Source organism: Lagenorhynchus albirostris, chromosome X (assembly GCF_949774975.1).
Source record: "Lagenorhynchus albirostris chromosome X, mLagAlb1.1, whole genome shotgun sequence".
NCBI classification, from domain to species: Eukaryota; Metazoa; Chordata; class Mammalia; order Artiodactyla; family Delphinidae; genus Lagenorhynchus; species Lagenorhynchus albirostris.
In genome coordinates this window covers 38,956,839-39,028,927 of record NC_083116.1, presented here as the reverse complement: position 1 = coordinate 39,028,927, position 72,089 = coordinate 38,956,839, and the positions used below count along the sequence as shown (strand labels likewise).

The 72,089-nt window shown below is 41.5% G+C and overlaps 2 protein-coding genes across 3 annotated transcripts; one reads left to right on the top strand and one right to left on the bottom strand.

Annotated features, from left to right (window-relative positions):
- The first annotated feature begins 877 nt into the window (after positions 1-877).
- CLDN2 (claudin 2) lies at positions 878-1,570 on the top strand. Its single transcript, XM_060138456.1, has one exon. The coding sequence runs from the start codon at positions 878-880 to the stop codon at positions 1,568-1,570; it is 693 nt and encodes a 230-aa protein (XP_059994439.1).
- Positions 1,571-14,751: 13,181 nt separating this feature from the next.
- MORC4 (MORC family CW-type zinc finger 4) lies at positions 14,752-64,966 on the bottom strand. Of its 2 annotated transcripts, none has more exons than XM_060138295.1 (16): positions 64,899-64,966; positions 58,801-58,933; positions 53,028-53,245; positions 52,127-52,274; positions 49,703-49,835; positions 49,240-49,368; positions 46,406-46,525; positions 44,899-44,999; positions 35,957-36,055; positions 32,130-32,258; positions 30,128-30,196; positions 29,680-29,731; positions 28,121-28,296; positions 16,569-17,262; positions 15,981-16,264; positions 14,752-15,655 (listed from the first exon to the last, which is right to left on the bottom strand). In XM_060138295.1, the coding sequence occupies exons 2-16, from the start codon at positions 58,830-58,832 to the stop codon at positions 15,502-15,504; spliced, it is 2,538 nt and encodes an 845-aa protein (XP_059994278.1). In that variant the 5' UTR covers positions 58,833-58,933; positions 64,899-64,966; the 3' UTR covers positions 14,752-15,501. The 2 variants fall into 2 exon arrangements, with proteins under 2 accessions (XP_059994278.1, XP_059994280.1); XM_060138297.1 differs by having other exon boundaries at positions 16,019-16,264.
- Between the last annotated feature and the right edge of the window lie 7,123 nt (positions 64,967-72,089).

Here is a 72,089-nt window from a genome sequence, read left to right as displayed (position 1 = left end):
CATCACCCGAGAGGCCTAGGGATGGTGGTGCAACTATTAGGAGAGCAGACAGGAAATGTCTGGGTGTGTTATACACGTGGGAGGCCTCAGGCTAGCCTGTGGAGGGGGATTTGGGCAGGGCTGGGAGGACTTGAACTCTGAGACTGTAGACAGATGCTTCGTTGCCTGCCTCAACCTGCCCTGGAGTCAACTTTCACCGTGGGCAGGATGACCCAGGGCTAGACCATTGCTCTCTAGGCTGCTGGAGATTCAAGAGGCCTCTAAGAACCTAGAGTCCAAGGCTATACCTTAGGGTCTGTTTCTCCTACTCCAGTCTCCTGGGGTTTGGCACCGGTGTGCAATTGAGGGGCCCCGTAGCACTGTTGCCAGGTAATGCGTTAAACAGCATGCCTTGGAGGCGGAGCCAGCCTACAGCCTGACCTGGAGTTAACACGGTCACCACAACCGACAATGGCATCACCACCTTCTCGGAAAGCAGCCACTTGTCTGGCCCCTGGCTTTGTCTGGCTGCCAATCTAAAGCATGTACCTACGCAGGAGCCGATGACATTTTGGCTCCACTTTCAAAGTTTTTTTTTTTTTCTTTCTCATGTGTTATTTCTAAAGAAGATAACAAAGGTCAAAAGGCATCCAGCATTTTCTGGTTTCTCATAAGCTTCTGGTCAATATTTAATCTGGTTTATGGATTTTTTTTAGGTCTTCTAGATGCCTTCTTGAGCCTGCTCGTGGCCACCCACAGACACTTGTAAGGAGGAGAGAAGTCGGCCTGGCACAGACACTCTGAAATGAGGGATTAGAGGCCGGGATCTAAGGAGGAAGAGCTACAGCCAGAAGACGAGGGAGCAGGCCCTGAAGACGCATCTACTGAGAGGTCTGCCATGGCCTCTCTTGGCCTCCAACTTGTGGGCTACATCCTGGGCCTGCTGGGGCTGTTGGGAACCCTGGTTGCCATGCTACTCCCCAGCTGGCGAACAAGCTCTTACGTCGGCGCCAGCATCGTGACCGCAGTCGGCTTCTCCAAGGGCCTCTGGATGGAGTGTGCCACACACAGCACAGGCATCACCCAGTGTGACATCTACAGCACCATGCTGGGCCTGCCTGCTGACATCCAGGCTGCCCAGGCCATGATGGTGACGTCCAGTGCAATCTCCTCCTTGGCCTGCATTGTCTCTGTGGTGGGCATGAGATGCACAGTCTTCTGCCAGGAGTCCCGAGCCAAAGACAGAGTGGCGGTGGTGGGCGGAGTCTTCTTCATCCTTGGAGGCCTCCTGGGCTTCATCCCTGTTGTCTGGAATCTTCACGGGATCTTGCGGGACTTCTACTCCCCACTGGTGCCTGACAGCATGAAATTTGAGATCGGAGAGGCTCTTTACTTGGGCATTATTTCCTCCCTGTTCTCCCTGGTAGCCGGAATCATCCTCTGCTTTTCCTGCTCGCCCCGGGGAAATCGGTCCAACTACTACGATGCCTACCAGGCCCAGCCCCTGGCCACTAGGAGCTCTCCAAGGCCTGGTCAACCACCCAAAGGCAAGAGTGAGTTTAACTCCTACAGCCTGACAGGGTATGTGTGAAGGACCAGGGGCCAGAGCTCGGGGGTGGCTGGGTCTGTGAAAACCAGTAGACAGCCTCCCCCAGGGCCACAGGTGAGGGACGTTGCCACTGGATCGTGTCAGAAGGTGCTGCTGAGGATAGACTGACTTTGGCCACTGGATCGAGCAAAGACAGGAATGGGAGCTGGTGTGACAGCGTGCAGGCTGAACTGTCAAGATGCTTGTCAAGTCAGACTTTCTGTTTCCTTCATCCTGGCTCCCCATCTCCCACCCTGAGTCCCCAACCCTCAACTCCACTCCACTCCCCCCTGAGGCCAGGCCCCAGAGTCTCCCCTTTACCTTCTGCTTTACCTAGGAATCCATCCCCAAACCCACTAATCACATGCCACTGACTGACCCTCTCTGTGATCAAAGACCCTTCCTCTTGCTGAGGTTGGCTCTTAGCTCATTGCTGGGGGATGGGGGTGGGTGGGAAGAAGTGGCGGGTTCCGTGGGCATGGCGCTAACCTCCTTCTCAAGCCTCCCTGCAGAGAAACTGATTGGCCAGTAATGGGCCCTGGAGCCTCGTCCATCCCACTCTTGTTATGACTCCACAGTGTCTAGACTGGTTTGTGTATGAACTGAAATAAAGCCATCCCACAGTATGGAGGGAACAGAGAGCAGCTGGGTGTAGAATGAGACGGGGAGGGCAGCCTCGGAGAAGAAGCCGAGGACCAAAAAAAAAAAAAAGAGCAGAATCATGGCCCAGGGCTCTAGCCCCCAGCTAGAGGAGAGCACAAGGAAAGAAACTGTGGTGGGACGCACAAGGTGGCAGCAGACTCTGACTCTACTGAGGAACTCCCTCAGAAGCTCCAGCTCCAACGTTCACTGAAGCCCCTGCCTCCCTTTGACCTGGCTAACAACGAGGTTAAAGGGCCTACACAATGGTTTCTTTAGGAACAGGAAACTGGTTTTTGTAGAGATGGCCCTTGGCTGGGGGATGACAGCATGGGAGCAGGTGGGGACTCAGGAAGGCACCACTCCTTGATGCTGCCCGAGAGAGAATAAGAACTTGGGTATCTAAGAAGCTGGGTGGACATGTGTGGGAACCTCAGTGGGTATTTCTATTGGGCCAGAGAGGCAGCCCCCAGAGAGTCTTCAGGCCTAACGGAGAATCAGCCCAAAGGCTGAGATCAGGCCCCCGGGGTCTGCCCACAGAGCACTGCAGAGTCTCTGACAGACCAGAGCCCCAGATGGGCCCCCTGTCAGCCACCTTCATATTCTCTCCACCATCCTTCACCAGATATGGTAGAGCTGCTAGAAGGCCCTCATCTGAGTGATAGCTGAGCTGCTGCCTGGGATTTCAGTTGAGATGGAAGAGTCGAGAATGATTCCCAGGCAGCCGGTTCCAGCTCCAAGGTCTAAAAATGCCCCATTTCCCCTGGAGGGGGGGGCGGGGCGGGGTGGGAGTCACGAACAAACCGAAAGCTTGACCATGACCAGCTTCTGACAAACTCCAGTACACCTCCCCAAACCTCAGTGCCAACAGGAGGGGCCCAGTGACTGTCTGTGACATGCCTTTCACAGTTCTACCTTCTTGCCTATATTTAAGCTCCTGCCCTAAGTGGGAAGGCCCTTTCCCCTTAGCCAAGTCTTCCTCATGTTGGAGAAGTTGCTCGGCACCCCTCCTTCACTGAGCCTCCACTGACCACTCCGTCCCTACCCTACCCCTCCGTCCTCTAACCCTCAGTATAAAACTCACTCTTTGATGCTTATCATTCACAATTTTTGATGGATACTTATCTTTCCATGTGCATGTAACTGATTTCACGAGTACATTGTAAACTCTTGGAGGGTAGGGGCCATATCTCAGACTTGTCTATATTTCCAAGACTATCTGTAAGAGTGCTGGGCACACAGTAGGCGATCAATAAACACTTGTTGATTGAGTAACTGTTTTATTAATACAAATTAATTCAGACAGGGCAGGTGTGACTGAGGGAATTGGGCGAAGGGGAGGGTAGAATGGAAATTGGCCTTTCTCCCCACTGGGTGGATAGAAAATTCTAGACTTTATTGGAGACGTTAAGAAAGCAGGACACAGGGCTTCCCAGGTGGCGCAGTGGATAAGAATCTGCCTGCCAACGCAGGGGACACAGGTTCGATCCCTGGTCCGGGAAGATCCCACATGCCGCGGAGCGACTAAGCCCGGGAGCCACAACTACTGAGCCTGAGCTCTAGAGCCCGCGAACCACAACTACTGAGCCTGCGAACCACAATTACTGAGCCCGCACACCTAGAGCCCATGCTTTACAACAAGAGAAGCCACTTCAATGAGAAGCCTGCGCACCGCAACGAAAGAGTAGCTCCCGCTCCCCACAACTAGAGAAAGCCCACGCGTAGCAACAAAGACCCAGCGCAGCCAAAGATAAGTAAATTTAAAAAATTAAAATTAAAATAAAAAGAAAGAAAGCAGGACACCCTCCCTCTCCCCAGGGAAACATTAACCTTTTCATAACGTCCAGGGATCCTCCCGTCTCACAACAGTTGTTTCATTTATTTGTTAAAAGGCTATGTGTTGGGCTTCCCTGGTGGCGCAGTGGTTGGGGGTCCGCCTGCCGATGCGGGGGACGCGGGTTCGTGCCCCGGTCCGGCAGGATCCTGCGTGCCACAGAGCGGCTGGGCCCGTGAGCCATGGCCGCTGGGCCTGCGCATCCAGAGCCTGTGCTCCGCGGCGGGAGAGGCCACGGCAGTGAGAGGCCCGTGTGCCGCAAAAAAGAAAAAAAAAAAAAGGCCATGTGTTTATTCCATTCAGCTCTGAGCCACCATTATGAGGAATGTGAAATAGATCAGAAAATCTCCATTTGGCGGATGGGGAAACTAAGGCCCACATCAGTAAAGAGATTTTCCCAGGGCCACACGGCTGGTGTTAGTGCCCCAGTCTCCTGACTCCCAAAACAGGACATTGCCGATCCAACAATATTCACAGCCAAAACGAAGAGTCTGCCAGAGGTCCCAAGTTGTCTGAGGAAAACGTGTGTGGCCAGCAAGGTAACATCGGGGATACATATGCTCTCCGGGTCTCCCGTGAGGGGAATCTGGGAGAACAGACCCAATTCACCGAGTGAACCACTTGGAACTGCCCCTCCTGCTGTGCTGGCCACTGGGCCAGCCTTGGCCCAGCTAGCTGTCCCATCCCAGGGATGCCAGGCTTACATTTGAATAAGACATGACACCTTAGCTCCAATTCCTCTACCTCTGGAGGTGTAGGAGTTTGGGAGGCCAGTGATTTGGCCCTGTTCTAACCTCACTGGGAATTAACCAAGCTTGATTCTTAAACATGTTACCCTAACTGTGGCTACACTGACAAGATTGGAGCCCTACAAGTCTCAGCTTCCCCAGTCCCCAGACCTAGCGGGCCTCAACGCAAAGGAGCCTGTTATAAGAGGCACTACACTTGCATTCCTGAGGTGGGCCTTTTTTGTTGCAGACGCTAGGACCGCAGCATCCAAGCCCATTTAGAGGGAATAGTGGCAGGTAGGAGTGAGGGTGGAGAGAAAGGGCTCTTTGGACAGAAGTTTAATAAGAGGTCATGCCTCTGCTCTGGTACCAGGAAACCCGGAGTCCTTGACTGGGGGCCACGGAGGCTGGAAAATGGATTTGCCTTCCTGACTCTGCTGTGCTGAGTGGGCAGCAGTCTGATACGGGCTCTGATGACCCACCACCTGGCAGCCAAAGCGCGTTCAGATCCACGATTTCACTGCATCCTCCAAATACCCCCAGTGAAGCAGGTCTTTTACAGGAGACAAAACGGAGGCCCGGGGAGGTGAGTAAATTCCCTGAAGCCACAGAGCGTCAGAGTCTGAACATAAGCTTGGAAACTCTTCGCACAGCAACACGGGTCTGGGATTTTGCCTTCAGATTGCTGCTGCCCCCCTGCCCCTGTCTGTCACCGCAGTGTAGGGGCTTTTGAGGAAAATAGGGCACAGAGCTTCCCTTCCTCTTAGGCTGAGGCTGGCTGAGAGAGGTCCTCCTTCCTTTTAATCTGGGAGGATTCTAGGGAAGGAGTTAGAAGTTCATCCTCAAGTATAAAAACTAAGGCAGACCTGATAAAGATCAACTGTTCTCTTTGGCTGGTTGAGCAAGAAAAGCCTTGCTCTAGATAGTTTCCCAGAGTCTGGGTCCAAGTTGAACAGCTTTCAGCTCACCCCATTGCCTTCCATCATAAAGTAATTTAGATTAGCCACAGACCCAGGGGATAGTGAAGGCCAGTGTGTTTATTCCCTGGCCTCATGGTTCTGACCCTTGCACAAGGAGAGATGTTTCTGCCCTCCCTCATTCCTCTGATAATGGCGTGACTCATATTTTCTCCCCCTGGGGGCCCTAGTGACCCACTGCTATGTGATCATTAATAGGGGAGGAGGAGGCCGAAACTGGCTTCTTGGTGGAAAGACAAACTCCAGCTCTCTGAGAGACCTGCATTCAGCCAGTCAAACAGCCATTCAGCTAGCACTCTAGCCGGCGAGCTACCAGCCGGCCCACACTAACTGCGCTCTCACCTGGTGGCAGGCAATGTGCTGAAGGCTTTGAGGGTGACAAGGGTGAACAAGGTAAAATCTGTGCCTCGTAGGAGGCTGCAGTTGATCTAAGGGAGACATAAGACATGCACACCTACCTGTGGTGCCAGGCGCGATATGGCCTGTCCTGTGAGAGATAAGGAAAAGGTGTCGTAAGATGGGGTGCGTCAGGGGCTAGTTAAAAACGGTTTGTGAATCCCCTCAAATCCCAGCCCAGAGGAAATGAGGGTCTGGCAACTACTTGAGCTTCTGGGGGAAGGATGATCAAAAGAAACTGCCTCCTCCAGCTGATGGACCATGGGAAATAGAGAAATAGGGGAGAGGGCAGTGCTAAGGAGGAAGCAGGGCTACAATGCACAGCGAACCTAGGAGCTCCTGGGACACCCTAAGTGGCTCTAACGGCAAGACTGACACTGGGGCTCAGCCCCTCCCCCCTCATCTCCTTCTCCCGGAAACTGCTGGGGGCAGCAGAGGCAGTGCCCATCCAGGTAACCTGAGGCCTTTTGGCTCTGGCACAGAGGACAAACACAGACGTGGGAGAAGGGAGAGAGGAGAGAGGAGGGGCCCAGTGCTAAAGGAAGCCAACTGAGGCCTCGCAGGGTCAACTGTTCTCTCCCACTCAGCCCTAGGCTCACGGACGGGGTATTCTTTCGTGCCTGTAGCTGCCCACTCCGGGACATGGAGGCCCCGGGCTGGGAAGCCCATGGGCTCCTCCTCAACTGGCTGAAGCCTGGCCTTCGCCTAGCCTGGTCTCGCTGCCCCGGGCGAGCGGCTCCCAGCTTTGATGAGAAGTTCTGTTATCTCAACGGGAAGGAGCAGGGGAGACCTCAAACAGGAAGTCCAGCAGGTTATCTCTCTCTTTGGCCCTAAGTGGTGGCTCCCCACATGCTGTGATGTGATCACTGATAAAATATTAACAGGCTGTTATCAGGCACAGCAATACAGAAGCTGTCGTCTGACTACCCCTCCACCTCACACAGCCTACCACCTTCCTGAGGATTGCAGCTCAGGGTTTCCTAGTTAAAACTTGCCTACACTTCCCTGCTCTAGGCCTCACTTCTCCACAAGAGAAGCAGGAGTCTCTTAGGGTTTGACGAAGCAGGAAGTCACCATGCAAGGGCAAATCATCAGGTGCTGCTTTTCTGTTATCCTGGAAGTCCCATTCCTCCAGAACAGCACCCTCTCACCGCTTCACAAGTCACTTCCCAGGAGGGCTTTGAAGAAGTTTCTCTTCGCAGACATGGCCTTGTGGAGAAAACACTGAGAAAACTCATGTGCTTTCAAACACATATTAGGGAGTGTAACGGGATGTGCAACTAGATGCCAAAGGAGTGTGAGTAGTGTGGCAGGCAACCCAGCGTTTCAGTGGTTAATCCCTTTTCTCCAATAGCACTTTCAGAGTCTGTGATATTTGACAAAGTTCTGTTTGCGTTGCTCAGGAGAAAGGCCAGTCACACCAAAAGTACAAAGAGAAGATGCTCTCGACTTGAATTTGTTTCTGGAATTACCCAACTGGATGCAAGAAGATGGATCAGCAGCCCCACAAAGGATATCTGATGACACGGTGAAGATCCTGCTTCCTTGGTTTTAAAGGCACTGAACGCCCTGATTAAAAAGCAAGTATATTTTCTGGGAAGAAACACACATTCAGCCACAGATTGACCATTAACGCCAGAATTTGCACTAGTTTCTCAGTTTAGTTCTTGAAGGAGCCAGAATGAGAAGATGAGTCTAGTGAGTTAAAAAAAAAAAAAGAACACTAATTCAGAGACTACGGACACTGGAATTTGGGGGACCAGGGGACTTCTCTGAGTAACACACACACCCTTCAACTAAATGGTTCAACAGCTTTAAGAATGGAGATGAGGTAGGACTCAAGAGAAAGGCAGACAAGATGAGAAAGGTGGTGCCACCTTCCCCTCGGCAATTCCAGAGGCACCTCGTGTGGTTAATTTTACTCCTCCATGTGTAATAATAAACCAATATGTTCTCAAGTGTCACTTTCTCACTCCCAAGGAGATTTGCCCAACTCAGCACTGTCTGGAAGGGGTGGTGCAAAGGAGCCAGTGAGAACACTCAAAGGCAGAGGCCAACAAGTCCAAGACCTCCTGGAGTGTAAGAATAGGATCTTGGTGGCTGTTTTGATATCAGGAAAGCTGCCAAGCGACAGCCCTGAGTGAAAAACCCAGTCAAGAGGAAATGAATTTCCACGTTGTTTAGAGGGATATTCGTTACAGAGTGAACGATTTCCTGATCATGAGGGCAGTTAAACATTGTGTGGGACTGTGGAACTTTCTTCCTTGGAAATTCCTATTAGTGTGGGCTGGCTGTAGCATTTTCTTATCAAGAGGTAGAAGATGAGACTGATCGTTTTCAAGATAGTATGGTATAGTGGGAAAAGAGCCTGGAGGCTCGTTAGCCGCACTCTCTAGCTGTGTAGTCTTCGGAGAGTCACTTCAATTCTTCACGCTTTAGTTTCCTCATCTGTAAAATGGGGATTATACCTGCCTCTCAGTGTGGTCATGGCATATAGTAGGTCCTCAACAAATGGTTAACTGTATTCTAAGCATAGGTGACCTAAAAAGTTGTGCCAAAGTCACACTAAAATGTATGTGTCTTTGGGGAAAGGAGGCAGACAAAGTATATTTTCTACCACAGATCAGAATCTGCATTAGCAAGGGGATATTCCTTCCCAGGACAAAACTTCTTAAGATTCTTCCCCGAAGTCTGAATGAATACCTTGAAGATTTTGAAATGGGCTTCTACTCATCAGATTCCATTAACAGAAGCCAGGGGCAAAACAGACTTGAGAAGTTGGAGAGGAAAGGGGTGGTGATGGCTCTTTGACCTTCATCCAGATTTGTAAAAATCTGAGGTGGAACAGAATCATAACCCATCACGTCCCACTGCTAGAGAAAAGCTTAGTCCAGGGGAACTGCAAACTAGGCTTAATTTCCCAAACTCAACAAGTGGGGAGATTCCATTAGCCACTTTCCTAATTCATATCCTACGGAGGCTCCGTTGTTAAACAGATTTAGGGCAGCCCCTGCTCTTGCTGGCATTCCAAGCCCTTGGTCCATTCTGTTCCTTATGCTCCAAATCGAATAATTCACTATTCCTCAAACCTTCTTGGGCGTTCCCTTATTCACCCCACACCCAGTCTTGTGACTTTGCTTATACTATTCCCTACACCTGGAAAACCCTCCCCACACACCTCCACCTTTCCAATCCTTACAGGTTTCCATAGCCCATCTGGAAGATCAGGCCTTTGTGAACACTTTCCTGAGCCTCTGCCTAAAGTCATCTTGCCTGTCCCTGAGGACTCAACGGGCAAATGTATGGAATGTGGTACCGAAACATTTGAACTACTATCTAAAAGTGTGTTGGGGATTTCTGGAGAGTCACATCAAAACTTTGGGTTTAGGTATAGAGGCAATTAACAAAACACATTACTCTTGCAGATTTTATTTTCCATTAGAAAATGAATGCTCTTTATGTCTCACTTAATGACTAAAGCTTTAACATACCCAAGAGTATCTAAGTCAATTCTTTCCAGTTGTGTAGTTTATTATCCAACCATGTGCCCTGACTTTGGAATCAGAAAGTATGGTTCCTGAATTTCCTCTCTGCCTAAGATAATTTGTGAGTTAGGGATGTCCTTGTCACCAAGCACAAGTTATTCTTTTGGGGAAATTACACTTGACTTAGCTTGAGCTCACCCCTAGCTTTCCTGGGCATACCCCAGTGCTTTACTCCTAACACAGTACTACAGAAAGAGGTTTTAATGCATAGTACAGAACTCTGAAACATGTTCTATCTGGAGATTACTCTTGGGAACTGAGAGCCTGCCAATTAAGCCCCTCTCTCTAAATTGTTACCCCAGATTATTTGCAGTCACTGGACTTGGGCAAGCAAATCTTCCTGTCCCCTGGGGCCTCAAAGTCTCTGATCTAGTCCTCTGGTAGGTGCCCATGTGTTCATCCAACAAGCATGTACATACAGTTGTCCCTTTGTATCTGTGGTGGATGGGTTCCAGGATCCCCATCGGACACCAAAATCCAAGGATGCTCAAGTCCCTTAGATAAAATGGTGTTCAATTTGCATAAAATCTATACACATCCTCCCGTATACTTTAAAACATCTCCAGTTTATAATACCTAATTCAATGTAAATGCCATGTAAATAGTTATAAATACAATGTAAATGCTATGTAAACAGTTGCCTGAATGAGGCAAATTGAAGTTTTGCTTGTTGGAAATTTCTGGATTTTTAAAAAAATCTATTTTTTTTTTTTTTTTTTGTGGTACGCGGGCCTCTCACTGTTGTGGCCTCTCCCGTTGCGGAGCACAGGCTCCGGACGCGCAGGCTCAGCGGCCATGGCTCACGGGCCCAGCCGCTCCGCGGCATGTGGGATCTTCCCGGACCGGGGCACGAACCCACGTGCCCTGCATCGGCAGGCGGACTCTCAACCACTGCGCCACCAGGGAAGCCCAAAAAATCTATTTTTAATCTATGGTTTGTTGAATTCGTGGATGCAGAACTCACAGATTTGGTGGGTTGACTGTACTTGTACTGATTTGCTAACTTGTGTGGGGAACTTACAGGTATACCTCATAGATATTTCAGGTTCAATTCCAGATCACTGCAATAAAGTAAATATCTCAATAAAGAGAGTCACAGGAATTTTTTGGTTTCCCAGGGCATATAAACTTATGTTTCCACTATACTGTAGTCTATTAAGTGTGAAATAGCATTAGGTCTAACAAAACAATGTACATACCTTAATTAAAAATACTTAATTAAAAACTTTATTAATAAGAAATGCTAACCATCATCTTAGCCTTCAGTGAGGAACAGCAAAGATTGTTGATCACAGATCACCGTAACAAATAAAATAACAGTGAAAAAGTTTGAAATGTCATGAGAACTACCAAAATGTGACACAGAGACATGATGTGAGCAAATGCTGTTGGAAAAATGACACTGATAGACTTGCTCCACACAGGGTTGCCACAAACCTTCAATTTGTAAGAAAAAAAAAAATCGCAACATCTGCAAAGCGCAATAAAACGAGGTAACGAGGTATGACTGTATTTCCTTGAGGTGTGTTCTGTTTGTCCTTTGAAAGAGGATAGCTCCTCTTTCTTCCCTTGAAATAAACTATCACTGCTCTTGGGAAAATGAGCAGAAGATTCCTCAGAATTTTTTTCCCTTTGAGTTCTCATTCTCAAGATCTGGTCTCTATAAACTTTTTCTGATTACATTCTGTAATTTTCAGTATTTTAAAATTGAAATCTAGGGAGCCTCCTTGTGACAATATTCAAATATTTGTCACCCATATTCCCTTTCTCCTTGATAGCCTTTCTAATTATCCAAATCAAAGATCAGCTAAAGAGAAACATTAGGCCTCCCATAACCTGTAGCACTTATTGTCTCAGGCTTTCATTTTCAGAATTTAATGCCCAGGATTGTTATCTACCTCACTCATACTGTATTTATCCAACCCCTTCTACAAACGAGGCACTGTTTCAGGCTCTTGAGGGAGATGCAGATATGAACAAAACACAGTTTCCATCATTAACTTGTTCAGTAACAACCATTGATCATCTACTATATACCAGGTACCATGATAAGCTCTGGGGTACAGTGATTGGAAAAAACAGGCGTGGCCCTTCCCCTCATGGAAGTGAGGGAAGACAGAAACCGCGTGTTGTGTTCTCCACTGTATATCACACAGCACACAGTAGGTACCCAATAAATATCTGTTGAATACATGAAATTAAACGGCCAAATATGTGACTGCAAATTGTGAGAAGTGCTATGGATTCAACAAAACAGGAAAAAGTGATAGAATTGGGTAGATAGAGAAAAATGGCTGCTGGGGAAGGTCTGTCTGAGAAAAGTTGGTAACACTAAGGCCTGAAGGATGAGGAAGAGTCCACCATGCCAAGACTGGACACACAGCATTCCAAGAGAGGAAACAGTATGGGGAAAGTCTCTATTTAAGTAAGAGCCTGAACTATTTCTGTGGGAAAAGCACAGTGAGCAAGGGGAAAAGCGAGATATGAAGAAGAGTTGCAGGAGACTAAGTAGAAGAAACAGGCAGGGCTCTTGTAGGACATAGTAAGGAGTGTGGATCTTATTCTAAGTGCAATGAGAAGTAGTGGAAGGGCGTTAAGTGGGGAGTCACATGTTCTGATGTGTACTTCTTAAAAAAAAATCACTCTGGCTGTAGTGATAAGACAATCGTGGGAACAAGAGCGGAAACAAGGAACCAGTTAGGAGTTGCAATTATCTATGGGAGATGATGGTAGTTTGGACTAAGGTAGATGTGATAAAAATGAGTGGAGTCAAGATACACTTTGAAGACAGAATTGACCGACTTTCTGACAGACTGGATGTGTGGGACTAGAAGAGGAAAATTAAGGATGACTTCCAGGTTTCTAGCTTAAGCAACTGGGTGGGTGGAGGTGCCATTTTCTAAAATGAGTAAAATTGGGGGAAGGAACAGTTCCAGGGTGTGTGTGTCACTGTTTTTTAACATGTTTTATTTGAAATGCCTGTGAGACATAGAAGTGTAAATGTCAAGTAGGCAGTTGAATTTATTTGAATGTGGAGCTTTCCAATGGGGAGCACAGGATAAGGACACTTGTGATAAGAGCCTAAGTGACACAAAACTTGCATGTTCAAAGAAAATGTCGTACCTGGCTAGGTTAATCGGAGGAATTTTCAGGAAAAAAGGTGATTTTAGAGCCAAAGGAAGGATAATGAAGGAAAATATTCCAGGCAAAGGGGATGGAACACGGCAAAGATGGAAAAGGAGAAAATCTCAAGGCAGGTTCAGAAACTGAAAACTAGTTCAGTTTGGATGGAACACGGTTGGCATTTGGAATGTTGGAAGAGTCTAGAGAGCAGGGTTGAAGCCAGATGGGAATTCGTACTGTACTCGGCGGACAACTGAAAGCGCTGGCAAGTGGTTGAGCAGAGGCCTAACTTGATGAGGTCATTAAAAGCAATTTAGTGACAGAGAGTAGAGTAGACTAAATGAACGAGAATTGGAGACAAGGGAGGCCAGCTAGGAATCTTTCAATTAGGAAGGCATGAGGTAGTAAGGACCTAAGTGTTGACTGTGGAAATGAAAAACTGAAGGAGAATTATGATTATGTTAACCTAACAGGATAGCCAGAACGAGGCACCCAACTTTTTTTTTCTTTTGCCTCCACGCTACGTCATAACCTCTGCTAAGGCTGGGTGACACTTTTCAATTGCTCCACTGCTGCATTTAACTTTGCTTAAAGGGACCTCACGCTGGTAAGGTTTCACTGTAAACAGGTAACAGAGAGGTAGCTCTGGTACTGCAGGGAATGAACTCGCACAGCTAACTCTCGCTGGAAGGAGCACTTTGGGGTTGAGGCCACAGACTAGGAAATGGGCTGAGAGTAAGCACAAGTAGAGTTGAGTTAAACTGTTTCCCCTTTGCTCATTTTGAAGCCCAACTGCCTGACCTCCTTCCTACTCTGCTCCACAGCTGACCCAGCACCCGCCCCGCCCACATCATCTCTCTCAGGCTGAATCTCCAATGCTCTGAATTTCCCCCGGAACCACCCTCCCCTCCACGTTGTCCCTATCTGTGCAAAGTCCCACCGTTTCATAGCTCTCATCTGGAGAACAAGTATCCCAGAGAGAATGGCTGAATGTGCTACCCGCCTTCTCTCAGTAAACTTACATTTAGACAACCAGGGCCTTCCATATCATGGTCTGTCTGACGTGAGAGTTCATCACATGGCAGGCAAGAGCCAGCAGAGAGGTGAGGGAAGGGGGCGGGGCTATCTCTCAGCACTCATTCTACTGGTGAAGCGTGGCTCTAGCCTCCCCATTACTCCCTTGCAGTCCCACTGGAATATCTACGATGGGCCTCCTTTTTAAAAAGTTCAAGTAAGTTTGGGAGAGTCTTCTGAAGTAACTCTGCAGAGGAGAAATAAAACGACCACCCAAAACATCCCTCCGGACTAGCTAATCCTTTTGCGACTGCTTGATCCCACCTCCTCCCTTTTCTCCATTACTTCCTATTTTTCACTGCTGGTATATTTTTATGTGTTCACTGGTCAAAGCCTTTTGAAGAGTACCTTGAACTCTCCGGAGAGTATGCACTATATAAATACTATAAAGAAATGAATAAATAAAATGTCTACTTTTAAAAGAGTGTAAGTTTTACTATTTCTGATAATGTAAGATCTACCCCTCATCAGCACTAGCCTGAAGAGTAGGTAGGAGGTGCATTCTGAGGGATATCAAATAGATCTCGCTGCTCTAAAATACCTCCCCCACCACTACCTTAAATCCCATAGTTGTGCTGATACACATTTAAAAATGTTGAGCCTTGAAGATTTCTTTTTCAAGAATTCCTCATTAAAATGCAAATACCACAGAGGCAGGTGGGTAGGTGGGTCATGATTTAACCTTAGTTCCCTTTACATTAACCCATCACTCCTACCAGACACATTTTTTACATTCCAGCTTTTTCCATGCTTTCTTTCATGTTATTCTTCCAGAGGTAATGCTAAATACAACATAAATTATAAATATAAAAATTACCTTATATTTTCACACAGTCTTTCATTTGATATCTAAATCCAAGCCTACTCATTTTTTTAAAAAAACGATTTATTTTTCCAATGTAAGAAGAATAACAGGTTTATTATAGAAAATTTGGAAAGGCAGGAAGATAGGAAGAAGAAAAAAAATATCAACCATAGTCCTACCATGTAAAGAACAACCGTTGTTAACTGTGCTGTTATGCCCATTCTTTAAACAAACCTTAGTTTAGCTCCCATTTCTGATGTGATGCCTTCCTTGACCTTCCTCCCCCAGAACTTCTCTATCATGTTTGTACCACTCACTGTACAAGTCAGTTAACCTGGTGTATGTCTTGTGTTTCCAGCTAGATTGTTAGATCCCTGAAGGCTGAAACCATGTTATACTTCTTCACTTGAACCCAAACACCTGGTACATTGGACCCAATATCTGCTGACTGATTTAACCTAAATGAATACAAATCATTTCAGAAAGGATATGAAATTGGCCAAGTATCTGAGTCATGAAAGTTAAAGCTTTCCGGTCACCTGGTTTGGTGACTACTGCTTTTCCATTCCTGGAACTCTTGAAAGCCTATTTAACTAGCCTCTTTCTCCACACCAAGACTGAATAAGAAGCAGACTGATTAAGAGCCAGGATTTACTCAAAGATTCTCCACGTAAGGCATAAGGGTGAGAGAGAGAGAGAGTGAGAGAGAGAGAGAGAGAGAGAGAGAGAGAGAGAGAGAGAGAGAGAGAGAGAGGTGTTGAGAGGGAGGGAGGAAAGAATAGGGTAGAAAAGGGGATATAGAGTATCTGGTGCTCAATCCAGTATGTGATTTGCCTCCAGCACCGTATACAGGATCCCATCCACTTGTTCTGAGTCAAACCCGATCTCACGAAGCTCCAAGTGAGGGAGGACAGAGGTAAGGAGATAGCTGACGTGGATACGCAGCCGCGTAAGCTTTGCCAAAGCCCTGTATGATGGAGTGAGGGACAGGAGAAGAGATGACATGAAGTCGTTAGCCAACAGAACAAAATGAAGCTCCTTCAAAACAGGCCTACATTTCTCAACAATTACGTTTCCATTAGCTAGAAAGAAAGAAGAAAGCACAATGCCACCAAGCACTGGGAGGTTGGCTGCAGCTCTCTAAGAAGCGATTGCTCAATCCTTGGTGGCCTAGGAATTAATTAAGGCTTCTTCCCTTATCTATGACCAGTAATGGGGCGGGGGGGGGAGGGGTCCTAAGGGAGGCTTCCCATTAGCACTCACAAGCTGATTACTAAACCCTAGTAATTAACCTTTCTAGGTCATCTCCCTCTGGGGTCCGGTAGGAGACCTGAGCCTTCTGCAGAACTTCCAGGTGTGTCTCTGTCTCTTTCAGTTTCTCTTTTAGTTCCTGCTTTTCCTCTTTGGTTCTTTCCAGCTCAGCTTTCAGAATCTGGAACTCAGCTTGGCGATAGCCCATGTGTTTCTTGCTCCAGTACAAGCCTTCTGTCTCCTGGGTACTATAGGTCACCAATTCATGTTGGACTTTCTTGAATTCAGAATGCCAGTGATTCCTCTCCTGTTCCAGCTCCTCCACCTGCAGTCCAAGAAACAGAAATTCAATGACCCCACATACTAGTGAAAGCTAAAGAGAGTGCCCCAAATTTTCCTGAATATATTCACCCTGTGATTTCTCTAAACATATTCTACTATGGACCTTTTCAAACCCCAAATATAGGAGGGAAGCCCATTAGGGTTCACTCAATCTGAGATATACCACAGGATCATTCAATGGCTTATTCTGTTTAAAGGCCACAGAACATGAGATCATTGGAGTTCCATCTCTCTGGTTCCTTGGTTACAATGGCCTCTCATTCCTAGTGGTAAGGTGTTACTCTAACCTTTTGCTGGAACATATTCCTTTCTGCCAAAACACGTTCCAACTTTTCTGTGGTTCTCTTCAGTTCCTCTAGCTCTCTTTGGTTCTTCATCTTTGGTGTATGACGACCTCCGCTCTCCTCAGAGCCTCTTCCTTTCTCCACAACAGCTGCAGCAGGAGTTGCAGCAGAGGCCACAGAAGAGTAAGGCACCGGGTTCCAGGATTCAACTGCTTTCCTCCTCTCAGCAAGCTCCTCTCTGTTAAAAGGGATCAGCTGAATGGGAGCTCCTGAATCTCTGACACCTTTTGCAACACCGACAACAGCTACAAAAGGTCCCTTGCTTACTTCCTCCTTGTTTAGGTGTGTGCTGCCTCTGTTAGATTCTTCTGCCACCAGTCTTGGCATCTGATCTTCTAATTCTTCAGGGAGCAGGGAGCCCTGGTGCTGGTCTTGGGCCCCTGCATACAGAACTGAGACCTCCCTACTCTGACTGGTATTCTTCATTGCTTCGGGGTATTCTGGGGAAAGGTATGGTGGTGTGCTTCTCTCAGAACTCGATTTATCATGGCTGTTCTCCCCTTCTGGGTAGGCAACTGCTGCCTCTACCCTCCTGTAAGGGCCAGGCATGGAATAATCTAGAGGAGGTGTTGTCATCTCATTCTGGAGCCTTCTTCGTTTCTCCACAGGTTCCTCACCTAGGATCCATTTGTACTTACTGCAAGAAGAGAAAATTAAATTTTAAGCTGTCACAATACAAGCTAAGTATATTCTTATCCTATGGAGCCCCTCTTCAAATTTCCCATATTAAAACTGACTCTAGCTGTTATTCACAGATCATTTCAGATTAGGAATATGTCTTTACCTCCAAACCCCAAACCCTTCACTTATGCAATTTGCTGAGACAGCAATGTGTCTTAAGAGACAGAGTAAATTGAAAGGTACGAAGAGTCAGCATCTGGATATAACAGGACCAGGCTGACCTTGGTAAGATTTCTGAAAATAGGATTGAAGCTAGCCTGACTTAGAAGCTTCCGAACGGCAAGTAAAGGAAGAAAAACAAACAAAAAAAATACACATTCAAAATCCCCTAACACGAGAATGGGAAAAAAGGTCATAAAAAGCCTAGTGGAGTAAGCAGAGGAGACCGAGCCAGATCGTTAGTGTCACAAAGACCTTCCAGTATCAATGACTTATGCACATTTTTTATACTGCTATGGAACAATACACAATGCCTTTGCCAGCCAACTGGATTGTGGCTATTGCCCATTATCCACTTGTAAAAGTTAATTAAAACACAGGGCCCTAGTCAGAAACAAAGAAACTGAATCGGCCAATTCAAGTCATTCCCCACTTAGGGCAAAAGAATTCCCCTTTGTCAGGGCAAACAGGCACTCCCTCAGTTCTTCAGGAAAGCCCAGGACAGTGACCTCAAATCACCTTCTATTTGTAGCTGCTATATTATACTAACGGTTGAAGGAACTAACAAGAAAACTGATGCCAACGAAATCCATATGCAAGTTTATATCATGCAGCACCATGGGACCCCCATTTTTATCCTTATAACTCTTGTGCTCTCTCTCCAGAAAACCAAGAAATTTCAAGGTGAAAATTAACTTTCAAATTCTCAGTGAGAGGGCTTCCCAGGTGGCGCAGTGGTTGAGAATCCGCCCGCCAATGCAGGGGACACGGGTTCAAGCCCTGGTCCGGGAAGATCCCACGTGCCGCGGAGCAACTAAGCCCGTGCGCCACAGCTACTGAGCCTGCACTCTACAGCCCACGAGCCACAACTACTGAGCCCACGAGCAACAACTACTGAAGCCCGCTCGCCTAGAGCCCGTGCTCCACAACAAGAGAAGCCACCACAATGAGAAGCCCACGCACCACAGTAAGAGTAGCCCCTGCTCGCCACGACTAGAGAAAGCCCGCACGCAGCAACAAAGACCCAACACAGCCAAAAATAAATAAATTAATTAATTAAAAAATTTTTTTTCCAATGAGAAAAGAGCCAGGCACATTACTGGCCACCATATCTCAAGGCTGCTTGTATTTCTCTGTAATTTCTGAGAATATCTGTTAAGACATCTCAAACCTTAGCTTCTTAGAATGCCCTGAATGTTCTTCAAAACTGGTGTTCACCCAGAAATAAAACTGGTCTGTCATCTTAATAGATCTTGTTGTGTCGGCCTTAGGGGGAAAGCAAAAGGACTTAGGGGCTATGTAAGAACGAATGTATCCATCTTTAAACATGCGTAGGGCCACTCTAGGCGGTCCATTTAGCGGTGGTAATGAGGATGATAGTAAAACAAGCAGTTTGCAGGTATAAAGGAAGGGTACATGATACTAGATAGCAACAACAAAGTTTTATGAAAGGCAATTAAAGTCAAATTATCTGCCTTCTCTTCATTTTCCCATCTCTAAGGATTCTGTCTTTAATTATCCTCTCTTCTATCCCTGCATTTTTCTTTTTATTTATTTAATTATTTAACCATTTAATTATTTAATCATTCATTCATTTGGCTGTGCTGGGTCTTCGTTGTGGCATGCGAACTCTTAGTTGTGGCATGCATGTGGGATCTAGTTCCCTGACCAGGGATTGAACCCGGGCCCCCTGCATTGGGAGCGCGGAGTCTTAACCGCTGGACCACCAGGGACGTCCCCCTACATTTCTTTTCTTTGGTAATCTCATACAATCTTTTGGCTCTAACTTCTGGAAGATAACTTCCAAGTCATTTTCCCAGCCTTGATCTCCAGTACTGAATTTCAAACTGCCTGTTACACATTTCTTTCTGGAGGTCTCACTGATATCTCACTCAGTATGTATAAAACTGACCTTTCACCTTCACCTTCAAACCTGCTCCCTCTCCCATGTTTCCTATTTGTGTTATGACACCAACAAACTCTCAGTAATTTTATATAGTTCTACCACTATCAATACCCAAGTTCAAGTTCTCATTACCTCTCTTGGACTCTTGCAATGGCCTCCTCCAGTCTCCCCTTGTCACACCTCCAGATCACCCACTGCCAAGTTAATCTTCCTAAGGCATTGCTCTGATTATGTCACCTCCCTATTTGCAATCTTTAGTTATTGTTCCCCACAACAGAAAAGCTCAGATGTCTTAGCTTGGTATTCAAGCTTTTCCCTTCCAAAACACAGGAACCATTTACTGAGCACTTACTCTGTGCCAGACAGCTCTTAATGTGTATGGTCTCACCCAATTCTCCCAATAACCCTGAGGGAGGAGGTATTTTTATCTTCATTTTAAAAAGAGGATGCTCAGGCCTAGAGAGATTAAATAACTTTCCGAAGGTCATGTAGCTAGTGAGTGGCAGAGCTGGGATATAATTGGCCCTAGCTTTATTTCTCACTACTTCCCTTCAAAAATACCAGCCAAACAGAATGCCCCACAAATTCTCGGGCTGCTTCTTTTGAAAGGAATACACTTCTCCTCCTCAACACTGCAGGTCTTAAGTCCAGTTCAAATGCCACTTCTGAATTCCTATAGCACTTTAGCACTCTCTGTATAATATATATTACTTTCTACTGTGTGTGTGTGTGTGTGTGTGTGTGTGTGTGTGTGTGTGTATTGCAGGTTTCCCACTAAAGTATAAACTCCTTAACAGAAGGTAGTTTAACTAACTTGCTACATGGAGATGAGGGAACAAAATTTTGCAAATAAAAGGCAATCAAAAAAGGAACTATTATGTTAATGAGAGACAGTGAGTGGATTTTACTTACTGGTTCTGTAAATACTCCTGGTTCTTCCCTCTAGGAATCAAATCTTATTCCAGACCTGTATTCACTGATTCAGTAGAGATTAATTTAGAGTTTACATAGCAGGAATTATTTTCCAACTACATAGTTTCTTCTTATTTTCCTTTTTCTTTCAGTCATATTCCTCCATTGGCTGTCTGCAGAGAAGTCAGCTGATATTTTGATAGGGATTGCATTGAGTACTCAATTTCGGGAGTACTGCCATCTTAACAACATTAAATCTGCTGATACACAAACATGAAATGTCTTTCCATTGGTTTAGGTCTTCTTTAATCTCGTTTAACAGTATTTTGTAGTTTTCAGTGTACAAGTCTAGCTTTAATTTCTGTTAAATTTGTTCCCAAAGATTCTATTTTTGAATCTACTATAAATAGAATTATTTTATTAATTGTTTTAATGTTTGTTGTTCCTTTCAAAGAGCCAACTTTTGGTTTCACTGATTTTCCCTATTGTTTTTCTATTCTCTATTTCATTTCCATTCTGATCTTTATTTCCTTCTTTCTCCTTGATTTGGGTTTAGCTTGCTCTCATTTTTGTAGTTTCTTAAGGCGGAAGTTTGTTACCAATTTGAGATATTTCTTCAATTTTAATATAAGCATTTACAAATATAATTTTCCCTCTGAATACCTTATTAGCTTCAATCCATAATTTTTTTGTATATTTTATTTTCATTTTCATCTTAAGATGTTTTCTAATTTCCCTTGTGACTTCTTCTTTTACTCATTTGTTATTTTGGAGTGTTATTTAATTTCTACATATTTGTGAATTTCCCAAATTTCCTTCTGTTGTTGATTTTTAATTTAATTCCACTGTGGTTGGAGAACATCCTTTGTATGATGTCAATCCTTTTAAATTTGTTGAGGCTTGTTTTATGGTCTAACATATGGTCTATCCTGGAGAATATTCCATATGCACTTGAGAAGAATATGTATTATGCTGTTTGGGGGTGAAGTGTTCTGCACATATCTGTCAGGTCCAGTTGGTTTATAGCATTCTTCAACTGTTTTACTTCCTTGTTGATCTTCTACCCATTACTGAAAGTGAGATATATCTTTTTACATCTTTATTGGAGTATAATTGCTTTACAATGGTGTGTTAGTTTCTACTGTATAACAAACTGAATCAGCTATACGTATACATATATCCCTGTATCTCCTCCCTCTTGTGTCTCCCTCCCACCCTCTCTATCCCACCCCTCTAAGGTGGTCACAAAGCACCGAGCTGATCTCCCTGTGCTATGCGGCTGCCTCCCACTAGCTATCTATTTTACATTTGGTAGTGTATATATGTCAATGCTACTCTCACTTCGTCCCAGCTTCCCCTTCCCCTTTCCCCATGTCTTCAAGTCCATTCTCTACATCTGCATCTTTATTCCTGTCCTACCCCTCAGTTCATCAGAACCTTTTTTTTTTAGATTCCATACATATGTGTTAGCATATGATATTTGTCTTTCTCTTTCTGACTTACTTCACTCTGTATGACAGACTCTAGGTCCATCCACCTCACTACAAATAGCTCAATTTCATTTCTTTTTATGGCTGAGTAATATTCCATTGTATATATGTGCCGCATCTTCTTTACCCATTCATCTGTTGATGGACACTTAGGTTGCTTCCATGTCCTGGCTATTGTAAACAGTGCTGCAATGAACATTGTGGTACATGTCTCTTTTCGAATTATGGTGAAAGTGGGATATTAAAGTTTCCAACTATTATTGCTAAATTATCTGTTTCTCCCTTCAATTCTGTCTGCTTTTGCTTCATGCATTTTGGGGGTTCTGTTGTTAGGTCCATATATGGGTATAATTTTTATATCTTCCTAATGGACTTTATCAATATGAAATGTCCCTCTTTATATCTAGTAACATTTTCTGTTTAAAGTCTATTATTCTTCCTGATACTAGTATAGCCACTCTAGCTCTCTTATGGTTGCTATTTATATGGTACGTCTTTTTTCATCTTTTTATTTTCAACCTATTTGTATCTCTGAATTAAAGTGTATAGATACTAAATTTGTGTATGTTAAAAAAATCCAATTGGATAATCTCCATCTTTTGGTTGGATTGTTTAATCTGGTCACATTTAACGTTTTTACTGTTATGTCAGAATTGACGTCCGCTATTTAGCTTTCTGTTTTCTGTATGTGTCATGCCTTCTTTGTTTCTTTCTTCCTCTACTTTTCCTCTTTTCACGTTTTGTGGATATTTTCTAGTTTAACATTTATGAATCTAACAATACATTACTACAATTATTACTTTATGTAATGTTATGCCTTTTGAGGAAGCTAAGAGAAGAAAGTGGAGCAAGGACATATTTATAATATTTATAGAGTTTGTTAAATCAACCTTCTTTTTCCATTTTTAATTTTCTTCACTTCTTACTGTGGATCTGAGTTACCATCTGGTGTTAATTCCTTACTCTAATACAGCTTTGCTCCCACCCACTTCTTTTATGCTGTTATTGGCAAATATTTTACATCTATAGACAAGCCCAACAATAAAATTATATTCATATATAAAATTATATACAAATATATACACATTGTTTATGCAATTATTCTTTAAATCAGTTAAGAACAGAAAGAGGAAGAAATATGCCACTGTATTGTCTTTTACAATTAATTACAGTTACCACTGCCAGTACTCTGTTTTTTCATGCAAATTTGAATTACTATTTGGTGTCACTTGCTTTCAAGGTGAAGAACTCTTTTTAGTATTTCTCGTATGCAGCTTTGCTACAAACACATTCCATCAGCTTTTGTTTACATAAGAATATACTTATTTCACCTTCATTTTCTAAAAATAGTTTTACTGGATTTATGATTCCCGGTTAAGTCTTTCTTTAAGTACTATGAATATGTCATCCCACTGCCTCCTGGTTTCCATTGTTTCTGATGAGAAGCCAGATGTTAATCTTACTGGGGTTCTCTTTTACATGATGAATATTTTTCTCTTCCTGCTTTCAAGATATTCTCTTTGTCTTTGGCTTTCAATATTTTCACTGCATAGCTGTAAATACCTTTGCACTTATCCTATTTTGAGTTACTTGAGCTTCTTGGATGTGTAAATTAATGTTTTTCATCAAATTTGGAAAGTTTTCAGCCATTATTTCTTTGAATATTTTTTATACCTCTTTTCCTCCCTCTCCTCTTCTTCTTGTACTCCTAATTTGCATATGTTGGTGCACTTAATGGTGTCCTACATTTTTCTGAGGCTCTTTTCATTTTTCTTCATTCTTTTTTCTCTCTATTCTTCAGACAGCATAATCTATAATTGCTGTATCTTCAAGTTTGCTGATTCTCCTGCCAACCCTAATGTGCTGCTGAGTCCCTTTAGTGAAATGTTCACATTAGTTATTACACGTTTCACCTCAAGAATTTCCATTTGGTTCTTTCAAAAAATAAATTCTGTCCCTTTATTAATATTCTGCACTTGATGAAACATGGTCTCCTTTAGTTCTCTGAACATATTTATAATGGCTGCTTTGAAGTCTTTGTTTGCTAAATCCAACATCTGGGTCTCTTTAGGAGAAGTTTCTATTACCTGCTTTCCCCCTACCCCTATGTACAGGTCACACTTTCCTGTTTCTTTGCATGTCTCATAATCTTTTGTTGACAATTGATATTTTAGATAATAACAGTATAGCAACTCCCACTTCCCTGAGTGGTTGTCGCCACTGTTTGCTGGGTTGTTTTCTCAGTGACTTGGCTGAAGTGACTCTATGAAATTTGTTTCCCCAGTAGTATGCTGAGTATTCTGCTCAGATTTATTCTTGATTTTTATCTTTTACCTGGCAATCTAGGAGTTACCCTGAGTCAGCATAGGCCAAAGGTTATAATTAAGCCCTCTTAGCCAGTTAGATTTTTACCCTTTACCACTGGATATATGTGTGGCTTGGAGGCTGCTATCACAGTTCAAGGAATTCATGTTTCTACCCCACATTCAGCCAGGTAGTAGTAGCTTGGATTTTCCCTCTCCAATCACCTCTGACCCCTGGGTCAGAGTAGCTTACTGTTCATCCAGTGGTTGATTAGAGGTTGTGCTTAAGTCCCTACTACCAGTGAGGCTCCTGCTGTCTGTTGTTTGATCTGTGTGAGGCTTGGGGACTGCATTCAAGTCCACCTTGTGTCCTGAATGAGTGCGGTCTTGTGCTTATGCACAGCCTTCCTAACCGCCAGGGTTGACTATGATCCCAGGAGTGCTCTTCTTGGCTATCTTTTTGCTTGGTTCTCTCTGTTACCAAACTTATGATTATGCAGCCATTTTGCTTGTTGTAACTTGCATCAAGGAGCTACGAGTGCCCTTTTAATTGTTCGCCACTAAGATTTCCATTGTTTGTGACAATGCCCTTAGGAATGGAATTCTTCATGATCTGTTCCACACAAAGTCAGTTCTCCCTAAGCAGAACCTCTGTGCCACTGTGCAAGAGCTGATGGCAGGGACAGTGAGTGGTCCACTCTCTAAGAGGGAAACCTTTTCTTTACAAATGGGTGCTGGGATGGTTTTTGGCTTGCTCCTTCTGGCATGAAACTCTGCCCTATAAGTAAGCTAGGGCTGGAGCAATAGGAGTCCAGGATTGTCAGCATGCTGTCCCTAGGTGAGTGCTTCCACGCTTTGTATGGGGGCTGGGTGGGGGAAGAGAGACCCAGTCCTCTTGATTCTGCTTGGAATAGAGCTCCCGCAAGACAGACCTGGGGGATATGAGAAATGTCAGAGGCCTAACCCCCCAGGTGAAACCATAGCTCTAGACTAGGAGCTAGGAAGAGAGGGAGCCCCCAACTTCTTGACCACACCTACCTGGATTAGAGCTTCTTGAGTAGTTACATAGCTTGGAGGGGGATGAGAGCAGGCGAATGCCAAAGACTCTTGCTGTTCTTTCTGAGATTTAATAGATTTTCTTGAATGAATGTTTCTGTACTTGCTGTATGCCCCTAGGACAATTTCTAGGAACTAGGAATGATTGCTTTGTTTTGTTTAATATTTTTTTCCAGTTAAATGGGTACTTGTTGGTGAAAGAGTTCATCACACTACTCATTTTGCCATTCTGGAAGTCTTTCTCAAAGATCATATTTTAAAATGTTAATACTGGCTCTTGAATCAATCTTATTCATTTGCAAAACTGTTTTTCTATTTCTACCTCATGTTTGTTGTTTCAAATATTCCTTTAACTATATTACAATGTCTCCCTCCTCTCCTTCCACCATTACGATGTAATTTGGATTTTTTTGGGTTATCTTTTTAAAACATGAAATAATTAGCCTTTGACATATAGCTTACTCAAAGGTTCTCTAAATATCTAAATAAATTACAGCCACTAATTCTCACCTTTGTCTGTATGCTTATGGCTACTTTAGACCTTAGTTTATACCACTCATATGAAACCTAGCATGTACCAGGGATGCTTACATATATAACTCTGAGTACCATAAGCTCCTTCATCTTTGATTCCATCACTGCCTTAGAGCACTGCTTTCATATAGTAAGCACTCAAATGTATGTAGAATGAATGAACAGAAAGGGGACTATTTCCTTTAACAGATATAAGCTGTCTTCCCCTCAAAGGTTATGCTTGCTTACATACTAGCTAAACTTACTCTTTATTGCAGGTCTTCCCCTCCCCTTGCTAGATTCGTGAGACTCACAGAGCTGTTTCCAATGACACCTCTGGAACACCTTCTAGGTCTTATAACCTACTCCACTAGAAATTTTTAAAACATGCTTGGATGGTGTAGGCTTTATTTTATCTAGAGTTAAAGAGCTGTACTACGTGACCCAAGGACCCTTATCAGCTTCAGGTTTTGATAACGAAGGAGACTTTTGCAACCCTGGACTAAACTTATTATTCCCTTAACATGGTTTTAACAGAAAACCTTGTATATTTTATTAAACTCTTGGGCACCTTAATTTTCCTCTATAAAATTTGAATCCCCCTATATGTGTAGCTTGAAACGACATATCATTTACTGACCTTACATAAAATATATGACATTAGCAGCATCGATTATCACATATCTCTTGAAAGAACACTATTCTCGAATTAAAATTACACGTAAATAGTCACAGTACTTTGCCTGTCCTCCAGAGCTAAAACCCAACTCTGGATACAGCAGTTCTATAAAGACTCATATAGAAATCCTAATTAAGACTGATGAAGTATGCCACCCAATGGATGTACTGCCATACTGCACTCATAAAATACACACATACATAGGTTAGCATTTGTTTTCTCCTCCAGGTTACCAAAATTCACTAGACAGTACCAAAAGAAACACTGAAGAGAAAGGAAAAGTGGTCACAGTAGGAAAAGGACAGCCTTCAAGAGCAATGACACCCTGATACTCCAGTGGCAATTCTGATACATGACCATCTCAAGGAGATCGAGGTAGAGAGGTAACAATGTGCTTTGAAAAAACACAGCACTTTACTGTACACCCCTCCCAACCAAAAAGGGGAGTTGGAAAACTGTGGATGGAAACAGTAGAATTAGACTCAAATCCCTGAGACCGACTAGGCTATATTTCTTACTCCCTTGTTGCATAGTTCTATCTCAGAAATAGCTCCTTCAATATGACTCGATTCAACCATTAGTTACTGAGTACCTACTCTCTTCCAAGGCACTATTCTTGATGCTTTCATACAGATTCTCACTTAATTCCTTTAGAGTTCTACTAGTTTTTCTCCTAACAGTTTACTTCTTCTTGAGACTTTTTGTTCATGCTCGGGGTGACATGGGGTTCCTTCAGTATCTACACTGCTTAACTGTGGAAGAATCACTGAAGAGGGGACTTGCACACATAAAGAGATGTTTGTCTAGGTATAAGAAGCTGAAAAGACCCACCTAAGAAGAAAGAAGGAAAGGAATCAGTAACTTTGGCAGGGGCGGGGGCAGGAATCATTTTTACCCTATTATATATTCCACTGTTTTTTTCCTACAGTATGTTAGGAAAATATCCAAACGGAAAAGGGTTAATGAAAACTTCACAACCTACTATTTAACAGTCATATTATTGAGGACTATAGAAGTTTCTACTGTTAGAGAACAACTCTGTACCTTCCCTATGGCTTGGCCCTGCCTGAAGTGAGAAGCACAGTGGCGAGGAGAAAGCAAGTCATAAATAGCAGTCCTGAGTTCCAGTCTCATGGCAGCATAGGGGCAGTCATACCTTTTAGTGCTTCAAATATTCCTGATGTTTAAGAAAATTTCTGTTGTAAAGACTAACAAAATAATATTGATAAGGTGCTAGAAGATGAACAAGTAAATCCTAAGACTAAACTTATACTAAAAATTTACCCTAGGAAACAATGAACTAGAAGGCTTACCTAATGGCACAAACTTCTGATACTTATTTTTATATGTGGCCAACATGTGCTAGGCCTACGGGGCTGCACAGGATTTCAATATTCCTAAACTTAAGGAAAGAAATAATGCTTATCTATGTAATGTTACCTTACATTTGTATAGTACATTATGCTTTTCAAAGGGTTTTCATGTCCATTATTTCACTTACACAATTCCCAACATAATGTGAATACATAATCCATAAAAGAGCATTTGTCAGATGATGATCACCTCCAAAAAGTAAAAAAAAAAAAAAAGATCGACAAACTTGACATGACAGTTATAATGCTGAAAAATGGGGGATACATGCAACATGCAATTCTATCAACCCAAAATGGTGTTTCTCCTTCTGAATTCCATGCCAGGCCTTAGGAAAAACATAAACATTATAACCATACCAATTTATTTTATAGGAAAAAAACCCCTGAGGCTTATTACTGAAGAGAGTCTGTTTTTTTACCCACCTGGAAAACTGAAAAACACTGGAATCCAGAGGCTTAAGTTGAAGAGAAGGTGTTCTGCTTTCTTCTCCAACAGATGAAAGCCGGCTAGGGCTATCAATTCCCTCATATTCAATCGTCTTATTATTCAAGTCGTCCATATCTTGAATAGAAGGGATCTTGAGTGGATTAGTGAATACCTAGCAAAGAAAGAAAGAACTCATAAAAAATCCCAATTTCAAACTAAATACCAAAGGATGAGTCAATCCTTCTGATGCTAGGAAAGAACACTTGGCCAAATAAAAACAAACTGTTTCCTACACAAAACAAACAGCGCGCAGTAATGTACACTAGAACACTGACCCCAGGCACGTTCAGTTATAACCTTATCAACTGGACACCAACAGACCTCCCCAACTCACTTATTGGCTCCTAGAGTCATCCCATCCGCAACACAAACCCAGGCCCCCTAGTCACTGTCTAATTCTCTCTTGTGACCCAGTTTAAGGCTGGGTTTTCACTCCTCTGAGCTCTCTGATGAGGGAAGGGATGAAGGGAATAAGCACTGCAGCAAGGGTCTGTGCTGGTCTTGGAGAAATGCATGCGAGAGACTAATATATATTCGTATTGCACACACACAGAGACATGCATCTGGGATCTTGTGGGAGAGCCAGCTTATGAAGATAGTATGAATGATGAAGGTGAAGGAGTATAAAGGGGAGGTAAACTGAATGAGGACAGGGCGGTCCCAGGAAATCTCCCAATCTCTAGATCAGACTATTAAGCCAAGACATGAGGGTATGCAACCTGTTTATTAATACACCTGGGTCTTGGAAGGCTATCAGAGGAAGAATTAGTATTTAATTGCCTCTATCCTCACCAGTCTGACCTACCCTGACTGAGTGGGTGGAAGGTGAATCTAACATGCTACTAGCAGGTATCTCTGGGAAAGAGGGTCAAGAGGAAAATCATGCAGAAAGGCAAGGTTGGGTGGGGAAGATATATGGGTGCTATGGTGGCTGTCAGGAAAGGAGTGTCCCTGAAAGGACGGCCAACCTTATTGCACCCTTCAGCGTCCGGAGCTGGGCAACCATGTCCGAGAGACAGTGCTCCTGAAAATTCAAAACAGCAGAGTCTTTATAAAGCCAGCCAGCCTGAAAGCAGGGATGGGGAGGGGCACAAAGAACCACCCCTTCTTCCCAAGAGGAAGGAGAAAGGAATCACCCCTGAATCCTGGAAGAAAGGAGACTGAGGAAAACCAGACACTCAACAGGAGCAGCCTGTATGAGGATGGAACATAACCCTGAATATTCTGTGACACCGAATGTGATATTCACACTGTCCAGAATCAGTACTGAATCCAAATCTGGACAATAAATGATTTGGCTTTTCTATTTTTGGTGATCTGAACATCAGTAACAGCAGATCAAAGCAAAATCAAAAGATCCAGTGAAAAAAAAGACCACCAGAACAACTGGTTTGTTATTGCTATGCAGCTTTCAAGAGTGCTGCTTCCTTCAACCTATGTCCTCTGTTGGGGAAAATTTTGTGTAAGAAAAGCAAGAGGGTGGACTGTCTCTCACCTGGTGGCTCTCACTTTCCACTGGTACCTTCTTCTTCTCAACAGTTTGATCTCTAGGAGAAGATAAAAGGGATATTTAGTTCACTCATGAAATTTCTCAGTCTGAAATGGATTACCAATTATAGACTTAGGTTATAATGTTCCTTCTAAACTAGAAATAGTGTGAGCCTTGTTGAGTAACTAAGTGTTCCTTCCTGAACTCTGCTACTGAAGAGGGATTTCAAATGCCCTATCAAAAGGTGGGGGGAAGAGGGAGAGAGGGTAAAGTCAATCACTAGTTGAGACATTCAGGAGATGACTAGAAAGAATAAAGAACTGGAAGACCAGAGAGGTGAATAGGGAAATCATTTAAAAAAAATCATCTCTCTTCTCAAAATTCCCCTGTCCTATTAGGAAGGGTCAGGCTCCTCTACCGTACGATATAGAGTACCACCTCGGGTATACTCAACTGTTTCTTAGCTTTGCTCAAGTACAGGTCTTCATCAATGAGTTCTTGTTCCTCTGGAACAGAGCACCTCCTGCAGTACAGAGAAGAAATCATCTTTCAGAAACAAAATGTGCCCTTCACTGTTACCCTTAACTTTCCTCACGACTATGACAAGGCAGGTTAACCCCCCTCTAACATTACAGAGTTCAGATTCCACCCACATTACAAAACCTGTGTGCAGGATAACATGTAGCAATTCTCTTTTCAAGGCATATCATATTATTATTTTTGGTGTATATATCACCATTCTCCCAAGACACTCAAAGTACTAAAGCATAATCTCTAGTTCTACACAGTGAAGTTCAAGCACAAGAGAGACTTGCTTGAGGTTCCATACAAAGAGAATATTGCTGAGACTAGAACCGAGGTCTTTTGCCTCGTGTACTAAGAAAGTAATTCCCAAGGTGCCATCTAGAAGCAGGAGCATCCCTAGACTATGTGATGATACCTGAAGAGGAAAATCAGAGGCTATGATAGAGAGCAGCAAGAAGAGACTAGGAGCTGACATTGTAAAAGGGACAGAACAGAGACCAGCAAAGAGACGAAAAAGAGAATTCTATAAATGAAAAGACTAGATGTAAAGCACGAGGAAGAGAATTTTAGGAGTAAAAGCTGAAAGGAGTACTAGAAAATGTACTCAATGGACAAAAGCAATCCTAGAAATAAACAAAAATTAATAATAATTGGAAACCCTATGTTATACCCATTTTATTAGGGCACAAAGTGTCCTGGAAGGCTATGTCTCCTGGACTAAGTATAGACTGATAGCATATACAGGATTCAAAAATGAGACTTCTAAGCACTCAGGCCTACTTTCTTTTTTTTTTTTTTTTTTTTTTTGCGGTACGCGGGCCTCTCACTGTTGTGGCCTCTCCCGTTGCGGAGCACAGGCTCCGGACGCGCAGGCCCAGCGGCCATGGCTCACGGGCCCAGCCGCTCCGCGGCATGTGGGATCTTCCCGGACCGGGGCACGAACCTGTGTCCCCTGCATCGGCAGGTGGACTCTCAACCACTGCGCCACCAGGGAAGCCCTCAGTCCTACATTTTAATCACACAACCCTAAGAGGTACTTAGGCACATCTGGAGACTACGGGGAAATGCTTGCTCATTACAGACCTGGACTTTGTTTATTTAATTTCCTCCATTTAAAAAATTTTTTTCTAAAAAGCATACTCTGGTTTAGTACCTTTTTTCTATCAGCATTTATTCTGCAGAAAAAAGTTAAGAAAGTCACAGCTGAACTGAAGCAAACTGAGTTATTATCAACCTATGTGACTAAGTCATATAAAAAATATTTGTTAAATTGAAATGAATACCCATGGATATGACAGGCACTATCTAGATGTTAGCTGCTTCAAGAAACACATGGTATATTAGAAAGACAAACATGTAAACAACCTGCATTGAATGTACAATAGGTACTACAACAGATGCAAGTATAGGAAGCATATGAAGAAAACTGTCAACTCAACCTGAAATGTAAATCCCTTGTTCTCAAATAATTTATAATCTCTTGAAGGGCCCAAGTATATATATATGAAAAACATCCCAAAAATTCAAACAGTACGTGAACAAATGTGAAGAATTAAATACCACAGGAAGCCAGAGTAAAATAACTGTAAACTACTGTCAACTGGAGAAGTATCACACAAAATACTTAAGCTTACCAGACGGATATGATTTAGATAGGCAGATGGAATACAGAAAGTCACTGTAAGCAAGTGGAATGACAGTATCAAGTCATGGAGATGGGAATACGTATGGCATGTGTGGGGAAGAGTGAAGCCAGAGGCCTGCTAAAGCAGAAGGTTTGTGTTAAGATACAATGAATAGGTAGAGTGGGACCAGTTAGCATAGGGGCTTGAATGCCAGGGTGAAGAGTGTGGACTTGAGATGAAAAGTGTTTTAGGATACAGAGACAAATCAGGAGTTCTCTCTGACATAATACTGAGTCTTAACCTTACCTGTACTTTGGATGGGAATTATAGTAACAAAACCATCTTGCAGGTAATGTAGATGGATCAACCTTGCCAGGAAGCTTCCTCCATTTAAGACACTCATCACACTGTACCCATGTCTGGTCAGGAATCTTCCTGAATGAAGGAAAACAGAAGTATGACTGTGTATATCCTAGCTCTGTACTCTGTCTTACATTAGAAAAGCATAACCTAAAAATGAAAGAGCATGATTTTATATATGAAATGTGTTAGAAATGTTATCGTCCAGGTGTCTAAAATGTATATATCTTAAACTTCACAGATAAAATAATGATAGGACTAGACCAGATATGGATATGAAAAATAGTAGCAAGTTTTAACATGGTGAGCTACCATATTACAGAGGTCCATAGTACTTACCTTGGAATCTTATCCTTAAGCAAACAAAAGGATAACTTTAAAATTTATTAATCAGCAAAAAGTTTTATATATATTACAATATTACTAAAAAATAAGACCGATAGAATCATTTTATTTGCTTCTATCCAATCCCGTGATAGATTTGAAATGCATTTGTGAGAGTCATTGAAGCACTGTCATTAAAATGACTCCCCCTTTTTCCTGCAGGCTCCCTAGTCCTCCCTTTTTTATTTTCCTTTCAAGAAGTCTTTGTTCATACTTAAATCAAAATCAATATTAGGTTGATATTCCCAAAGTTAACCTTAAAAAGTAACATAAATTTGGGTTTCCCTGGTGGCGCAGTGGTTGAGAGTCCGCCTGCCGATGCAGGGGACACGGGTTCGTGCCCCGGTCCGGGAGGATCCCACATGCCGCGGAGCGGCTGGGCCCGTGAGCCATGGCCGCTGAGCCTGCGCGTCCGGAGCCTGTGCTCCGCAACGGAAGAGGCCACAACAGTGAGAGGCCCATGTACGGCAAAAAAAAAAAAAAAAAAAGTAACATAAATTTGATTAAATTTCGTAACTAGAAATGGTGGCTCCAGTTCAACAACTGGGTTAAGTTATGAAGAGAAAATTCTTCCAGAGTTCTACTCTTAAAACACATGCCCATTCCCATCTCCTCTAGGAAGTGTAACCCAGTCACCTACACCTTAGAGTAAATTTGTTTCTCTGTAAGAGGAGATGATCATTATATAATAGAAGTAGTCAGCATCTAATATGTGAAAGGCAGACCAGGGTGGGAAAGGGGAAGGCTGGAGAAAAGACAGAAAGAGGGTAGAGGGACACCTAGGGCCAATTTGAAAAACATGTAATTTAGACTAAAAGATTTTGTGTATGTTACATTTACACTGCTCTTTAGTATACTAGACATTTCAATAGAGTGGTATGATTCTTTTATGCCTTAGTTCAATATTTTTCTTATCTATTTTAAATGGTGCTTTTTTTCTAGTTATAAAAGCAATATAAGCTCATATAGAAAATACAGAAAGATATAAAAAAGAAGTAAAAGGTGCCCATAAGTCTACTACTCAAATACAATGCCCTCTTCTTGTTCAAAACTGTTTTTAACAAAGAGAATTCATACATATTCTTGGATATATAGCTTCCTATCTCCTAGCTACAGGCTGCTCCAGCCTTGCAACCTCTAAACTCTAAGCTCAGGCCTGACCTCTGGTGTCTAAATATTTCTGTACAGTCACCGTTTTATTTAGAGCCAGAGAAAGGAGTTTCAGCCGTAGTGGAAGGGGAGAGGAAAGGTCACAGTAGCTTTGGTTTTACGTGCACACACACAGAAGAGTCTCGTGCAGAAGCGTGCCAATATTACTCCCTTGGGGACAAGCATTAGAGACGGTAAATCCCTCCCTCAGGTTACATGCAGACCATGGTAGATCCTCCCATCCAGGCAGATAGGAGAGACTTTTAGCTTGTGCTTGCAATAAGTAGGTAGTTGAAGGGGCTATGCCATATTCTCATTGCATCCTCCCAGAAGAGTGTCGTGGTTGAGAACCTGGGTTTGGGGGCCTGATTGCCTATATTTGAACATAAGTGGATCTACCACTTTTTACTTATCCAATCTTGAACAAGTTACTTAAGCTCTCAGTGTATCAGTGTCTACATTTGTAAAGAAGTAATAATATCATCTGTCTATCTCATAGGGTTGTTGTGATGATTAAATAAATACATGTAAAGAACTTAGACCAGTGTCCAGCATGTAAGTACTCAATAGATAATCATCATTCTGCCTACAGAAAAGGTTGTATAACATACATAAACACACTCCAGCAATATATGAACATCTGTTTCACTGCATTAATCACTGCTTATTTAAAAGGCAAAAAAAGGCATCTCAATTTGCATTTCTTTGAAAACCATGGATGTTGGACAGGAGTAGAGATCTTTAGAATAAGATATAGTGATATTCATACAGCAATCATGTTGCATTTAAAACAAAATTTTATATCAAACATTTGTCTGATTATTTCCTTTTTTTTTTTTTTGGTGGTATGCGGGCCTCTCACTGCTGTGGCCTCTCCCGTTGCGGAGCACAGGCTCCAGACGCGCAGGCTCAGCAGCCATGGCTCACGGGCCCAGCCGCTCCACGGCATGTGGGATCTTCCCGGACCGGGGCACGAACCCGTGTCCCCTGCATCGGCAGGCGGACTATCAACCACTGCGCCACCAGGGAAGCCCTGATTACTTCCATTTTTAAAAAAACATGGGTGCCTACCCCAAAATGAACCTCTAATCTTTGTCTTGATGGTATAATTGACTGTATACATGTTGTTACATATCCTATCCTCTATATTATGCTCCTTTCTTGGCCTACTAAGGCATTTCATCCTGATCCACCATTCTGTGTGTAATCTCCTCTCTTAGATTCAATAAATTCTACATCTTTTTCTGACATGCTGGGTTCTCTACTTCTAGTCTCAAATTTCTTGGTACAGTTCCAACAATGTTCGCTAGTAATAAAGAGAAGGGAAATTGGCTAGTATTTCTGAACGCCAGAATGCCTACTATATGCCAGGTACTGTGCAAAAAAGGTTATGTCATCTAACTTAATATATTCAGAGAGGTGAAGTGACTTACTTAACCTAAGCTCAACCAACTATTAAGAAGCAGATCTAATAGACTTGTGGTTGCCAAGGGGGAGTGAGTAGGGTAGGGAAAGAATGGGAGTTTGGGATTACCAGAGGCAAACTACTATATATAGGATGGATAAACAACAAGGTCCTACTGTATAGTACAGGGAACTATATTCAACGTCTTGTGACAAACCATAATGGAAAAGAATATGAAAAAGAATATACATATGTATAACTCAGTCACTTTGCTGTACAGAAGAGATTAACACAACATTTAAAATCAACTATACTTCAATAAAATCTAAAAACAAAGACTAACAGACATTTATTCATGATTTAATTTCATGATTTTTGCCTAATTATTTGAAAGTAGAGAATACACTAGTGAGTTATTTAGGGTTTTAAGTAATATTCATAATATTTATAGAACTTATAACCTTAAAGCAATTGTAATACATTAGATATTATATTGATACAATAAAAGTTTCAAGTTGTTTATTAAATAAAAAAGAAGAAAAAGATCTAGATTTTCAACCCAGGAGTGGCTGATTTAAATGGTCATCATCTTCTACTATATCATGCTGCCTGCAGGATAAACTGACAGTACTAAACTCTTCATATTTATGATCCAAATCACAGAAGTGTAAAACCAGAATGAAGAGGTCTAGAGAATGATGAAATTAGTACCTGTGATTTCCTATTTTTAGTTAATTAAACTTCCTTATGTGAAAAGCACCATCTTATCCCATTCCTTCCATTTGCTCCATAGACATTACCCCTAATACTTTTATATTCTAAATTTACTACTCACGGTATTGGCCTGACTATGGCTGAGGTCTCAAAATTCTCTTGGGAGGTCTTTTCCTTCCAATAAGCATTGAGCTTCTGGGCAAGGGCATTTATTGTCAACCTGAAAGAAAAAGAATGTTGAAAAGAAAAAGAACATGTCAATGTTGAGAATGTTGAAAAGAAAAAGAACATGTCAATGTTGAGAATCTGTTGAATAATTCTGCAATCTTTAAGATGCTCCCATTTAACAGAAACCAGCAATTTAGAATATTCAGGATAGGTCTGAACATCTACACTTTCAGAAACTAGGATGGGAATGTACTGCCTTTGTAAATTACATGTCAAAATGACAAAGTCAGTTGAAAAGGTAAGATGGTCACAAGTCCTAAAAAGTACTGTGTTCTCCAAATTTTAGAATCATGGTGAGGGGAGCTGACATTAGAGACAATGATAGAAGACTAAATTGCAGATAAGTTGTTGGGGAGTTATTCAATTGTCAGATGACTACAGGTAAACAATTGAGGACCAAGTTGAAAGGCAGAGGATCAAATACTGCACCCTATCTATTACAAATCAAACACTAACTTAAAAATGTCTATATGGTTCTTCTTTGTCTAAATGCTGATCACAGCAGTTATAGCAACAACAGGCAACAAAGTCCCCTTCAACCTTCTACTCTATAGCTGTTAGTGGAGGCTATGCCCCAATTATGGCTCTTGTCCTTTCTCCTTTATCTCTCTTCCCAAATGAACAACAGCAGACCCAGGGTTAAACAATATAATGTGTAGAAAACCTGAATTTTACTTTTAAAAACTGCCAATTTCTAGTGACTAATTCCTATTTAATTCTACAACCCAGGATTACAACTTAATGTAGAGCTGTACACACCTGAAACACTACAAATTTAGTGTTTAGATCTCTTGACTCCCCGGATAATTCCCCAAAGGTTTTGTAGACCTCTTCTCTCCTTAAGAGGAATTCTTCCTTAACTCCACCTTACTCATATTAAATTATATTCTGACTACACAGAGAAGATTAAATCATATATGAGTTCCCCTATAAACTCTTAGTCCCCTCCAACCTACCAATGTTCCTACCTCTATGTTTATATCCTTCCCTAAAGTCACAGATGAAGAACTATTTCTTGTTTTCTCTTAAAATTTTACTTTAAATCTACTTTTTAAAAAAGATTACATGGGATTCTGGAAAGGTGATGGAGTAGGAAGCACCAGGAATCTGCCTTCCCATCTAGAGAACAATTACACTGGCAGAATCTGTCTAATGTAACTATTTGGAACTCAAGAGTCTACTGAAGACTTGTAATTTCCAGGGGAATGCTTGGATGATAGATTGGCAAATTTCAGCTCTTAGCTACCCATCTCCTACCCCAGCCCTGTGACAGGCAGCTGTGCACACATTTCAAGACCAGCTTGCAGGAGCCAGGGTAGGCAAAAAAGACCTTGTCCTCCAAATATTGGGGATCTGTGCTCTGATCTCTGTTTGCTGCTCCTGATCACAGGATAATGTAATCCCATGGTAACCACAAGGGAAATAGCTATAAAATATACACAAAAGGAAATGAAAAGAATTTAAATGTTTCACTACAAAAAAAATCAGCTAAACATAAAAGAAGATAGTAATACAGCAAATGAAGGACAAAATATCTACAAGGCATATAGAAAACAAATAGCAAAATGACAGTAGTCCTTTCTTATCAGTAATTGCTTTAAATGTAAATGGATTAAACTCTCCAATCAAAAGACACAGAGTGATGGGTAAAATAAAAAAAAATGACCTAAATATATGCTGTCTACAGGAGACTAACTTTAGATACAAAGACACAAATAGGGTGAAAGTGAAAGGATGGAAAAGGATATTCCATGTAAATAGTAACCAAAAGAGAGCAAGGGTAGCTATACAAATATCAGACAAAATAGACTGTAAATCACAAGAGCTAAAATGGTGAAGCAATCCAAGTGTTCACTGATAAATGAATGGATAAGCAAACTGTAGTATATACATACAATAGAATATTATTCAGCCTTAAAAAAGGAAGGATATTCTGACATATGTACATCATAGATGAAACTTGAGGACATTACATTAAGTGAAATAAGCCAGTCACAAAAAGACAAATACTGTATAATTTCACTTTTATGAGGTACTTAGAGTAGTCAAATTCATAGAGACAGAAAGTAGAATGGTGGTTGCCAGGGGCTAGGAGGAGGTGGGAATGAGGAGTTATTGTTTAATAGGTATAGAATTTCAGTTTTGCTAGATGAAAAGAGTTCTGGAGTTGGATGGTGGTGACGGTTGCATAACAATATGTATGTACTTAATACCACCGAACTGTACACTTAAAAATGGTTAAGATGGTAAATTTTATGTTATGCGTATTTTACCACACAAAAAAATTGAAAAATAAAGGAAGCAGATTATGTGGTTACCAGGGGTTGGAGAGGAGGGGAAATGGGGAGTGACTTCTAATGGACAAGGTGCTTCTTTCTGAGGTGAAGAAAATGTTTTGGAATTAGATAGTGGTGATGGTTGTACAACTTTGTGAATATACTAAAATCACTAAAGTATACATTTTTAAATGGTGACATTTATGGCATGTGAATTATATCTCAATTTAAAAAATAAAAATAAACCTCTGTTCTCATGTACTCGGGCAAAAAATATTGAGGTGAAATTTATATAGAGTAAAATTTATCTTTTTAACATGTAGTTCTATCGGTTTTAACAAATGCATACAGTCATGTAACCACCACCTCAATCAAGACACCGTTCTCATGTATTTTGAAACCCCATTCCTTCTTGCAAAAACCTGGCTTGACTCCACTGTTCCAGTAATCTCTTTCCTTTTACTTCCCCAATCCTGGTATGTGGTCTATACCCACTATCTCCTCTTCATTCTCCTGTCTTAATCCCGTACAATCTAATTTCCACCACTGCCACTACACAAAACTGTTCCTTTCCCCAACCTCATTATTCTATCAACGATCCTGTCAATATGCCAGTCTACTAAATTTGAGGCTTTGAAGTGATCTTTGATACTTTCCTCTCTTTTATTTCCCTTATCCCATTATTAATTTATCATCAATTTTAAAAATAAATTTATTTATTTATTTTTGGCTGTGTTGGGTCTTCATTTCTGTGCGAGGGCTTTCTCTAGTTGCAGTGAGCGGGGTCCACTCTTCATCGCGGTGCGCGGGCCTCTCACTGTCGCGTCCTTCTCTTGTTGCGGAGCACAGGCTCCAGAGCGCAGGCTCAGTGGCCATGGCTCACGGGCTTAGTTGCTCCACGGCATGTGGGATTTTCCCAGACCAGGGCTCGAACCCGTGTCCCCTGCATTGGCAGGCAGATTCTCAACCACTGCACCACCAGGGAAGCCCTCACCAAACTTTTTGATCTTTTTTTTCAGTATCTGTCACATACTTCCTTTCTCACAGCTACTCTTATTTCACACCTTCACCCCACACCTAGATTACTCAAATAACATATAATCCTTCTTTCAATCTATCCTGCACCCTCTTTCCAGATTTATCAACTGATATAATTCATGTAGAGCACTTTATAAGCCATAAAGCAGTATATAAGTGTAATGTACTATATTCTTAAGATAGAATTGTTTCAAGTCACCCCTCTACTTAAGAATACACAATGAATTCTCATTGCCTAAAGCATCAACTACTCTATCCAATGTCCCTCTAAGACAGAAGTTCTCAAACTATCTCGCTTCATGGTACCTTTAGTGTCCCAAGTTTTTCATGGCACCCTTAGGTCTAAAGAAATATGTACTGGTTCCAATTACTATTAAACGGTTATGTCGAAACAACTTAATAACTATTTATGTACTAAAATTTAGGGTCCATTTGAAAAATATATGTATATATTTTAAAAATATTTCTGTTTCAATCTTAAATAGCCACAATTACTTATAATGGAATGGGTACGCCTGTTGGATATTGTACAACTACTCAAACCTTGGAGTCAAACTGGACACAACTTCCCTCATTTCTTATTCAACATTGATTTTTGGTAATACTTGCTTTTTATCACAGCAATCATAAAAAACCCAGATTCACAAAGATATGATATAATCAAGAGGAATGTAAACATTTTTTACCTGAAAGTGGGGTGCTACCATAACAAATACCTAAAAATGTGGAAGTGGCTTTAGAATTGGACAGTGGGCAGAGGGTGGAAGAATTGGAGGAGCATTACAGAAATTGCCTGATTGCCTTGAATAGACTGTTGTTAGTACAAATATGGATGTTAAACACCCCACTGGTGAGGGCTCAGAAGGGCAGAGCATGGTCGAGAAAACACAAATTTCCTCAGAGTATATCTAAATCATTGTGAACAGACTGTTAGTAGAATTATGGATGTTAAAATTGTGGCTGGTGAAGGCTCAGAAGGAAATGAGGAACATGTTATTGGAAAACTTGAGGGAAGGTGATCCCCGTTACATACTGGCAGAAAGCTTAGCAGAATTGTGTCCCACAGTTAGGTGGAAAGCAGAACTTGTAAATGATAAAATTGGAAATTTAGCTGAGGAGACTTCCAAGCAGGCTGTTGAAAGTGTGGCCTGGTGGTTGCTTGCTGCTTATATAAAATGTGAGAGGAAAGAAATAAATTAAGGGAAGAACTGTTGAACAAAAAGGAACCAGGACTTAATGATTTTGGAAATTCTCAGTTTATCCAGACTGCAAAAGATGCTAAAATTTAGAAAGATGCTCTAGAGAAAAAGCCAAGGCAGTGGCTGGACAACCTTTCGCTAATATCTCAGGAAGATCAAAAGGTCAAAGTATTCAGTCACACAAAAAGCTCTCTGAAAAGATTAAACACGTGAATCAGATCTCCACCACCATCTCAGCAGAAGCCAAGAACAGAAATAGGATTATCTAGGAAAGACATGTCAAGAGTCGCTTGTCTGATGGAGTGAATATCCATGATACATACTTGAGACCCACAAGGTTCTTGAGAATGGTATACAAGGACAAAACTGCTAGATTGGACTGAAAGGGACAGAGAGAGTATAAATGAAAGAAGGCATTTAGACCCCCAAAACTCTAGAGTTAAGAAACAGGCTGATGAAACTACTCAGCTACAAATACATGCATGCTACCTTTCAAAAAAAAGGAAAAATGAGTCTGTGGGTGGAGCCATGAGGACAGAGAACAGAGCCTTAAATCCAGAGGGTGGAGCTGAAAGCCCCAGAAGAGTATTCCCAGGCCTTGAAATTTAATGGAGTTAGCATGGAAATTGCTTGGAATCTGTGATTCCTTTTTCCTTCATTTTTTCTCCCTGTTTGAACTGGAACATCTATAACTGGTATCCTATGCCTGTCCCACCATTATATTTTGGGAGTAAATACAAAAAAAAAAAAAAGACACACATCTGCAGATGGAGAGGAATTTTACCTCAAGATGCATCAGACCCAGAGTATCATCCATACCTGGTTTAGATGAGAAGATTTGGGCGTTCTGAGCTGATGACATTAAGAGTTTAGACTGAGCTGCTGTAGGAGTTGAGACTTTTGGGGATGTTGGGATGGGGTAAATGTATTTTGCATGTGTGATGTAAGTGGATCTTAAGGGGCCAGAGGGCAGACTGTAGTAGCAGAAAAATGGTCCTCCAAAGATGTCTATGTCCTAATCCCTGAAACCTATGAATATATTAGATTACATGTCAAGGGGGAAATCAGGTTGCAGATGGAATTAAGGTTACTCATCAGCTGAACTTAAGATAGGGAGATTACCTTGAATTACCAACATAATCATTAAGGGTCCTTAAATTGGAAGAGTGAGGCAGAAGAGTCAGAATCAGAGAAGGAGAGTGATGACAGAAGCAAGGTCATCAGAGTGTTATGATGTGATGACCCAACCCACCACTGACGGCTTTGAATATGGATGGAGGAAGAGGGCCATGGGCCAAGGAGTACTGGCAGCCTCTAAAAGTTGGAAAAGCCAAGGAAACAGATTCTCCCTTAGAGCCTCCAGAAATAAATGCAGCCTTGCCAACACCTTGATCTTAACCCAGTGAGATCTATGATGGACTTCTAACCTACAGAACTCGAAGACAATATACCAGTGTTGTCTTAAGGCACTAAGTTTGTGGTAATTTGTTACGACAGCAACAGAAAACAATTTCTATTGCTTATAGGCAAGAGTCAATATCACTGTATTCCCCTCGAAAATTTTAAACATCCTGTGGCTCCTCTGTGAGTTCATTATGTGCACCTTGGCACACAGTTTGGGAACTGTGGCTCCAGGACAGGGGTCAGCAAACTACAGCCTGTAGGGCAAATCCGGGCCACTGCCTGTTTTCGTAAACAAAATTGTATTGGACACAGACACCGTTCATTCCTTTACTTATTGTCTACGGCTGCTTTCCTACTACAGCAGAATTGAGTAGTAGTGACAGAGACCATACGGCCCACAAAGCTTAAAATATTTATTTCCTGCCCCTTCACAGAAAAATTTGCCAACCCCTGCCCTAGGACAGGGCCATACTCTATCCATCTGACTTCACTCCCCTTCACTCTACTTACATCCCCTTATCCCCACTCCTCATATTCTTCCCACTCTGAGTTGCTGTCACTTAGCTCACGCTATAATTCCATCCTGGAATTCCCTTCCCTCCCTTTTCTAAACCTGTATCCTTTAAGCAAATCTCAAGTCATACCTTCTACCTAAAACCTTCCCTATCTGTTCTACCAGGGAATGCTTCCTATACCATACCACTTAGTTTTGATTGATCAAAGAGCAAGTTTATTGCTCTCTAAACTGTTTCGTGTCTGTGACAATCCGTCATTACAATTACACTGTGAGCTCCTCAAAGACAGCAACCATGTCTCGAATTTCTCTGGAAAACTCCACAAAATCTAGCCACTGTGCCATGTACCAGTGAGGTGTTCACTTAGTATGCATTGACTGCATTTCTTCAGCTGAAATTCACTCTAAAAATGTTATAAGTTTGAGCCCTGATAGTTGTAGCTGAAATCTGATATCTACAACTATTAAAAGTGATATTACAAATGATTCATTTGTAGACATTCCAGCAGTATGATGGCTGGTATCTCTTATAGCGGTTTTGAAATGTATAATAAATACTCTTAGGATGAGTTTGTGATAGCAGACAACCTTCTCTAATCGCCCTCTCAAATTCCCTTATATTTTAACTAAAGACTTTTTTCATTTAACATAAAATAAATTGAGTAAAAAGGGAAATGCTGCCAGAATTGGGATGAGTTATGCACACTTATTACCCTCAGAAGACTCTGTATGCAGGACAGTATACTAGTTTTCTGTTTTTAATAAAATGTGTAGCAGATATTAAGCTACTTAAGCCAGAAGTCCCATATGTTTAGCTGAATAAACCTACTCTCTATAGAATACCTCCATTTGGTTCCCCTGCCATCACCTCAAACCCATCATACTGAAACGAAACATCACAAACCAAGCATCTAATACCTCTAAACTTTAAAAGCTAGATTGGGGGGTGGTGGAGATGGCTTAAGAGGATGTTACATAATTTTTAATATCTAACATTTGGATTTCACAAATCTTAACTATTTGGTTAATCACCAGAAATTCTCTATTCCTTTCACTCAAGAGAAATAGAATGACTTGGCTCTGGGACTTTTGTCAAACTGATGTCATTCCTAAACTTTCACTCTTGTGAGTCAAGTCCTAGTCAAAGATCTCCATTATGTGCCAGACTCATATTTAAAAGACCATTTTACTTAAACTAAGGGCAGGTAGTTATTATAATCATTGAGCAGCCCGAGTGACCAAGAACCAATTACCTTGAAATTAATCTGGGGTTGTCATCCAAATAGTTCTCTGTCAAATACTAAACCTAAAATTCTTATGGTTTCATATAAATTAAGGCACAACATTTAACTAATTTTATTACAGTTTTGGACACACAAAAAAAGAGATTTGGGGAAATACTTTTCCCCCACTCTAAGAAAAGATTTGCTACTGAGATTTCTAGAAAAATGACACCAAATGTCCTCATGCCTTCTTTCTCCATCCTCCCAGAACACCCTTTGCCATTTCAAATACTTCCCTGTGCTTAGAATGTCCTCCCCCTCTTCATCCACCTAGCAAACTCCAATTTTTCCTTGAAGTTTAAGCTCAAACATATTCTGCTCTGTGAATCCCTTTAGGCATATTTAAAGCTTCTTCCCATTTGGCATACATCCCCCATTAAAGCAATTATTCTATAGGTATTTAAGTTTCTTATTTACATATATCTCATCCCATTTGTTCATAGGCATCAAGGATTCTTAACTTTCATTCTTATGTCCCTAATACCTGGCACAGAGGAGATATCTCACAATACTTGATGAAAGAAGGAATGTATGATCCATCCCTCCCCACAAGTTTTAAAACAAACTATTATATCCTGGCTTTAACAACTCCCTTCTTTGCCTCCTAAAAATATCCTTACTGGTTCAGCCTCAATGTCAAGTTCCTTTCTGATTCTTTATTGGTCTTACCTATTAAATCTAGATGCTTCCGGAAAAACACACGTTTTTCCTGCTGCTCCAATACTTTCCTCTCAATCTGTTCACTGGCTTCAAGGAAATCTTTCGGAACAAACTTCAAACTGCTGCTTTCCCCACAACATATTCAATAACTTCAGATCCACTCATCTCTTTTCATTAAGATCAATTCCCAGGCTCTTTGTTTCACCAAAGTATTTTACTAAATAACCCCTATGCTCTTTCCCTAATTTTTAAAGTTAAGGTTTACTTCAGTTGGGCTCCATACATCATGTATCAGTAAGCTTTTAATTTAAAAATCAAATCCTTTAATCTTGGAAAATAGATTTGAAAGGATTCTCAGTTAACTTATGTGGCTGGCTTTTAGAGATGATTTTAGAGGTTTCAGAGAATAGAATCATATCTGAACAAACCATCAGAAACACCTCAGGTTGGGAGTGACTCACCGGTACTCCTTGGTGTACTCAAAGTCTTGTTTGTTGTAGGCAGGTTTTAAGAAATTGCACTCAATGACTCCAATTACTCCCACACCTTCTCCATGAGTTGGCTTACAAGAAAAATATTAATTTCAACACTTACATTACTGTTGACTGCCTGGAGGCACTTCCTTTTGATTCTAAACAATAATAGAAAGGTTACATAACGTTCACGGGCAAGGAGAGGCCAGTAATATCTAGAGAAACACTGAGAATGTACGCCAATAGACTGCAAGTATTACAATGAACTGGAACCTCTGGCAAATTACAGGGCAGAGATTTTCAAACTGTGATCCATAGATTTCCTAGGATTTTCCAGGGATTAATAGCCATCTCTACTTCACCCACACTACCTCCACTTTCATCTGTTTTATATTATGGGACTGCCAGAAGATTTCACTTGAACAAAGAATGACAATGCTAAAAAAAATCAAGGTTATATACTTCTGTTCTAGGGAACTAAAACCAAACTCCATCTGAAAAAAAATTAAGGATGCTATATAAATCACACTCCATTAAAATAAACCATTTTTATATATGTATGCCACCAAACAACTGCTAAAGAGAGTCAGACTTGCAGTATTATTAATTACAAGTTGATACAAGAGATTTTTGGATTTAAAATCATTTTTGTATACTTTAATGGAAGGAGCTGAGTCGGAGTGTAATTAGACTGGCAAACAAACAAGTTGTATAAAGATGATATAACAATGAAAAGCAATATAGGCTGAAAACTAGCTCTCCTGGGTCATATGTAACTTTGTCCTACTGTGTAATATAAAGCAGTTTATCATTCTTTGTGCTTTAGCAATCTTATCTGTAAAATAGGAATGAATGGGATACTTGCAGATATTACTACTTTAAGTTGTCATCAAAATTTTAAGATGATGGTAATATTTGTATAGTTCAGTTATAGAGTACTTTTGCATAATTTATCCCATTTAAATCTCTCAACCCTGCAAGTTGTAAGGTAGGCAGAGCAAGTAAAATTACTATCGTTGTTTCCATTTTACAGGTAAGGAAATTGAGCCTCAGAGAAATTAAACAATGTAGCCAGGATTACATGGCTTTTAGGTGGAAAAGCCAGGCCTCAAATCCTGGTCATAAACCACTACATTTTATACATCTTCCACGATGCCTTACTGTCTCCCCAAGAAAATGGAAAGAGCTACCTCAAACATTAATAAACTTATACGCATGGCAGAGTTGCTGGTGCTCTAATTCTACCTCTTATTAACAGCTACCTAGAAAATGCCTTCAGTAAAACTCCTGGGTTGATTGACATCTATGAAGAATGAGAAGTAGAAAGAGCTTTTGAACATAAGACAGCTCACTGGTAACATAGAATTCTAGGATCAGATTTAACAACTATCTCAAGATGAGTAAAAAGCCATTCATTAGTCTATCCCTTTTGCAAAATTTAAATCCTTTTCCTACTCTTTTCAGCCTCTATGACAGAGAAGCATTAACTACTCACCTTCACCTGGCATCCCACCTTCTCAAAAGACTTTATGAGGCGGTTGTTATGATACATCATTACTCCAAACTGGTTATTATTCTTGCAAGAGAACCCAAAAGTTATTTTCACCTGCTTATTCTGAGAAGAAAATCATTAAGGAGACAAACACCAGGAGCTTTAGCACACAAAATTTTGCACTATATTACAGCAAAACACATCAAACACCATTGTATGTAAACCGGTATAACCTTTCTAGAAGGCATTTTAAAAATCGGTAGCAACAGCTTTAAAAATATTCTTAACCTTTGAACAAGTAATTCTCTTTCAGGAATTTATCCTACAGAAACAGTCAGAGAAGACCATAAAGGTTTATGAGTTACAGAAATTTATCAGTGATTTATAATGGCTAAAAAAACATAAATAATTTAGATGTTTGACAATAAGGGAATGACTAAATAAATGTTGGTGTATCCACATGGTCTGTTGTGCAGCTCTTAAAATTATGTCTTTGAAAAGTATTTGGGAACATTAGGAAATGTTCAGAACAACAAGTTTCATCTAAAAATATATACTATAAATGTATACATGGAAAAGACTATAAGAAAATATATCAAAATACCATCAGTGATCTAAAAATTCATAAATCACAAAACGTTTCTTAACACTTGCTAACTGCTTAACTTGCTGCTAGGTAAGATACATGGTACAACACAGATTCACACAATTACATGCAATAAGGTAAGTCCGGCTAATCATACAAAACACGATGAAAGCAAAACCATGAAGAACAAAACCACTTTTAAAGGTAAAGGACAATAAATAGTCCTGTTGTAATATATTTCATGGGAAGAAGTTAACAAGCTTGGATAAATGAAACAAAGAGAACTAAGTATTATACATAAAACATGAATAATTTATGAGTTTTTAGCAACTCCTATTTGATTTAAAAACCAAGGTAATAGAGTGAGAAAGATAAAGGAGATAGAGAAACTGAGATTTTCATTAAAACAAATACTAAGAAATCTTCATGTCCAAATGAGTTAAATGAAAACTTATTTTTGTTACTTTTCCAAAAACTGATCTCCATTACCCCCTCTAAGTAACAAGCTACTTGCATCAAATCCATGTGACAAGTGGGTCAGGTATGATATGAAGACATAATACGAGTGGGTACATAACACAGTAATGTTTGGCTCAGAACATATAATGTTCTGGGCTCCAGAAGCTCAAATCAAATCTCAAATAAGACCCTATTCCAATGAAAAAACAAAACAGGGCAAAACTGCCCCAAACAAAAACCCAAAATTCTACACCATAAAGTTAACATTTTAAAGATAAAGATGGTCAAATTCTTTCTGTTGTATACTTTTAAATTCTAAATTATGGGGTGGAAGTACACTGGGGTAGGAGATTCCCCAAATTAGAATAAGGAGAAAGGACAAGAGGAGAGCAGACGCCTTTGCTAACTGAACTGAGGAATAAATAAGTCAGCATCAGTAATCTTTTCCCTCAGTGACTTTAGGGGAAATTTTATTAGAAGTTTCATTTTACTCATGCCTAGAGTGAATTCGTTTAGCCCAAATTCTAATAGGGAAAGGTAACCAGTTTAATGGGAAGGGAGGTTGAGAAGAGCTCAGGTACATACAGAATGCATGCATAGGAGGTACCCTGGTAGAAACCCACAGAAGAAAGAAGCTGGAGGTAGAAATGTGGTATATCCTGAGACAATAGTTGAAAGACACTTTAGACTGGCTCTGTTAAAACTATGGCACTAAGATCCTAGCTACATACAGTGATATTATAACTAATTTACCTACAGATGCTAACAATGTTAGCTCTGGCTTTGTTAAGTTAGGTTTGTTTAGGGCTTTAAAAAAAACTTTCACAGTAGACAAGGGTTGTGTTCTTCAAAAGGAGAAAATCAATCTGCTTATGAGTAACAACCATATGGCTATTTAAAAGGGAATGGCATTTTCTAATTTTTGGTCAGGGGAATAAAGACAAAGTAAGCTAGATAATGACTTTGATAAAGCAAACAGAGTGTGAACATGTTTCTTGGGCCAAGAGCTGAGCTTATTACTAGAGAATAAATTACAAGAGCAATTCTTCATAACTGCTTATGAACTCTCACCCTTTCAAAGACGTTTTTGACCCCAAAATCCATCAACAAAGATGGACCTAATTTCCAAAGCTCATCTTAAGATTTCCTCAAGTGCCTGAAATCCATTCCCAGGGCAATGGGGTGGGGTGGAGGGTAGAAGTGAAAATGAGTAATTACTTCTCTGAGTGGCTGTCAATATGAGAAGTACCAAGAAATCCATGTCAAATCTGTTGAAGATTTATCTCACCCTAGAAAATCAACTTTTAATTTCCAATCTCCTAACTTTTATCAACATAAGTCTGGACTTGTTACAGCAAAAATCATAGTATGTCCAAAAGATGAACAAGTTCTAGTCAACATTTTGCTTATTTCAATCAATGTAATATATATATAACAAAATTCCAGTACAAACCAAACAGTGTGAATCATTCCTTATAGCAGAGATTCTCAAACCTAGCTATTCATTTAAATAAATAAATATTTCTTATTAAAAAAAGAGATTTCAGAATCTACTGAACCAGAATCTCTAAAGTCTCAGGATACTGTATTATTTTAATAATTTCTAGTTGATTTCTGATAAAATTGGCACACAGATTGGCATTCAAGAAATACCTCCTTAGATACCTAAAATAGGGTTTGTACTATAACACATATTTTTAAATTGGAAAAGGAAAGGTTTCTGTTTTTCTGTGCCAACTTGGAAATCTAATCCTGAAACAAAGAGGTCAGCTTCATGTAGTTGTAAGGATACTGTGAAGGTAGGTTTATATATATCATATCCTACATTGGCCAGGCTCTTGGCAATCATCTGGGTAGTCACCTTCTTTTGACGCAGAAAAATTTTCATTCGTGGCTTCATATATAGAATGCCACAAAATGCCTATGGAACAGTGAAGGGAAAGTTATTACACAATATTGCCAATTCTACTGACATCCCTGTTGCTACCATCTACTGACTCTGCTAGCAACTGAGATCTAATCTGGGCAAATACTTGACTCAGTTTCTATACCTTGTTATTCTAAATCAACTACCACACTAAGTGCTGCTGACTATATTAGCTACATTGTTTCAGTGGAGACAGTGAAAAGGAATCCTAGCATAGGGTCAAAAGGTTGTCATCTTTATATAACTAAAGTGAGATCTTGTATTATAATATTTTCATGTTACAGGATATCTTACCTCTCATTGTTGAAGAAAAACCACTCTTACTCACCCGTAAAGAATACTCTGTTTCTGGCAGCTCAGAGGTAATGCCACCAGTCTCTTTTTCTTCTGTGCCAAAGTCTGATACCAGGATATCATACTGATCTGTATCAAAGTCCAACTCAGACTTTCCATCTTTATTTCTGGGTAAAAGAGACAAGTACCAATCTAACAAAAACTGGCTCCAAAGGACAAAAATGCACTAGGAACCCAAGAGAAAAGAAACAACATGAGCCAAAACTCAGATACCTATTTCTTTCCCTGACTACCAATTCAAAGGAACTACACATTACTTGCTTTGAAGATCACACAATATTTAAGGGCCTTTCCAGCCTAAAAAAATCTACTAAGTTTCATAGAGATGTGATACAAAGCACAGAAGGAAAGAAAAAAAAGGAAGGTGGGAATGTCTGTGATCCGATAAATCAAATGGATGCCAGCTATCCTCAAGGCAGGATCTGAAAACAGATCTCAACTTTCTGGGTATTGTTCGGTAGGTCATTCAACATCATTTCCCCCAAATGAATAGACAGATGAATCAAAACCTACTCTTTCTAACTTTAGCAATAGTATAAGGACTACTAAGATTTCCCCAGATCTAATTCTATTTCTTAGAAGGACAAAAAAAGGTTGCGACAGGAACAGCATATACTTGTTAGTCTTCTAGAATTATCATTTAAATATAATAGTACTCATATTGTTTTCCTTAGGACCATTTCTTCTTCTCATAATCCCTTTGGGTCACCTAAATATGGTCCATTCCAAGACCCTGGGCTACATCACTAAAAACTGCCAGGGAAAAAAGGCAAGACCTATCTTTGTTACTGGAAAAAATGCAAAACAAATGATAGGTTACAGAGAAAAAATACATATCAGAACAATGGTCCCCCAAATTTGTTCTGTGGGACAGCAGTCCCCCAAGATACTCTTAAATAAGAAATAAAGAGATAAATAAAGCCTGTATAATCAAATAAAATTGAGAAACAATTCCTGGCTCCCAGAGCCACCTCAAGCTCTAGGGATACCTCCCACATACTGGAGGTTTCAGAAGCTCAGAGCTGCTGTGTTGAAAATGTAGCTCCTTTTTCAGGGCTGAACCAGAGCCACTATGATACGTATCCTGTCTAAAGCTCATGTCACTATAATAGTATATCCTGTATTTTGCAGGATAATCCTGACTCTTGCTACCCCACCCCACTCTAACGCATGTACTCTGAGGAGATTCCCTGTCCTCTCTGGTGCTCACCATTCACCATCCAAGGAAAGGAGGTCTGGAGAAACATTTTTTCTGAAACTGGGAAACACTGCATTCTACATTGCTCTCTTAAACGTTTTCAATGTATTTTGAAATAACATTAGCATATTAAAGCCTCGGAGAAGTCCTGCAATAAAGCAACATGGTAAGCTTTGTTTAAGCCAGCTTTTTCCAAAGTTCTTGGACCACAGAATCTTTTATTTATATAACACCTAGTACCATATAACTGAGAAACAATATACAAAGAAAAAGTCTGCTTATTGTGTTTAAATCACTGGAAATGGCTCATGAAAATGATCCTTTATAATATAAATTATATTACTTGAGGTTTTCTCAGTAGGACACAGGAAGATGTAAATTACCTTACTTTTTTTCTTTTTAATGGAAAGTACTTTCTATATAAACCAGCATGGTTTTTATCTAAGTTTTACCCAACTAAGAAATGAGGCAAAATACTTGACCTATGGAGAAAAAAGAAGAATGAATATATCTGCTCCTCTGTTCTATTAAACATAAGAGTAACACCTCTATTTTATATTAAAGATTTTTAGGTTTCAGTGGACACTGTGTTCCATTTAACATGGCAAAGTTAAACAAATGACATACCCCAAAGTATTTCTAGGTTATTTTATTAGCTTTAAATACATAACCTGAAGCCAGCTTCATTATAGTTCAAATGTATCTGCTTTGAAGATTTTTCCACTTCTAATCCAGCTACTCTGAAAACAGTAATACAGAGGTCCTTATTATTTATACAGAGGTCCTTATTATTTAAAGATTGTGTTGTGCTTTGTTACCCTAATTTCTCCTTCTCTTACTTCATTTTCACTGCAAATAGGTAAAATAACTACCATTGACCTATCTCAAAACAGTGTCCGTGAATATAAAATAGATATTTATAATGGATTCTGAAGATTTTAGAATAATGTTGAACTGTCTTGATGGTAATAGCTTCAGGATATGTATGTAGGTCTCCACCTTATCAAGCTCCACGTTTTCCCAATAAGAAGCACTGTCTCAAACAGAGCTGTGGTTCTAAGAAAGTTAAGGATAGGTTTGTAATGATATACAAACATGTATCAAAATTTATCTACTCTGTTTCTCTAGAGCGATTTATTAAAATATGCTTCATCATACTGCTTTTGCTTATTAGAATCTATCACTCTTGGAATACTATACCTGCGGATGTTCCAAATGAGAACACGAGTGCCTTTTTTGCCTGGGATGGCATCAAACTGGGACAGCAGGTCATTTTCACTGTTGAAAATTGAATAGTTCAAGATGGCTTCTAGGCTGGGCAAGGAATCCTCAGTAATAATCATTTTTTGTAAAACCAAGTATAGTCAAAGAAAAATTAATATCTTAAGAGGATGCTATCAGTCAGGAAGATCTGCCTTTTGGGTTGCCAGTTTAGACAAAATATAGACATATAGATATAAAGCATGGGTGTTACTGCTACAGAAGAAAGGAAAGGGGGGAAATGCAGAAAGGTTGTAGAGACAAAAACCAAAATCAGTTACGCCTGCAGAATATAGCTTCAAAGATATAATATAAATTAAGACAGTCCTATACTTAAGAAATAGTTCAAAGGCTGAATTTTTCAACTCTTTGGAAGCAATGAGTTCAAACTTTATTGCTATACTGCCTGCGTAAAGACACCTGGTGTCTAACAGAAATAATAGCTTGTCCAGGTATAGAAAAGTGAGCTATTCAGCTGTCAGATAAGCTGATAAATAGTATGTTTCTAGGAGAGTGACGCAAATGTAACTACCCTTAGGGGGAAAGAAAAGAGAAGGCCCTAGGGAACTTTACCACAGGAGTGGTGGGAGTGGGGAGATAGTATATAGATCAAATCGCCTAACAGTGAAAACTGCAATATAATTCTAAGATTCTGTCAATGATCCATTTATTTAAAAAATATTTAATAGGGTGAAATTCCAGTTAAATTTAAGACACCTGAATACCTCTTTAAATATGAAAACTTTTGATAGCTGGATTCGACCTGTAGAAAGAGGTTTCTATCAGAATAGTCAGATAGGACTAATTTTTAACTAACATTTTCCATTTCCAGAAAGGATATTGTTTTGCTGGTTGAATGGAACAATTGGTACAATAACTGCTTGGGCCTGGACACATTCCAGATAGGTCTGTGATAGGAGTCCAACAGTGAGAGTACCCCCATTCTTGGTGAAGACGAGAGCGTCCTTTCCTAGTCGCATGGAGCCTGACTTGAAACCATTACCAAAGACCCCGATGGGACACTGGCTCTTCTTTATTACTTTATCTGTAAAGCCAAAGCTGTAATTATACAAGAAAAAAGAAATCAGAAAGGTAAAAAGCATCCTAAGATAGGTAGGCAGAATGTCTGGCTTTCAAATGAAGAACACTTATGAAAAGTCCTTCCTTTTTTCTTCCTTTCGGTATTTCTGGGCAAAATTATTAAGTTAAAAACATAGGAAATAACTACAGGGTAATGGGACCGATTTTCCTGTGTGGTCTGTGTGTACATAAACGCTTCCGCTACATTAGAGTCACACTTTATAAAACGTAAAGGCGGCCTCTTTTCACTCACAGAGAGAGCTGGAGAAGGCCATGGGGCAGCTGCCTTTCTTGTCTAGATAAAATAGCTGTGATTGCTAATAGTAAAGTTAGGGGAAGATGAAAAGGGTGGTTATCTCAGAGTACACCCTAGAGAGGGTAACAAGAGTACCAGATAACTGGCACTAGCACTAGTTAGAGGTACTAGGCTAGGCATCCCTAACCTGGTCATATCACTCTCTAGAAATCTGAAAGTCAGAGGTTATATATCTTGACAATTTCAACTATTCACTCAAAGGATAACACTTCCAGTTCTTACCCTCTGCTCCATCTGCTGGGACAGTTCATTGGAATGTGGCCAAGGGATAAAAATAGGTAGTTCTGCCTGTGAATATCAGCAAACAGCTGCAGTATAAAGTCTCCCTTGTTTTATTAAGGGCCTTTCACCGAGCCACCTCAACAATCTCTGTAGCCCCTTATGATCAGCTTAATCTGGGAGCCAGATCCTTTCCCTTTCTTATATTTTCCATTCAAACACACAACAAAATGACCGAACCAAAAAAAAATTAAAGATATGACATCTAGAAAATGATTATTATCTTCATGTATCTTCTCTCATTACAAATGAAACTAATTTTTTAAGGATTAGTTCTCTCTAGATGGACTAAGTTTACAATGTTGTACACTACCATTCATTCAATAAATATTTACTGAGTACCTACTATGTGCTGTGCATCATGCTAAGCACTGGAGACACAACTGTTAGTAAAAGAGACATGGTTCTTGCCCGCATGGTTTACAGTCTAAGGAAAGATTTCGTATATTACAGATGAGATGCTTCTCCAACATCAATAAAATAGATGTTCTACCTGCCATGGCTGAGCAGCTTGGCCTTGGCTCTTATTCTTTTAATTGGGTTGAGGTGCCTGATTTCAACTTCCTGGAGGCCAGGGTTTGTGTTCACTTCCTGAGGAAGGGGGACCACCTTTTAATTTTCTATTTCAAAGTGTTAAACGATAACATCATTGTGTCCCTCTAGAGCAGACACTTTATAGGAGCTTTGTGTATCCAACAAATAAATCCTACCACATAAAAAGGTAATTTCTAGGAGAGTAGTTCCTTTGAAAATACCAAAAGAGCATTGAGCTTCTGCAGTCTATGGGTCTTAGCATTCCAGGAAGTAAACTTAAAGAAGTTGGTAAGATTCAGGCATTCCTTTTCCTCCTGTGGAAGAATTACCTAAAAACGATAGGGTCGTTAGGAGGGTTAAATGATACACTGTATGTACAATATATTACAACTTATAAAGTAGTATTCAAACTTTAATTTTAAACTAACTCTAGAAGTCATTCTGAGAATTGTCATGTGCTATCCTCTACCTATACTTGAGATCTAATGTCATATCTAAAACTCAGGGCTCTTCATAAACAGTAATGTTACCTACCAAGTGAAATGGATCTATAAGGTTATTTGGACTTAAACCTACTCTAATGCCACCAAAGCTTCAATTAGGTGCTCAAGGAGAAGTGGTGAGAATAGGGAGACTATATTACTCCCTTAATTTCCTTACCTTTCTGGCCTGTTCTGCCATCTAGCGTCTCTTTTTTCCTTTGTAACTATAAACTTTCATTGTGTTATGGTTTGGGGAGACTAAATGACTATATAAGGTTGAGAAGATAAGTAGTGGGGCAGGGCCAGAACCAGAAATGGAAAAGGATGAGAATAATGAGATGAGAGGAGCTGGAAGCTCAGTATGTTGGTGTTGTTATGTTACCCTTAACTCTTCCCGTGTGTTCTTTTATTCCACTTGCATTCCCATATTAGGTATTCTATTTAACTGAAAATCGCAGAATAGATGCCAGATACCAATCAAATAACTACCTAATATAAAAGCCTTCACAATAAATAACAGAATGGTAGGAACGTATCTTATATAGTTTGGTTAGACAGGTGGTTTCTCTTCAATAAGTAAGTCCTATTCTATCCTCTCGTGTAATAGATAACGGTGTTTACACACCAAGGGGGCTCCTTGAGTGGAATCCAGGAAAATAGCAGCTTGCTCCCAAGTTCCTTAAAATGTCACGATTCTAGAATCTAGAGGGGTAAATTTAAATTGGGACTCTGATCCATGAAAAAAAAACCTTAGCAAATTCATGGACATACAAGGGCAGGTACTGCTGCTCCCTAAATATACTGGTGATGTAATATGTTGTATAAAATAATGAAAGAATGCTAAGCACACTGTTATTCTCTGGCTGTTGTTTTAGAAGAACAGACCTACTAGGAAATGCACTTCTGATCAGAGGTAGCAAATACCTTCAATCCATGGATCTGTGGCTGCTTTTAATCCTTGACCTTTTCCAACTTGCTGAAAAAGGCAGCTGAATATATAGACTAGTTGGTTCACACCCTATCCCCCTAAGCTAAAGAGAATTAATTATGGACCTTACAGAAATTTAATGATAGGCTTTTTCTTTTTAACTTGATTTTCATGGGATTCTGCATTTATGGAAGAAACTGTTGTTTCAGTTACATAACTATTTTATTAGCCTGAAAATATAAGAGTAGCATAAAAAGTTGGAAAATGTGAATAAGATTATAACAAATGTTACAGGTCAAATAGAATTTCTGTAGGCTTAATAATTTTGCATAGTTACCTATTATTTTTTTCCAAATACAAAAATAATATGCCTCCAAACCACAAACAGAAAAATTAATATACTTAATAATAATTTTCAAAGTTACCTCTAAAGTTCAACTATTTTAAAACAAATTGTGGTAAGTGGAATCCCTGGCTGGAAGTTAGAATTGGACTAAATAATCTCTTTTAAATAAATGGGACCTTCTAACAGATTCAAGTTTATTTTAAGATATGATCAGAAATAAAATCCAACACATATAACTATACATAATCCAGGACTCATTTTAAAAATTCTCTAAAATTGATCAGACTTGTGGCTGCCAAGGGGGTGAGGGGTAGGGAAGTATTGGTAGTTTGGGATTAGCAGATGCAAACTATTATATATAGAATGGATGGACAACAAGGTCCTACTGTATAGCACAGGGAACTATATCAATACCCTGTGATAAACCATCATGGAAAAGAATATGAAAAAGAATATATATATATATATATATATATATATGTATAACTGAGTCACTTTGCTGTACAGCAGAAATTAACACATTATAAATCAACTATACTTCAACAAAATTTTTAAAAATTCTCTGAAATTAATTTTCAAATATGAGGAACAACGGCCCAGCTTAAATTAGTGGGAAACATATTTGGCATGATAATGCCAAAAAACCCTATGGCTGCTGTAGTTCCTGCCTGATTTTTGGGACCAAAACATCCTTCGTATCTGAACTCAAATGTCATTTCTTCATGATAGCCTTTTTTTTTTTAAACATCTTTATTGGAGTATAATTGCTTTACAGTGGTGTGTTAGTTTCTGCTTTATAAAGAAGTGGATCAGCTATACATATACCTATATCCCCATATCTCCCCCTTCTTACGTCTCCCTCCCACCCTCCCTATCCCACCCCTCTAGGTGGTCACAAAGCACCGAGCTGCATGGTAGCCTTTTATGATTCCACAGACTAGATTAGATCCCTCGGCTATATACCCTCATAGAAACTATACTCTTCCTTCATAGCACTTACCACTAGTGGAATAACCTATGTAGTTGTATTACTAGTCAATTATTTTATATCTTTCTCATTAAACTGCCAGCCCCTTGGCAATAAGGATCATGTCTGTCTGGTTCACCACTTTATCTCCAGTGACTCTCACAAAAGTGCTCAGTAAAAATTTGTTGAAAGAATCTGGAACAAAAGTTGCTGCAATTATTTTGAAACCATCCTCCTCCTTCCTCTTGCCTTGTAATTGTAAGCACCAAATCTCACAGATGTAGTTCTACAGACAAAATAGAAGGTAGTAAGATTTGTCGGGCCCAGTATTTGACACCCATGTCACCGGGATAAGGTGTGGGGGGAAGGAACCAATAAGAGGATAAGTGATTTTAGAAAAAAAACTAGTATATACAGAATTAGACACATAAATATTTTGGTTCCATCCCATCTAAAATCCTCTTTTTCTTTATATAAAATATTAATTTTAGGAGATAAAAGTGAGGCTATAAGTTTAAAAATAGGGCCAACTCCATACCTTCATCAACATACTGGCCGCATTCTTATCTCACTTCTAGAAGCTTTCCTCAGATATTCTTCTAATTATAAGGATCTGAGACGTAAGGTACACAGATTGCTGAGTGGTAAAACATAACCAAATTTATAATTGGTTATGTCCAAATTTCACTTCTTTTCTTTGGTGGATCAAAGGGATTTCCCTACAAACAGGGTTATAGAATTAGAATACCTTCAAAGAGAACTACAACCAAATGAATTTTTTCCGTTTTTATAGTTCAGAGCCCTTTCCCTCCTCCACAGAACCCCTCCACTGGTACTCATGCTTCACACGCTAGTTCAGGAAGCCTCATGGAGAGTAATCAACCTCATCTGCTAAAAAAAGGAAGAGAGAAGGAAGGAGTTGAGGAAACACTCATCTTTTACTGAGTGATATGTGAAGATGATAAAGTACAAACTTACATTCTTAACTACAAACCTTTTAAAGTAATTAAATGAACTGACAGTGGCAAGAGAAATCTGTTATCACCAGCTTCAGCAGTTAGAAAAGAGAATTTCCTAACCTTGTAATTCTACTGCAAAACTTTCAAAGATTATGTGTATGATGTCCTCTATTTATCTTTCATGGGGCTTGATTATACCCAGGCATGTTCATGGTTCAATCCATAAATTGTTCCAACGCCAATACTCCTGAACTAAGAGTGAATTTAAGTTAATATAAGTTTGCGAAGGTCTTAGACCAATGAAGACCTCCAGGTTTTTACCCATGCTGTTCTTTTTGCGGGGACTCTCATCCCTTGCCCCCCTGCTTCTTTACCTCATTGAATTCTACTACTCACCCCTTAGATCTCAGCTTAAATATCACTTAATCTAAGAGGCTTTGCCTGACCTCCTGGATCAGACTGGGCTCCCCTGATGAGTTATCTCATTGCATCCTATACTTTTCTATCATTTTTTGTTATGATTATTGCTTGACTGTCTGAATTGCCAGCTAGACTCTAAGTTCTGTGAGGGCAAGAAGAGTGATTATTTCATAACCTGTGTCCTGGCACATAACAGCAGCTCAATAAATATTTGTTGAATGAATGAAGGGAAAGGAAAATTATTAAGCCTTAAATAGAGTTCATGAACTCAAGACAAGAGAAAAAGAATGAAGACATCTTTACCTGAGCATTCGGTGTAGTTTATGAGGTGTCATCCCACATCCATCATCAGTAAAGGTCAAACAAGATTTATTCTTGACCTCCTCAACATCTATGAAGACCGTCCTGGCGGATACATCTGGATCTACAGCATTATCTGCAAAAGGTAGAAATCTGTGATATCAGATCTCTTTTTCTAATATTCTATTAAAAGCTCTAGTTCAGTGCCCCTAAGGCATAGAAACTGTCCTTTATTCCCTTCATGTGAATGTCCCAGAAGGGAGCAGGGAGCATTAATGGTATAGGGGAAAATAGGTATGATGGCAGATGGGTTTATGAAGCTGATTTCTAGATTTCATATGATGACTGATGTGCAATCTGCTTTCTCTCTTCAAACTTCAGAGATTGTGGGAAAAATAACTCCTCCATATACCAAGCATTTTGCTCCATTTTCGTCTTATCACTTCTTGTCTTTTCAGCCACTTTACTGCTCACAAACGTATACAGTAAGGGGTGATTATGGAGAAGAGTTGAACCTGCAGCTTTGGTACAAATAGATACATACCACACGCGTTAGAGTTTATTGTGAAGATTTTATCTTTTACTTTCTTTTTACATCACCTCCTCCATTGAAGAACACAGATATTATCACCATCCTTGTTTATAGCCTAAGAGGCACTGAAAGAGTTACAGGTTAAAAACCAAAACACTAACTGCCTGCCTAAATCCCAGTGATCGTAGTAAGCATGCTCAGAGGAGTGATTCTGCTTAGGCACTCTGTAATAGTCTTGAAGGTGAGGCTGTTTACCCTCATTAAATGGAGAACATAGAATTAGAGTAGGAAATATAAATACAGAAAGTTTCATGATTCTTTCTGAGTTAGGTCTTCACAATAGGTTAATTATTTAAGATTCCAAAGACATCCAATATAGCCATATTCTAACATATGTGCCATGTCTACAACCCCAGGGGGTGCCATTGTCTAATAGCCACTTCTTTTTGCCACAGGTGCCAGTTTACATAATTGTCAGTCACTAACACATGTGGTACAAAAGTCTCATTAGGGCTCACTGGCCCAAGTGGGAGGGCAGTCTGTGCAATCTGTTGGATAGGTTCCTTAGCACTCCTGTCTTTACTAGCTGTTTAATCAAGACAAAGACCTTCCCTTCCACCTGTTCCCCTTTCCCTGGGATCCTACACTGATTTACTAATACCATGTGGCTGGGCTGAGAGATCCGGGTAGGGCTCTGGTTGTGTACTCGTCCCACTACCAATGTTCAGATCATGGCATTTCTCTACTGGGAACATCACTTACAAGCAAGAGAAGTATCGCACATATTCAAAATATCAGTTTTTATAACACGATTAACAGTATCAGTTACAACCACTTAAATGTGTGGAATGTCCATCAAATAAAACAAGACAGATTAATTTCAAGGGCCACAATGGTGTTGCCAGAGTCACTGATAAAGCTGTCACCAAAAAGTCTTAACAGCAGAAAGGCATCACCGATAGCCCCAGAAGGGGGTTAAAAGGTCTGATATAGTCAATCTTTAAGGACTAGGTGGTGCCAAGCCTTGTGGCACGTGGTAAATCGAGTGGGTCAACTTTTGGCAGGAATTTTAAGTCTGACATGCGATAGTGGCTTTATCAGAAATACAGTGTTTTACTTTGTAATAAGAGGCAGCAGGTTTTTTTCTTTAACTGACAGAAGGATTCAGCATTGTGAAGCTGCCTACATTGTTCCAAGAAACTACTTGGCAAGCAGGCCCTGAATTGTTTTAGAACCTATCAATCACTCCTACTGGAAGAAAGCCAAGGCCATTGAGACTGATACCTTTAACTTGTCAACCAACAGGACATCATTTTTACTTTGGAAACTTTGGACATAGAGGAATTTTTTTTCTAACACTCAATGAACATTCACAATTCAAACATATAATACATATCAATTCCAATTCTGCATTTATAAAACTGTACATTCAATGAACCAGCTTGCAGGCCTCTCACCAAAAAATCACTTCTATTTTTTCCCTTTTTACTGTAAATTTCACCCAAACTTTACTAGGTGCTTTTTTACAGAAACATACCAAAGAGTTTTAATACAGGCATTTCAGGAGTTACAAGGTAACGGCCAGGAGCAGCTAGACCTTTTATCTCCTTGGCTGGAAGCGGGTGGAGTATGGGGGTGGCATGCCAGAGGCCAGGGTCAGCTGAAGCAGCAGGGAAAGAGAGATCAGCAGACAGGCCAGCAGCAGTAAGCACAGCTTTGCACTTACTTTCAGTTTTAAGTGGCCTTTCACTTGGCCTCAACAAATGAAATTGTAATAATAACAGATTGGCCTCAATAAATGAACTTATAATAATAAGGCACCAATCCGGCGGCTGGCTTCAATCTTACCTCTTTTAACCTTCCAAAAATTTATCAACATGTAGCATATGCTATCAAATCCTAGGGAATCTATCTTCTCCCATGGCCCAGCCCATCTAGCCTGTGAACAGGTAGGGCAGTGAGAGAACCCCTATTCCTCTCCCTTGGCCCACCACTTAGGTGAGAGGGTAACAGGGAAGACCCAAATCTGACTACATGTTGGATCTGTTTCTTTTACTTTAACCTTTGCTTTCCACTGCTTTTGTTCACTAAAAGGATACTGTCTATACACAATGGGCTGCCTGGGGAATCCTGCCTCTCTGCCTGAATGTTAAACCAAAGTGCCTTTGTTCAGGGAAGCATCCTGACCCAGTCCACCTGTGGATGGCTGCAAGAAAGAAGAAATTAACACATCCCTTGCCCGAGACTGGCCATTCTAGAGGATATTTGCAAAACCTATGGCCTTTTCACTTTACCTCCTCATCTCCTCCCCCTTTCTGTTCTATAAAAGGTACTGGCATCCAAACCCTGATAAGATGGTTCTTTTGACACCCTAGTCCGCCATCTTCTCGGTCGGCCGGCTTTCCGAATAAAGTCATATTCCTTGTCTCAACACCTCGTCTCCTGATTCACTGGCCTGTTGTGCGGCGAGCAGAGCGAGCTTGGACTTGGTAACAAGAGCTACACTACCAGGTCCTGGGATGTCTTTATTCCCTAACCTGGCCCACACAACCTCATGTGCTACCAGATCCCAGTAGTCTTATCTCTCGTAACCTGGCCCATGCTACCCTCAGTGGGAGGACTCTAACTTCCCTCACCCACCACTTAGGCAAGAGCATGAGAAACCAGACCCCAGGGACTCTACCTTATCCCCTAACCATCTGACCCCTGATCTTCTAAAAGAGCATTGTAACTGAAGCTTCATAGCTCATCATAACCCAGGAAGCAATGAGAAAGTGTCCCATGACAGAATCCTTGGAGAGACAGGATGGCGAGTGGGAGATGGCTTTGACGCAGCGCTTCCTCCCATGCCCTCCTGTTGCAGCGGAATAGCCTATGAGGATCCTGTAAGGTTGTCAGGGCCAAGCTGCAGCCCTACAGACATCCTGCAAGTATCTAAAACTGTTCTTGTCTAAAATTAAAGTCATCATCTTCTGATACAAGGCTATTCTTCTTCCTCTGTTTTCTCTCTCTCTCTCTCTCTCTCTCTCTCTCTCTCTCACACACACACACACACACACAGTGTCAGCATTCAAATGACCACAAGTTTGAAATTTCAGTCATTTTTTTGTCCTCCCTCTCTTACCCTATACATCCTTAGGCTCTCTTACACCTTGCTATTGAATATTACTATTCCCATTGATACTTTCTTAGTTTACAGAGTTTATTCCCTCTCATCTGGATTATTTTGATAATCTCCTACCTCGTCTTTCAAAGCCACGTCTCTCTTTTCTCCAATTCATCTTATACAATGCTGCAAGATTAACTTTCCTGAAGCACAGCTCTGATCATGACATTCCCTTGCTCAGAAAACTTCAGATTAAAAGCTCAAATACCCAAGCCTCCCAGTCACATTTCGGTCCCAGCCCACCTTCCTAACTTCATTCCCCGCTTGGTACTTGGAGTAAAAATGTCTGTGTTTGAGTCCTGGGTCTGCCACTTACTAAACACACAATCTTGGAAAAGTCAATTAAATTCTCTGAGCCTCTGTATTCTTATCTGCAGGATGATAATAATGATGATGATGCCGTCTACCCCAAAAGGTATAGTTAAAAATGTATTTATGAAAGCTCTATGTAAACTCTCTAAGGACCTATAGCTTTGACTATTCATGAACTCCATGCTCCAATTAAACTCAACTACTCAGTATTCTTCATGCCTTTGTTCATGCAGTTGTTCCTTTTGCCTGGAATGCCCTCCCCTCCCCACACCCATATCCACATGTCCCAATCCTTCAAATCTCAGCTCAAATGTCACCTCTTCTCCAAAGCCTTTCCTAAACCTCCTCTTCCTGGTAAGCTGGAAGTCATCCCTCCCTCCTCTGAACTCCCACAGCACCCAATGTGTCTATCTTTGCTGATATATCACTTTCTATCTTGCAGTTATACAAAGAATAAACCTTCTGTACATGTTTTGTCTCCCCTACTAGAAGATGAACCTATGTTGTATTCATTTTTGTACCCACCACGGTGGCCTTGCCCACAGTGAGTGCTCAATAAATATTTATCGAATGAATGGTTCACCAGAAAATTAATGCATAAGCGGAGGAGAAAACTATGAAGGAAAACCTAAAATGAAAGCTTCGGATTACCTGTTAACACTTTGCTCTCCCTTTTCCCTATTATTAATATGACCACAAATAGTTGTGATTTGGTTTTAAAATCTCTGTGTTTGTATGTATGTGTGCAGGGATGTGTGCGTATGTATTGATATATAATACACATGTATACTTGCACTTATACGGGTCAGCTCAGGCTAGAATTAGGTTAAGTTAATACTTAAGGCAAAAAATCATATATATTCAAAATTACAAATGGAACACTTTTTAAATCACCCATAAAGTTCAGTACACAGTACAGCATAAGTGCATATGGTTTTGCACAGTGCCACTGTGAGGGAACAACACATTTCTGTCTCTCATTTCCCACTAAGCAAATTGTTACTTTTTCCTCTTTTTTTCTTTTTTGTAAGTTGCATGCACTTATATCGCATTCCACTATGAGTTTCCCTCAAGGCATGGTGCAAAACCTTAAAAATATAGTCCCTGTTCTCCAGGATTCAAAACGTGCCAATGTCACTTTTCCCCTTTCACCTTCTAATGAACATACATATTGTGAGCATTCTGTGTTATGGTCAAACTAATCATCAAAGCTCCCCATCACCCTTCCAAATAACTCTCCTGACCATCTCCTCCTGCTGCCCACTGACTTCTCGCCCAAGGCAATCCACACTGCATGGTCACAGCGATTGCTTAAGTTGTAACTGGGGCTCATCTGGGGAGCTTTGAAACCATTTTCAAGATTTTGTTCTGTGCTATCTTGCCCCATAAACATCTCTCCCTAATTTCAGCTTTTGAAACATTTGCAATGTGCTGCATTTTGTCCAGGAATGTTTTTCTTCTTTGCTTTCCACACAGTATTTAGCACACTGCTGCAAAAGCTGGTGTACTTGGCTTCAAGGGATCAACTGAAAACGCTTTAAAAGCAAACATCGGTGGAGCGAGAGGTTAAGTGCTCAGTATTCATTCCAGCGGTGTGAGGGCGCTCGTGGACCGCGGACCCAGCCCTTCGCAGTCGCAGGGAGCCAAATGCACTCGTGTCATCTCCTAAGAGATGTCCCATCATTCCCAGACTCTCTGGTCCCAAAAGTTAAATAACTCCGTCTTCCAGACCTTTCTTCATGCCCCTTTGCTAGCTTGGCGTCCTCCGTCTGTCGCCGGCCCCCGTGGAGCCCAGCTGCCTCAGGGCCCGATATTTTTATGCATCTCCTTTTGATTATTAACTACGCTATCCTAAAGTGCCCGGAACATCACGAGCCAGAGAGAAAAACCACACTGGAGTCCTAACTCTTAGGACACACCTTGTTTCTTCAGCTTAATCCGCGGAACCTCGTCCCTGGCGACGGAGCCGGGGCCGGTCCCGACGCCCCCACCCCAGCCCCCGCCCGCCCCGCACATTCCTCTCGCGTCCGCGGCACCACGTTGGCACCGCTGCCTCGGGCGATCGCGGCCAGGCCCGCCCTCGCCACTCACCTAGCAGCTCCGCGATGGCACTGAAGGGTCGCGTGTGGCTGCTGGAGTTGCTCTGTAGGTAGCGGGGGCTCATCTGGGGGCGAGAGAAGGTCCAGTCCCGCGTGAGGCCTCGGCCCGCCGGGCCCTCCCCGCGCGCCCCCCGCAGCCCCGGGACCCGCGCGCGCGTCCGCCCCCTCGGGCCCCCGACCTACCGTACTCAGGCGGATCCCAAAGGCCTGCGGGCCGCCGCCCGGCCGGGCCAGCGCGCTGCCCGGCGCGCCAGGGCCCGCGGGGGCCCCTCGGTACAGGAGCATTTTTTTGGCCGCCACGATACTCGTTTGCCGCCGCCGGACTCCTCGCCCGGCCGTCCCGGACTGGCCCTCGCTCGCTCCCGCTCGCAGCTGGCGGCGGCCGTCCGGGACTGGCCCTCGCTCGCTCCCACCCGCAGCTGGCGGAGGCGGGGCGCGCTCCAGCCACCTGTCCGGGACGGGAGGGGTGAGGCCGGCAGCGCCGCGCGGTGGCCCCGCCCTGTCAGCACCTCTCCCGACCCGCGACTGCTGGGCCGGCCGCGGGGCCGTACAGAAATATGGCGACCTCCTGACAGCCGCTCCTTGATCCCCGCCCCTAATTAATTCTTGGCGTTTGCCATAGGCCAGGCCGCCGAGCGGGAAAGCGCGGGGGGAGGGGGCGGACGCGTGGGGAGGGGCGGGAATGAGGCGAGGGGAGGGAGAGGGTGCAGGGATTTCTGGAACAGAGTCCCAGTTCGGCGGTATGACTAACGGGCAGGATAAGACAAGTCTTACAAGTTCTAAAGACTATAGTTTTGCTATCTGGGGAGATAGCAGGCTCGCGTGATGGGCAAGCATTCGGACTATTTTGCCTCAAATGCCTCCAGAAACAGCCAGAACTTTCCAGAAGGCAATTGGCAAATCCACTTCAAAGCTTTGCAAGCGCGCAGGGAGGCTGTTTATAAAGGAGAAATTGGAATGCACTTAAAATCCCCAAAGTAGGGAATGGGTTAGGTTATGCAGTTTCCATAAAATGGAATACTATGCAGTTCTTAAAGGCCGTATTTGTGGATGAAAATTTATTCATGTGGAAAATATTCATGAGGGAATTAAGGAAACAGGAGGTCACCACATATTGTGTAACGTGATACCTTTTTTATTGGAAAAACAAGTACATTTATACATACATATGCGGACACACACACACACACACACACACACACACACACACACACACACACCCTACAATGAGAAACACCTGAAATGATATATTTCAAGATGATATCTCCAGGTCTGGAATTATGAATATTTTCCCTTTTTTTTCTTGTTTGTATTTTCTAGTTTTTGTGCTATTAAACATACACTTTGATTACAGAGAAGAGATTTTTATTTTTTTTTAAATATAATGTTCCCTGGTACAGATGAACCATTATTTGACCATTCCTTTGTGATATTTCATATTGTTTTCCATTTATTTATTTTTGGCCAATGAAAAAAGTGCTGCCTCAGACATCCTCATGTACAGATCATGAATTTCTGGTGCAATTATTTCTACAGAATATTGTTGTGTCTAATAGCATGTGTGTGATTTACTCTTAACGAATACTGTAAGATGGAGGCAACTTGCCCTCCCAGAAGCAGTTAGCGATTTTGCCACATTCATAGCACTACATAGCTTTGATCTTTCAACTTTCTGTCAATCTTTTGAATAAAAAATACTATCTCGGGGCTTCCCTGGTGGCGCAGTGGTTGAGAGTCTGCCTGCCGATGCAGGGGATATGGGTTCGTGCCCTGGTCCGGGAAGATCCCACATGCCGCGGAGCGGCTGGGCCCGTGAGCCATGGCTGCTGAGCCTGCGCGTCCAGAGCCTGTGCTCCGCAACGGGAGAGGCCACAGCAGTGAGAGGCCCGTGTACCGCAAAAAATAAATAAATAAATAAATATTAAAAAATACTATCTCCTTATTGTTCTAATTTGCATTTCCCTTTCAGTGTAGTTGAATATCTTCTCAAATGTTTATTGTATATTTATATCCTTTGAGCATGATTTCCCCCATTGGGTCCTTTGAATTTGTCTTTTTTTTTTTTTTGGCGTCTTAAATTTTTTTTTAAATACCCAAAAGTACAAAGAATGATAAAATGAATTCCCAGGTACTTATTACTCAAATTCAAAAACTGAATCACTTTGCTGTACACCTGAAACTAACACAACATTGTAAATCAACTATATTTCAATTAAAAATTTAAAAAAAAACTATCAGGGCTTTTCTCTATCTGCTTTATATATTCTTTTATTTTTTTATTTCTGTATTTTAGAGCAAATTTCAAACAGCATGTCATTTTACCCTATATACTTCATTGTCCTCTAAAAATATGGACATTTCTAAGACATACAGCCACAATGCCACTTTTGCACTAAACAAAATTCATAACAGTTCTTTGATGTTCTCTAATACCCAGCCATAGTCTGATTTCCTCAATTATCTCAAAAAATGTCTTTTTACATTTGGTTTGTTTAAATCTAGATCCAAACAAGAGGCACACATTGTACTTGGTTATGTGTCTTAAATCTACTTTAATCTAAAACAGTCTCCCCTCTTTTTTTTCCTTCATTCTATTGAGTTGTTGAAGAAATCAAGTCCCTTGTACTGTTGAATGTCCTACATAATCATTTGTCTGTTTACTTATTTTTGTTGTTACTTAGGTTGCTCTTCTCATTAGAGGAATAAAGTTGACATAACTATAAACCAGAAGTTGGCTCTAAAGCCTTCAGTAGATTCCAGTACAAAGTTTTTTAAAACAGGAATGCTCAGAGATGGTGTTATGTACTTCCTATTGCAACACATCAGAAAGTACAGACTGTCTAACAGTCAGTGGTGTTCAGATTGATGAGTGGGTTCAAGCAGAGGCAGCTTGAACGGTCCATTATAAAGTTTCCCATCGATCTTTTACTTTGTAGTTTCATCAATTGATGTTCATTGCCTGAAAAAAATATTTTATTAGGGCTGCAAAACAATGATAAACTAATCTCATCATTTCTTGTAATTTATTAACTGTATCCCTCTGTACAGAATTTCTCCTCATCAACCATGGCTATTTGGTTACTCTGAAATACAGTTCACATAGGAAGGGCAGGATAAATGCTTAATTCTTTACTTTTAATTGACAATTCTTTTTTTTTTTTATTTTTTTTTTTATTTTTGCGGTACGCGGGCCTCTCACTGTTGTGGCCTCTCCTGTTGCGGAGCACAGGCTCCGGACGCGCAGGCTCAGCGGCCACGGCTCACGGGCCCAGCCACTCCGCGGCATGTGGGATCTTCCCGTACCGGGGCACGAACCTGTGTCCCCTGCATCGGCAGGCGGACTCTCAACCACTGCGCCACCAGGGAAGCCCTAATTGACAATTCTTAAAGAGTTGGTGCCTGTGTTGGATACTGTGATGTGCCAGCCCATCTCCCATTTCAATAAAGGACTTTCTGCCTGAGGTGCAGAGAGCACTGTTGGAAAGCTGCCTCTGTTAGCCCCTTCAGGGATTGCCGCAGGTACAGAGAGTTGCCTCACTCAAGGTCACAAAGTTTTCTGGGGCAGCGCACAGCAGTGACTGACCAAAGAAAGGCTATAGAGGCTTGACCATCTCAGCTCAACTTGGGATAATTCGGAAGGGTCATTGTAACTCCAGATCTCTCTGTGGGGCTGGCAGAGGCTGCTGTTAGGCCTACAGCGCAGCTCAACTTTCCCCTCTGCCCAGGACTGCTCCTTCCACAGGTGTTATTCCAAAAGACATCTCTTAATAGGCTTCTTGCATGCTACATTCTGTCATAGAGTTGGCTTCCTGGGGAACTCAAATTACGACACTTGAAACTGGGTGTTACCCGGGAAAGTCAGCACTTAGCTGGGATTTGGGAGCTAGATCGTTCACTGCCCAGTTGGCAAGGAGGACCGCATCGCAGAGGGGTAGGTGGATCACAGATAGCCCCCTGCCACAAGGTGGCAGTCCTATTACTGTTAAGACTTTCACCGGGTGGTGAATTGGGTTGGTATACTGGTAGAAGGGGAACATATGATCTGGTGTGATATATCAAGTATTTGAGAAACAGGGTGAAAGAGTAGCTATAAGACCAATAGAATTTGGTGGTTATTGAGCTCCAAAGAAGATTAAATTCCCAATGGAGACAGGTTTGCTGTGCCAAAGTCAGGATGCTTCCTGGGAAAGCATAGGACCCTGACATACAGTTTGGGGATATCTAGATGGATGCCACCAAAATCTTGAATCCCCAGATTTCCCTGAACCCTCTGAGCCTGTAGAATTGGCCTGACTTCCCTACTAATAGTCTCCCCACCCCTTACTTGGAGATGATGCAGAGCTTCTCCACCACAAGACAAAATGTACCTTCACTTCCCCTCTTGGCCACTAGGCCTATAACAAGGGTTAAGGCATAGCATGAACATGCTAGGCTTGATAAGGGAGGAAAGTAACTCTGCCTCCAGGAGCTGCATGGCCTAGCCTGCATAGATCGGCAGGACCTAGAAAAGTACACATAACATTGGATTCTGAGATCGCTTGATCAAGGGAGCTAGACTATAAAGTTGGAAGAGGAGAGTTTATCAATGTAGGAACACTCCCCTGGAAAATAGGATTTAATACCCTGGCAAGGACCACAAGAGGTGGTGCAAACTCACTACTAGGACAGCTCCTAGAGGTATAGAAAACATGATGATCCACACTAAGTGAGGTCGAAATGCCAGCATTGCTATGGAAATAGTGGAATAAGGGATGAAAGGATTCAGAAGTGAGCATATTGGAGTGGACATACTGAAAAGACTGCAAAACGCAAACAGAAAGGCACAGGATACACCATTTACCACGGCTCTGAGAAGCATGCGGCTGAGAGGGCTACCGGCACCACTAAGAAATTCAGTGGTGGTTCTCCTCTGTAGGTTCAGCCTGTCCAGAGGAGAGGCCATGACAGTAGGCTCACTATGGCAGTGGTCATTGTAGAGCTCTGAAAAGACAGAGACCCTATGGCTGAGTGTAACCATCAGAAGTCAGGTGGGTGCAATTATCATAATGAGTGCAAGGTCGGCAGAGAGGTTGGTGGAGAAGCCCAAGGAGCCTGAAGTGCAGTTATGGAAACCATAAATAGGACGTGGCATCCTAGGGGAAGGATAAATGAGCAGGGACAATAAGTGTCCATTCTGTGGCCTTCATCAAAAAATCTACAAACAATAAATGCTGGAGAGGGTGTGGAGAAAAGGGAACCCTCTTGCACTGCTGGTGGGAATGTGAATTGATACAGCCGCTATGGAGAACAGTATGGAGGTTCCTTAAAAAACTACAGAGAGAACTACCATACGACCCAGCAATCCCACTACTGGGCATATACCCTGAGAAAACCATAATTCAAAAAGAATCATGTACCAAAATGTTCATTGCAGCTCTATTTACAGTAGCCCGGAGATGGAAACAACCTAAGTGTCCATTGACAGATGAATGGATAAAGAAGAGGTGGCACATATATACAATGGAATATTACTCAGCCATAAAAAGAAACGAAATTGAGTTATTTGTAGTCAGGTGGATGGACCTAGAGTCTGTCATACAGAGTGAAGTAAGTCAGAAAGAGAAAAACAAATACTGTATGCTAATGCATATATATGGAATCTAAAAAAAAATGGTCATGAAGAACCTAGGGGCAGGACAGGAATAAAGATGCATACCTACTAGAGAATGGACTTGAGGACACAGGGAGGGGGAAGGGTAAGCTGGGACAAAGTGAGAGAGTGGCAAGGACATATACACACTACCAAATGTAAAACAGAGAGCTAGTGGGAAGCAGCCGCATAGCACAGGGAGATCAGCTCGGTGCTTTGTGACCACCTACAGGGGTGGGATAGGGAGGGTGGGAGGGAGGGAGATGCAAGAGGGAAGAGATATGGGGATATATGTATAGCTGATTCACTTTGTTATACAGCAGAAACTAACATACCATTGTAAGGCAATTATACTCCAATAAAGATGTTAAAAATAAATAAATAAATGTCCGTTCTGGTGAGGTTTTAACCAGCACCCTTCTGTCCGGACGGAGCATCCGTAATCTTCCTTGCACAGTGACCCGCTGCCATTTCTCCCTCTCAGCCCAGCACAACGCTTGTGAAAGCCTTGTGTGGCCCTCACTCTTATTTGGCTCAAGTCTTGGAACTTCTAAAAATGCCCATTTCCTGGCCTTCTTGTAAGGCCTGTGGTCCATCTGTCTCGCTTGCTGGGGGGCATTGTGAATGCTGCCCTAAGTATTGGCCTGTTTACTACTTGGGGGATTTGATATTTAAACAAAAGCTTTGTGTCTTCCCAAGTACTTGGCCTCCTGATTGTTAACTGGGGTCAGAGGCCTCCTCTCAGCCCCTCTCCAGCTCCCCAAGACAGAGGGGCGATCCGGAGGGGCCCAGGGAACTGTTGAAAGACCAGGGTTTGGTCTCCTTCGGGCCTCGCTGCCACTTATCGCTGCCAGCGATAAGCAGAAGCAGCAAAGGAATCCGTACAAATTCCATCACTGTGGCTCCACCGGGCTGTAAACAGGCCATAATGCGAGGTTGCACATCCTTCACCGCCAAACAGGCTGCAGTGGCAGCCGACACATGGTGAGGGAGGACTCCAGTGAGCAGATCCGCCGGTGGCCACAGCATAGGTGCCAGTTGTGAACCCCTGGGTCTTGCTGCAAAATGAAGAGCAGGAAATGCATTAGCAGGGTGTGGTGGGCCCTCTGAAAATCCCTAGCACGCCTCTCTGTGTCTTGGGGCAGAGCTTTAGTCCTCAAGGCCAGCCTCACCTGGTCCAGGGCCTTGGGTTCCAAGCCCTGAGCCACTGACGTGATCTCTTTTATCTCAGCCTGGTCCAGGCTGACTTCCCCTAGCCACTGTCCCAGGCAAGTGGAGGAGCCTGGAGGGGCCAGGAAGGCACCTCGCATTTCCTCCTGGCGGATGAACCTGTAACAGCTCTAACTGTTTGACGCACGAATGTACTCATTACCGTGCAGGGCACTCCTGGCGCACGAGGGGCATTTCTCCTAGCACCCTTTGACCCAGTCTCTAAGGTCACTTGTCCCAAATCCCTGCATGGATGTTATATAGAGAGAGAGCCTAAGAGGAATCAGTGTGGGAGGTCAGCCAGGTTTGGTAGAAATGTCGAAAGTCAGAAGACATGGGCTCCTG

Coding starts and splice junctions, on each gene's coding strand:
- CLDN2 (XM_060138456.1), top strand. CDS start 878: ATGGCCTCTCTTGGCCTCCAACTTGTGGGCTACATCCTGGGCCTGCTG.
- MORC4 (XM_060138295.1), bottom strand. CDS start 58,832: ATGACACCTCATAAACTACACCGAATGCTCAG. Junction 32,259..35,956: donor GCCATAGTCAGGCCAATACC/GTGAGTAGTAAA, acceptor TCCTTCATTCAG/GAAGATTCCTGACCAGACAT. Junction 15,656..15,980: donor GAGGGAGATGACCTAGAAAG/GTTAATTACTAG, acceptor TCCATCATACAG/GGCTTTGGCAAAGCTTACGC.